General features: G+C 38.5%; 2 protein-coding genes across 7 annotated transcripts in view; one reads left to right on the top strand and one right to left on the bottom strand.

The window, feature by feature from the left end:
• Positions 1-302: 302 nt before the first annotated feature.
• Positions 303-19547, bottom strand: ankrd10.L (ankyrin repeat domain 10 L homeolog). The gene is made up of 6 exons (XM_018247197.2): positions 19259-19547; positions 17948-18100; positions 15918-16009; positions 5522-5757; positions 4663-4761; positions 303-2015 (listed from the first exon to the last, which is right to left on the bottom strand). The coding sequence occupies exons 1-6, from the start codon at positions 19460-19462 to the stop codon at positions 1570-1572; spliced, it is 1230 nt and encodes a 409-aa protein (XP_018102686.1). The 5' UTR covers positions 19463-19547; the 3' UTR covers positions 303-1569.
• Positions 19548-38807: 19260 nt separating this feature from the next.
• The window catches only part of arhgef7.L (Rho guanine nucleotide exchange factor 7 L homeolog), a 104278-nt gene continuing 82137 nt past the window's right edge, over positions 38808-60948 (top strand). Inside the window, exons 1-2 of one of the 6 annotated variants that reach the window (XM_041582392.1) lie at positions 38808-39353; positions 51771-51854. In XM_041582392.1, the coding sequence (XP_041438326.1) occupies positions 39189-39353; positions 51771-51854 (249 nt within the window). In that variant the 5' untranslated portion in view covers positions 38808-39188. Of the gene's footprint in view, positions 39354-51426; positions 51559-51589; positions 51625-51770; positions 51855-60948 lie in introns of those variants that run through there. The other 5 variants (XM_041582393.1, XM_041582394.1, XM_018247192.2 and 2 more) reach the window with 5 other exon arrangements.

Here is a 60948-nt window from a genome sequence, read left to right as displayed (position 1 = left end):
CAAATTTACGACTGGCGAAGAGTTGCGATGGTTGCAAAGCCGTCACTGGCGAATTTTCGTCGGTTAGGGAATTTGCCCCTAAGCTTTTAAACGAGACAGACCATTTGAATGACTTTTCTGATGAATTAGTAAGATACAACCAACAGAGACATGTTTCCAACCTGAGCTAAATCATTCTATTTTTCAAATGACTGCCTTTATGTGTGAAACAACTTCCTGCAGCGATGCAGTTTGATGGCTGATGAAGATTAGCTGAATGAAAACACTGGCTTGCTTAAAACGGACCGTGCAAAACAAAGTGCGCTGGTGCAATAACTAGTATTTTATTCAAAATATTAGGGTCCTGCTTTCCATTTGCAAAATACAAGAAAAAAAAGCCTGAACAATTTATATTACAGAAATGATTATGCCAATGTTCTACAAAAAGAAAGCACTTGTGACAAGCTGTTCCAAGAAAAAACATAAATGCAGTAGAATGGTGTATACACATTAGGTTAAAGCTTTTTTTTCTTTTCTGAAAAATTTACAAAAATCATCAGATAGCAAAAGTTTGATTTTTAAATTGTTTAGGAAAACTATATATAAACTATTTTTGTCAATGATGTGCAAAAGTAAATCCTGACTGAATATGTGGGCAGTCAGTTGCAAAATAGCACTATGAACATACATACAAAAAAAAAAAAAAAAGCATAAACAAGATTTATACAAAAAGACAAATCGCTGTATTAGAAAATCTACACTATACGAGTGAAAGGCAGCAAAACAACTACCACATCAAAAAGGAGTAAAGAAAATGGAACATTAAATGAGGATGTTTATAGCAAGTACAATGTTACTGCCAAGAACAAAACCATTATATCTAGAATGGGGTGGATATTCTAAATGGAAGCCTATTTACCTATGCTTGCAAGATTACAATAAAAAAGGAAATACCCATTCCGATCTTAAACAACCAAGTGAAGTTTACTTACATGGTGTGTCTTTATAAATTTACATGTTTTCAAAACAAAAAATGAATCTTACTTTAGGAAGCTAACCAGCAACCTCCACCAAAAAACCCCAAATATTTATATATATTCTCATTTGCCTTAATTACCATCTCAAAAAAAGAATGAAATGCAGGTGCCCATGATGTATGAAAACTGTGCATACAACATGGAAAAGCTGAACTAATGCAAGTGACTATGGTAGAGAAAAATGTAAAATTAGAAAAACAAGTTTCTACAAAAATATTTATGGGAATATCACTTTTTTTTTTTTTAAATCAACACCTCCATAGCATTAAAAAAACAAAAGTCGTATTCAAACAAAATACTCTTATCAATGAGTTGCCAATCTTGTTCTGGACTGCACTTTTTGTCCAGAATTACTTTGAGGCAAAATATCTAATCTGCTACCAAGAGAAAATAACTTGCATTATGGAATCATTCTTTGAACTGTAATTTACAAGGTGCAACTTAATGTCATAGCGAAACAACTACATTTTAAGGGAATTCTGTAGTTTTTAGGAATAAGAACTGAAATGTTTCTTTAAAACAAAAGTTTAACAGTTTAAGTGTGTATTGTTTCTTAGACTCCTTGGTACTGATGGAGTGTGCTTATAAATGTGCTGTTGTATTTATACTCAACTCTGACACTATTGGAATGTTCTTCTACGCTGCTGACATCAGGCAAGCTTTCAGCAGTGTCCCCAAATCCATGGTAATGTCCATAATGTAAGCTGTCCCCCAGACCATTAGCCCAGGCTGGTCTTTGAGAAACCCAACTGCTAGGACTACCATTTGCATGCAAAGAACCACACATTGAAGAATTCACAAACTGGTCGTTGTTCTCGGTGAGATTACCATGTTCGTCAAGGTGTTGTCTGTTGCCATTTGTTACAGTCACACTGCTGAATCCATTGGGAGAAGAAAGGAATTTGTCTAGGCTAGTTTCAGTTTTGCAGAGATTTGCTGTGTCCCCATTGGTTGCTTGTCCATTTGTAAGTGTGCTGAAGAGTGCGCTACTGTTGACATCTGTATTAACAAAATAAACCTGTCACTAATCATGAGGAATTCAAATAACAAAGGATTCTAAAGAATAGCAAAGTTATTAAAAATTTCTTTATGGCTTTTTACAACCATTTTGCTATTCCCACAGAACAATTCAGAAACGTTGAATGTATAGCACTTGGCAGTCAGGTATTTGACAGCAAGTTCTGTAGATTCAACAGGTACAGAAAATTCAGCCTTGAGATGGGCAAGGGCTGGAATTTCTCTCCCATATTATTACAAAATGTCAAAGAATTAAAAAAAAAAAGGGAGCCTTGTACTAAATGTGTCTTTTGCAGTAAGTCCCCAATGCTTCAATGCTAAGACTGCAAATATCTAGCCTCTAGGCTTGAGAAACAGTATATCATTGCAAATTGCAAAGGAGAACTAAACCCTTCCTACAGCTAAAAGCCCACAATGCCTTCTCCACTTGCCGCCCCTCCCTGCTTCCACCCCACATAGAGTTAAGCAAGAACACGTGTCCCATCCAGCCACACTGACCTAAATTTGCAGAGTAGTGCAGTGGAGCTCAGGGGCGACACTTCAGACTTTGGAGCATGCACAGTTGGAGCCTGAAAGCCCCAAAAATAAAGAATAGGATCCGGAAGATACCAACGAGACCAAACATGGCCCGCCCTGAGCTGCGCTACTCTGCAAATTTAGGTCAGTGTGGCTTGATGGGACACTTATTCTTGTTGAACACTATGCAGGGTAAAAACAGGGATGAGGGCCAGTGGAGAAGGCTAATAGAGGCTTTTAGCGGGTGTGTGGGGGGAGGGGGGTTCTCCTTTAACAGTGATTTAGTTGTCCTGTAACCATTTTTAAAATTGATTTACATGGCACCTTCCCAAATCCAATCTGGTTAAAAACTGGCCAGATAATCAGGAATCCCAGTCTCTCACTTAGGATGTTTGTAAGATAGTTAATACTAATACAACACATTTCTAAGATACTAATAGAAATGCTAGCATATACTATAGTCTTCCAAACCCATTAAATACATTTAACACATTTCCTTGAATAACCTTTTTTTTTGCAAATCTCTAACCTAAACCCATGTAAGTCTTATTCACACTAGTGAATGATTAATGAAGCAATGCTGTCACTGAGTCTACCAGTTCCTAAGAGATGTGCGGATATATTTTGCTTAACTAACCTTGCTCAAATTCAAACGCCTGAGCTATTATATTGTAACTACACATAAGAATGGTCTATAGTTACTAATGCACAAAAATAATGTTATCATTAATAAGAAACAGACAATTCAGTGGCCAAGCCCCTAATCAGTCTATATTGTTACTTATGAGCTAGCGCTGGCGGCTGACGATCTGCTGTCTATAGAGAGTACAAGAGAAAGTCATTTCAGGTGTTTTGGTTATTGCTGTGTGCACCCTTTCTGGAATCCTACTGGTGCTACTGCTTTCATTGCTCTCATATAGAATGTAGGTCAATGTCAGTGGCCTCTAAGGGGCAGATTTATCAAGGCTTGATTTGAAAATTAGAATTCAGATTTTTTTTTTGGTCAAATTCAACTAGGGAGTTATTCAAATCCGATTCACTTTTTTTGTTGTTTTTTTTAAATTGAATTTGATTTTTGAGATTTATCATACTATGGCCCTTTATGAACTCAAATTTGACTATTGGCCACCTAAAACCTGCTGAATTGCTGTTTAAGTCAATGGGAGAGGTACAGGGATCAATTTTTGTTTGCAGCCATTTCTAACATTTGAGAGTTTTTTTTCAGAGAAAAAACTCAAATCCAGTTTTTAAATTCGAATAAACTCAATTTGAATCAAGTTTACGGGTCGATTCTATTCATCCAAGTTTTAAAAATTTGATTTTATTAATAGATTTTGATTGGTTGAATTTCGAGTTTGTGGGAGTTTATAAAAACTCACATGAATTCGAAATTTGACCCTTGATAAATGTGCCCTTTGAGACAAACAAAGCAGCAAACAAAATGGCTAAATCAGTGTACTATAATCCTTTGTGAATGCAGTATAAAATGGCTATGACTGGTTTACGCAACTCCTTTAAGAGTGTAAGAGACTTGGGAGAAAACAAATATGCCAGAACATTTTTTTTTTAAAAAAAAAACAATTTCCTGGTATTTTAAACTTAAATAGACGCAGTCTGATTCCATGTGCAAGTTTGTATTTTCCCATTATAGAACACAAAATTTAATTTGCATTCAATATTACACTTTATTTAAAAATAAAATACAAGTTAATATATACCTTAGTGTGTTCAATGGAGAAGAATATGAAGTCATACAATATAACTGTATCATACTGCACATAATAATGAAAGCATGGATTGAGGTGTATGTATTAAGCTTTTCAGAGGAAAAATGTAGATGGAATACCAGGTATCTTGTTACAAGCAAAGCCGGTTCTACAAAAGTCTTTATATATTTGTATAACAACTTTTTGAAACGATGATAAAGTAGACACACCAATCAGCCGATTATGTTAAAAATAAGCATACTGACTAATGCAGCGAAAGGGAGTTTGCATGGCAGACACTGTATAAATATCAGAACCAGCTGGTCTAATAGACTCGCTCTCCTGGGGTTTCAGATCTTCAAGAATTCGAGAGCTGCAGCAGTTGTCATTAAATTGCCCAATCCCACCTGTTATGTCCGCTGAGTGAGTTTCAACGTGCATGCTCTCATCATCTTCCTCCAAGCCTCCAGTCCTGAACTCAAAATTAGCAGCTACAAACCCATTCACTGCATTCAAAAGAAAAGAAAAACTGTATGTAAAATAGTTATAGCTTCTAATTTTGCAATACATTTTTCTGCACAACTGGGAACTTTATAAACAGACCAGGACAGCCTGAAAAAAAGCATGTCTGGTAGAAGTAACACGACTTCTTAAATTTATCAGAAAACAAAAAAACTATAACCATTGATGTTTAAACAAAAGTCTCTCTCCTTGGTCTCTGCAGCAGAAAATAAATGCACATGGAGCTTTTAGTCAGTGAATAATATGTATGTGGTCATAATACAAGTATGGGACCCATAATCCAGAATGCACTGGATCCTGGGGTTTTCCGGATAAGGGGTCTTTCCATAATTTGGACCACCATACCTACTGAAAAATAATTTAAACATTGATTAAACCTAATAGGATGGGTTTGCCTCCAATAAGGATGTATTATATCTTATATGGGATCAAGTAAGGTACAGGTATGGAAAGTTCTGAATTACGGAAAGGCTGTCTCACATAGACTCCATTTTTAAAAATGTGAATAATTTGATTAAAATGGAGTGTATAGGAGATGGAATTTCCATAATTCTGACCCTTCTGGATAACAGGTATCCAGATACCGGATCCTATACCTTTAATACATGCTTTGTTAAAACCTATTTTAAAGTTACTACTTTTATACACACACGAAATGGCACAATGCTGCAAGAGTAAAACTAGGTCTTATGTGCCTGCTTGACACTACATAAACAAGGTTTACCGATAGAATAAAAATATTACCTTCTGTTCTAGGTTTCTTGACAGTTGAAGCCTCAAAGTCATTGAAGGACCTTTTGCGATTAGCAATCCCATTGAGGTGATTAGATGGGGTGCTCTCGTGAACACCATTTAAGGTGCTGCCACAATAGAAACCGTTGAGCTGACTGTTCTGGAAGTTTAGGAGGAACTGGGCACAATCTCTGAACCCTTGTGAGTGTGCAAGGTCGGCAGCAGTCAAAGCACTGGCATTCCTGATGCTGTGTAAAAAATTGTACAATTAGACTACAGATATTAAATGAAGCCTTCAGTGGCTTACTGAAGACAAAACAAAGTTAGCTTACAGTAAAACTCTGAAACGCTCTTTCCTTCTGGAGAGGCCTACAAATTATTTTGAGATTTAACTCTATAAACGCCTCTAGAGAAGCAAGAAGAATTTTCAGATTTTTAAATGTAGAAATGAACCTAAACTATAACTAGCCTCTGAACCAACACTATTTTAATAAACATTATGTAAATAACTAATTTAATACAAAACAAAAAAAACCTCTCCTAAACTACTCCTAACTTCCTTGTCAAATATATTTAGAAATCCACCTAGGAGTTGAACAGTTTATTTCAGAGCACAGATGCCTAATTTGCCATGTTCATGCTAAAACTTAAAAACACTACTGAACAGGGCATTACATGATTTTTTTTTTGTAGATTTCTAATTGTCTATGGCATTTTAACATCTTGTGTATTTTTATGGTAATATACGCTTTCTGTTCATCATAAATGAGGCTCTTTTAATTCCATACACTTCATTTACAGAACCTGCTGGCTACAAGAAAAGAATGAGAGGTATTGACCAAGTTTCATCATGCGCGAATAACGAATGTGAGAAACAAAATAGTAGTAAAGTAATAGTTCATCTTTACAAGAACGCAGAGAAGGAATATTGGTAGGCAATAAGCCAGAACCAATAAGAAATCCAAAAATAGCAACTTTATCTTGTACAATGAATGATTAAGGATTTCTTAAGTCTTCTATGAAGTAAGAAATTCACAAGTAGCATTTGAAAGAAATGCTTAAAAGGTTACAGATTTAGATGATGTTAAAAGATATTTTCCACAGATACAAAGTAAATGGAAATTTCAAAGATGAATTGATCAATTATATTTAATTGCAGGTAAAGAAATGCTAGGCGTGATGCACAAGAACAGTAAAAAGAAACAACTATCTGGAAAAAAGCCAATGTAGTAACATTATCATAGCATAATCACGTCACTTTAGGCTAATAATCGTTATTCTTCTTGTTGGAGAACTTTGTGTAGACATTTAAAGAGACCGTATACAAGAATGATGTAAAATGTGCTAAATATGTTAAGTCTGCTTTTTTTAAGAAAGCATTATTGTGCCACATTTATATTAGGAGCTGATTGCAATGTTGTTGTTGTGATTTTTATGTAGCTTTTTGAAATGTGGCATTAACAGATGACAATATAGAGTTGCACTTGGGAAGAAAACATTTTGTCATACGTTAGAATTTTTAAATAGAACATAGAACTAAAATTGTCTGGGCACCAGTTACTGGTGAGCCCAGTTCTTTGGTATACATGACAGTCTAGATCAGGGTTGTCCAAACTTTTGGCTCGCAGGGCCACATTGGAAAAAGAAAAATTGTCTGGGGCCACACATGAAATAAACAAACACGTTTGATTTGTAAAAGTAAAGGAAATACACAGAAAAGAACTACAATGCCAGTTGTTTTACCAGATGGAGCTATTCACTGGAATATGGGACACCTGGATATTAAATAGACTTATTATTATATTATTATTACTAACTAGGCATTACTAACTAGGCAATGGGAAGAGTCCCCCCTCCTCCTATATCCTTTGTGACATGACGTTTCATCGGGAACCAAGCTGGGCCGCATTCATATGCATCCAGGGCCGCATGTGGCCCTCGGGCCGCAGTTTGGACACCCCTGGTCTAGATGATGTAGAAAGTGAAGGCATATATTTTGAACATTATTCTATACTGGCCAAAGTTCATTAATAAAAGTTAGATCACTGAAGGATAATATGAAGAGAGAACAACACACAAGCAGCCTTTTAGAAGATTGCTTAAGATCGTGGAGGATTCCCTTATGTCCTGTGGAGATCAAATTGTACTTTTACAGATCTAGGCACAGTAGCAACAAGGAACATTTTCTAAATGGTTTCCAGGCAAGACCGAGACAGATGATTGGTAACATTAGTAGATAGAAATCCTTGTAGCATTTTGTGCAAGGCAGGTGCTGCTACATGAAGCTAAAATCTTGAAGCTTTAAAAACAGAATAGACTGAAGGGACTGTAGAGATCTCTCACCATCAATACAGAAAGGGGTTCTTTACTGCAGGGCAGTCAGGAAATGATTTTCAAAAAGATCATAGTGAGTGGATCTATGAGTTTTCATATTCAGGAAAGAAATAATTTAATACATTTTAAAAATAAATTACTATATAAAATCCATAGGACCTGATACAACATATCAAGCCACATAAAGGACTGAATGGATATGCTATATATGTGAAATCCAAGGCAGTTCTATAGCAGGGTTCTTAACAGCACTCTCCCTTCCTCAATTCTCCCATGGTGCGCTCTGTTACCTGGATGTTTGGTTAAACATCACAGTATGATTGTGAAGAGTTAGGGACAGCACTCACATATACTATTTAGGGCAGATTCGGGAAAGATTAGTCGCCCGGCGACAAATCTCTTCTTCGGGCGGCTAATCTCCCCGAACTGCCTTCCCGCTGGCTAGAATGAAATCTGAGCGTGTTCCTATCCTTAGGCTCGCCAGTTTGGTGTAGGTAATCCAAAGCAGTTAACAGAAGAATAGGTAGCAGCTACCCAACTGCAAGATGAAATTCATAAAAAAAAAAAAAAAAAAGTTTCCATAGATCTAATGAAATGTTTTAATTAAAATACAAATATCACCATTCCAGTGAGGCCTCCGTAAAATAAAACAAAAAAATACAATCACCGCACTTAATGCACAATGTAAAGAACAGAGAGACCCTGAGGAGTCTACTACTACTTTGAATAGAATATATTTTCAACAATTTTCTGAAAAGTCTCATCAGCTGGATCAGTTATAAATAGGGAGAATAATCTGACTACAATTGGTTGTAGGTCAAATTGTCTTTCTTAAGTTACAGCTCAAACAAGACACTGCCATCATCTGCCAAGACAAATGGTTGTTGTGCATAAAAGTTGAGACTTTTTTTTCTCTCTTCAGAGATGTAGCAGGCTTCAAGATGTAAGATTCCTTATGATGTAATCCAACATTTGTAGGAGCAAAATCTCCTTAAGCAGTTTGTAAAGACCTTCAGTTGGTCCATTTTAAAAGACAGAATTAAAAAAAAAAGTAAAGTATGCCAAAAACAACAGTATAAAAGAAATAGGAATCAATGAAAAAACATGGCTGATGTACAGAAGGAGAAATACTGTGCTGCACTATTAATAACGTAAGCCATGATCAGTTCATCCAATTGGAGCTTGTAAAATTAAGATACCAAGAATATAATGGTATTTTAAGTGTGCGAAGTATCCTTGCATTTCTTTATTTGTTCCATTTGTGAATTTGCTTGATTTGCAGAACAAAAGCAATTTTATTGTATTAACAGTTTCCTTACACGGTTTCTCAGAGAAAACAGTGTGTAGAGTTCCACATTGGTTTGTAAGTAGATCTTTAAAGAAGCATATGCTTGGAGATGAACATGTTAAGGTTTATACTGAGCTTTAGCCAGCAGGCCTGTTATATTCTATGCACTGTATTGTGCTTTTATTGGTAGCCCCATGTTATGATGCCATACTCACGCCTGCAAGATAAACAGCTTAGTACCTAAATATGTTTAAATCAGAAAAAGGCTGTGTCCCTTTCAAATGAACCACATAAGACGTATAATTAAAACATTTTAATCAGTCAGTACATATCTATACATACGCAGATCTGCGGTAAGAAGAAATTTGTTATGCGGCAAATTGATTCCTGTAACCAATAAAAGGGGCAAAGCACAGGTTACATTAGAAGAATAAAAGAAGCATTATAAAACAAAATTACTTAAATGCCAAAACTTTTTTTTCTTTTTTTAAAAATGCCATGAGACAATTTAAGTTGGGGAGTGGAAGTCATTTTAAATTTCTTTCACCTATGGCAGCAAAATTAAACAACACTAGCCTCCTCTGATCTGGTTAGTTTAATAAATACAGTTGAGAATGAATAGTAGTTTAATATGCATGCAAATCTATAAAGTCTATAACTGAATACCTATATTAGCATTAAAACCAATCACCGCAACAAATACCTCAACAGTATGCCTTGTGTGCAGAAAGGAAGCGATACTGAACACTCAATGCCACAACTGTAAGGTTTTCGCAGAAGCGCCTGTGGCAGTTTCAGCAGTTTCTATTTGGGTTGCTCCCCTTTCTAGGATTACTTGAAAAAATCAAGTCAAATCAAATTACGTAGCTGTAAAACATTGACACGTGTAGTTTTTTTTTTTTTTTTTACAGTTTCAAAAACGTCTACTTGATTTCAAGAGGGAAATGGCAAATTACAGAAAAATTCAAACAGGAAAAGTACCGTTTAAGCGATCGAGATACATCTTTATACGAACTAGATATCCAAAGTGATTATGTACATGTAACCACTGGTGTATCATATGCCATACGACCATCTTAGAATTGACGTAATTCAATAATTTTGCCTTAAAGTGTTTTTTTTTTTTTTTCAAAATAACCCCCAAAAATGCATATGGTTTGAAAAAAAAAAATTGTGCTCAGATACAAAAAAAAAAATATACAAAAGCACATATTCCATTTAAACAGGATTTGATAGCTTCTGCAGATTACAGACTGTAGGAAATAGCTTTGCTTTCAGTTGCCAGTATGTGCAAAAACATGTTTTGATCCAGTAATTAAATGCTGCAGACACAGTACATAAGCCGTTCAATCTTTAAAGCAGCCATAACATTTTTAAATCACTTACCTGTATGACATTGCACACAACCAGGGCAGTAGAGTCAAGCACACTAGATTTTTGTTTATTTCATTGTACATTTAAATGTAAAAATATTTCCAGAAAATGCATGTGGTGATTTTTGGGCAACATAAAATTTAAGTAGGATTTGTTTTACTAAAGGTGTTAAAAATTAAGTTAACTCCAAGATTCAAGCTGCTAGAAAAAACTATGTATGCAATTCCTTTAGAAAATCTGTCTGAGAATCAGGCTCTGAGCATCCAGAAACAGTAAATGAAAATGCTCTGTATATATATATATATATACACACCAGATATGGCAATACATCTCAAACCACAAATCTATCACAGTGAATGGGATCCGCAAGTTACTTTTTTGATTTGTGCCACTATAGATGAATAAAATAAAATGATCTCTTGTAAATTGCATTCCATGAGAACGAGAGAACAGAGCAAAATATAATGAATGTTTCCAAGTTTTCATCTTGAAAGAATATGAGGTTTAAGTCAATGCTTGTTTGGAACAAAGCAACCAACAGAGGGGGCAAAATGCTGAGTTAAGATTTAACTTCAGCCTTTCTGACTTATGTTACAATTAAAATGTGCATTACAGTTAAAATGTACAGGTGCTTAGATGTGATATGCAAACCCCCTCAAATTTCAACTTAACAGCTATTAATTCTGACCCGATTCTAGACCCTAGTATGTGTAAGTTTAAACCAGGGGCATGAACTGGTGTGAAATATCCATAAATATCTAGTAACTCCAAAAAGCGCCTAATATATAGGTTCTATAGGATTTCTCTAAATGCATTACAAATGATTTCAAGCAATGACATGGCCTTGTGATGTTAATTCTTGTCAACCTGAAATGCAAGGTTACAAGTCTGCCTAATCTGGTTACTACAAATATTTAAAGGGTTTCTGTCATGATTTTTATGGTTTAAAGCTTTTATTTCTAAATTACACTGTTTATATTGCAAGTAATTCACTCTACCATATAAAATTTAATTCCTGAACCAACAAGTGCATTTTCTTTTTAGTTGTAATATTGGAGTGTAGGCAGCCATCTCCAGTCATTTTCCCTGGTCATGTGTTTTCAGAAAGAGCCAGTGCTGCACTATGAAACTGCTTTCTCGAAGGCTGTTCTCCTACTCAATGCAACTGAAGGAGTCGCATTGGGTCATGGATTTTTTGCTATTGAGTGGTGTTCTTAGATGTAACAGGGAGCGGTTATCTGGTTACCTTCCCATTGTTCTGGGGCTGCTGGGGGTGGGGATGAGGGTAATATCACTCCAACTTGCAGTGCAGCAGTAAAGCATGGTTGAGGTTTATCAAAGCACAAGCCACATAAATGTAGGCAGCTGGGAAACGGACAATATGTCTAGCCCTCTGTCAGTTAAATAACATTTATTAAAAAAAAATCAGTCTGCTCTTTTGAAAAATGGATTACAGTGCATAAGTTTGCAGGAGCAGCACTATTAACTAATGCGTTTTGGAAAAAAAAAATGTTTTACCATGACAGTATCCCTTTAAGGTAAGACTATAAATACAGGGGTAATATGAATTGTACTTTGTTTCACAAGTCCATACAGAAACGTATCCTTTATTTATATAGGATTTATTCATAGAGTGACTTGTTTTGCAGTGTTTTAAAGGCATTATACATCATTTACATCAGACCCTGCCCCGATCAGTTAACCTGCCTGTATGTTTTTGGAGTGTGGAAGGAAACAAAAGCTCCCGCTCAAAGACAGGCAGAAGCCCCGGCTAGAAGTAAACCTAGGAAGGAAGCAATGCCAAGTACCGTGGCAATATTTCAGAATCATCTTTTGCTAAACGAAATACTGCAAAAGAATCCACTGATATGGCTTTATTCCAGTAAAAAAATTAAGGACCCATTTACAGATATAAGCTGTAAAATTGCATATTACAACACCAATGGCATGTGCCCACTCTGCTACTCAGGTACACATCTATTACCCAGAATGCCTGGGACCTTGATTTTTCCCATCAAATTGCTCTTTATGTAAAGTGGGATACCATGGTTTAACTCTACTAATATAATTGTAAGCATTAAATACCACATAGGCTTGCTATGTATCATTTATTTTGTAGATTTTGTGTAGTATTTATACTTTAATACAAGGTATAACCTTTTTCACTACAAAGAAAAAGATAAAATTGAAGAAAACTATTGGAGATGACACTGCTGTATATTGAATCATTCCAATTATCATGTTTCCAGAAAACAGATCCAATATATGTACTTTATTTAAAAAATGCAAAAAATATGCCTTGAAATGCATTTACTAGTATTTTTACTGGTATATAAATACAGTTTTGGTCCACATTTTTTTCAGTTATTTGAACATCAAAGATTTTGAGAAACTGAAAGGGAATATGGAGTAAATTAGGGAATAAAATGTTAAAAATGTGAATGTAAATTCTCAAAATCTTGATAAATCATTGAAAATTGTTTCTGGAGGCTTCATGGGGGCAAGGAAAACGGTCAATAATGTGAATTCTAGTCACAAATTTCAACTTATTGTATTAAAGCAGAAGCAATAAAATCCTGTGTTTCCCTTTAGTACAGGATACATATCTCATGCATATCTTCCAAAAGATTAGCAGGCTGCAAATATCAGCAATATTTAGCACTAATTTGAACTAATAATCACAGAAATGTTCAAATGAATGTTTATCTGCATAATGTTGTACCTAGTGGTACAAAAGCACAATTTTTCTACTGGGAAGGTCTTGTTCTGTAGTATGCACTGTACAACATGATTATATACATATCTTTATACATCTCAGGACATGTGTAACTTGAAACAAAGGAGTAAACTGTTCTGATTTTGTAAAGTAAAACTACTTTGTAACATATTCATTATTTATCTGTAGCGTTGGCGCTAGCCAATGGGGACTGAATAGTCATTTCTGTCAATGTAGAATGCTCTGCAGTGATAGAAACCCTACTCAGTTTCCCATGGCTGCCAAATTGCTCTAGTAGACAGGATTACCGCCAGCCCTCGCTATCGAGGATCAGAGCTCTTTCTTTAACCTGTGAGGAGAAGAACAAGAACTTTTAATACAGTATAAAAGGTATAATTTATATATAGTACAAAGTGGCTTGTTCCACTTGTATTACACCTAGTAAAGATCCCCCTTTAAAGGGCAACTTTGGTTTAAAAATAACTAATCATTAGCCTTGGAGCAGTGAACATAGCTTTGACCGCAACCCAGAAAAATTGTGGCCTATTTATCTCCTTTGTTATGCCACATAAGCAGCCACCTCCCTGTGTAGGTGGCTGTTTTTTCTTATACTTGTGATGGTGGAAGATGAACCCAATATGCACATGTGAAACTCTTTAGGAAAGCACAGGCATAAATGGTCCTGAAACTGAAACTCTACATGAGCTAAATGTGTATTCTCTTTTTTTGCTTTTATTTATAGAAACTTCTATTAGGGCTAAAGCACACAGGCATATTTTCTGCTGCCAATGAAGCACCCAACACTAACAACTTGCATTCACTGAAAAGGTGTTTTAGTGCTGGAACTGGCATTATTCAGCTCAAGAAATTGATAGTTTTGGGCATATTAGTGCTAGTTCTGGGTTTCTTACACACTTCCTATTCAAATGAATGGGAAGCAGCAGTAGTAGATTATATACAATGTACCATAAGATGCTAATTTTTGCCTTCCCTTTAATTAACGGTTCTTGCTTGTTAGGCTGATCACAAGCTTTCTCACCTCCAACTGGCCTCTTTATGTGTTTTTTAAACAAACTACATAAAATTATGTGATCCTGCAGTCTAGGGACAAAACATTTTAGGCAGTCTGGCCTGTCAAACAGGGCCAGAAATCGCACTCTCCATACCTTTAACAACTGCTTATTTTCCAATAACCTGTAGAGATATAGTTAATATGCTATTGTAAGCACAATTTAGCAGGAAATCGTTGATGTTGCAGTAAAGGGGGGCCGGCGTTTAGCTTCCCAGGGATGCTGTTTATTTTAATTTTATGGTATTCTATAAAATGTCCTGTAAAACACATATGCATATATTACTATTAACAGAAAGCCTTATTTATCTGCCTATTTTGAGTTTATATTAATACTAGAAATATTAGGAAACGTGCTGCTCTATAACACACCATTATGCCTTTAAAGGACAAGGCAACCCTCTTTTAGAACTTTTTTTCCATCTCCCCATTCGCTAACTCCCCCCCCCACCCCATACATTGCCTTTTCTTACACCACAATATTTCTCCTGGGACACAAACACTGGCATTATATTGCCTTCACCTATATCATAAAGATGACTGCTAAGTTGTTTCAGCGCATGTGCAATAAATACATTGACCACTGACATAGATATGTCATTCATAAGTGATAAGGGGACACTGGTGACACACACTACTGTGAGGAATCGCTGGCTGCATTCTAAAGCGCATGTGCAAGTTTAGTCGCATAGTTACCTGTGCACAGAATCTTGGTTTTGTCCGACAGAGAGAATGTAGAATTATGGGAAGTTGATGTTCTACGGCGCCACAACATTTTAAGATGGTTTGTATTGCTGCAGGGAAACCTGTGCATATTGAGGTAAATCTCGAATGCATAAGAGAGTATAGATATGCTAATCTTATGATGCAAATTCTTTGACAGGGTTGCCTTGTCCTTTAAGAGAGTTCTGCCCAGCTTTTTGTTTTTCTAAACCAGGGACACTTACAGTTTTGTAAATGGATACTTAAAGGCTTAATAGTAGTTGTCTTTCTCCTTCAAGACAAAGGAAAGCTGACAAGAGCTGAAAAGAGCAGCCTAGTTCATGCCATGGAAAAATAAGATCACTGGCTTAACTATCTTGTGTGTGGGCACTAAGTTTTTACAAGCAAACTTCCTTTTTTAGGTGGGAATTACTAACCCCCTTGCAACCGTATAAAAAAAAGGAGAAAAATGTAGCTGGTTTGCAGCATTTAACTAAAGCAAAACATGTTCTGCAGTCATGACTTCCCAACTCTTAGTGGTTCACATTAGTGCCATTATAATCAGAATACCAGGACATGCATATTGTCTTCTCTTTTTAACTTAAACCTTTAAAGATAAAAGTGGTTAAATGCAATATAAATTAAACAATGACATAAATTAGTGTTTCAGTGATGTCTGTATCGACTGTACTTGAACTATAAGTTAAAGTTCTTAATTAAAAAAGCATGACATGCTCTCTTATCTGGGTAGTATATGTTATTACAGTAATTTTAACTATAAAACTTCATTAAATCAACAATTAGTGATACAGCATATATTAGTGAGTTTACTCACTTATTACTGGTATTGAGGAAAAAGTGTTCTGACTAGCCTACTCCAAGTGATACAAAATGAGAAAGCAGAAAGTATAGTAAAATGACATACTCTATTTGCGCTCCATTGGATATTAGGGCCTTTAGGCAGTCCATGCTACCAGCCCTTGCTGCTTTATGAACAGGGGTTTCACCAACATAATCCTAAGGAAGTAGAAAAAACAACAGAAAGTGGTAAACATCTGAAAAAAAACAAAAACATCATTGCAAAGTCAACAATCAGACAGTCTTTCAGTGACATACTGACCCCAACTTGGAATTTTTATTTTATTTTGCCTTTAAAGGGATAATACACTACAATAACTCAGAACAGGTAGACGGCACTTCTGGAATAGGTTTATTGGGGTTGCTGCTGTAGAACCTAACGCGTTTTGGGGAGTAAATCCCTTAATCATAGGTAACAAATCAGTATCAACAGCTGGGTTTTTATACACAAGGTAACAGTGACCCCTAGTGGGCTCTCAAAAATATTTCTTTATTTAAATATATCTAAAAAAACTTTTCACCAATGGTGCTGTTAAAAGGATTAAAAAGATTAAAACCCAAACAAGCTGCAAATATTAATGTCTTATTGAGGATAGTCCTGTACAATACTATACAATTCCCTAGTTGAGACCATAGATACTTTAAAGGAAGGGGGGGGGGGGAAGAGGGAGAGAGAGAGGAGGGAATCAAAACAAGCCTATTAAATGGGGGTCAGGTGTTTGATGTTCTGCCAATTGTTTCATTATAAAGAAATTCAAAAGTCAAAAGTAAAACTGAAGAACCAGTTTACTCAATGCCCCACTTTGGTTCTTTGAAACTCATGCTCCTTAATACAAGTCCTAATAAACTTTATTATTACTCTCTTTAATTACATAGTGTCAACATATTCCACAGCGCTTTACAGAGATGATATATCAGGGTCTTCATAGCAGAGCTTACAATCTAAAGTCCTTATCACGTTCACACAGAGTCAATTAACCTGGCCTTTATGTTTTGGCGTATGGGAGAAAACAGGAAATCCAACTAGCAAGGGCTGGAAACATAAAAACTCCTTACAGGACAATAGTGTTGCAAGGCAACAGTGCTGCACCAGATCCAAGCTGAGCAAAAGTGTATATTACTCATTTAAGATTAATATAAAATATTAGACTCTGCAAACCAGTTATTACACAACAACTGTGAATAATTTTCCAGCAGCCTGCAACCTCAACAATTTAAAGTGTAGCCTATAAACACCTGGTATTTCAATAGGTAATAAAAGACTCTGCAACCATAAGAAACCGAATACTAAAGGCAGGCCACATTTACATGCTGATCAATCACATGCCTTTAAAATGAATGACATCTAAATCAAGATGCTAATTTAAATGGGATGCTATAGGAGCTTAATACAAATACACTGTGTGTTCTGCTTGTGAAGGGATAAAAGCAACATATAATATCTGGAGTGAATACTGCTTAGACTTGAACTAATCAAATGTAAATAAATTGTATGACATTAAAAAACATCTTTAAAAAGTGGCTTATGTAGTTCCCAGTATAATTTTTATAGAGAAGCACAAAATGGAGCACAATGTGATTAACAGAATTGTACCCAATATGAAGACATTTTAACTGAAATATTTAATAGCCAAATTATATGTATTGATTTGAACCCTTTTATCATACAAGTGACTTTCTTGTGTAAGCTTTAATACATTTATTTTTGTTTTAGACTATATTTCTTGCATTTACTTTTACATTATTATGCCATAAGCTTGCCGGTGTTTGTACTTCAGCAGCAGGCGAGTCATAGGTTAAAATGTGAACTATGGCGAAGAAGGATGTGAAATTTGTTTATCTAGATCTCTCGATCAATACCAGCTTGAACTATAAAGCTATGGTTACAAATATGACACTGAAAATATTGCTTATTTGTACTGGTGTGGATACTCTGGAACCTACACTTTGCTGTGCTTCATAAAAATGTAGTTTAGAAAGGAAAATGCAAACAGAATTATGAAATCACAGAAAGACCACCAACTACAAGTTAAACAACAAAGCATGTTTTCAATAAAAAAAAGGTAGTCTGAACCTGTGAAATTTTTAACAGTTTACCTGTTTGTTTATTTGGGCACCAGCTTGAATCAACCACATCAAACACTGGGGATGCCCTCCGAAAGCCGCAATATGAGCTGGTGTTTGTGCAAACCGGGTTGTAGAGGCATTCACTGAACATCCGGCTCCAACCAGCTGAATAAGACAGTCCAGCTACACCACAGAGGGGAAAAAAGAAAACCAAGTATTAGGATCTTTAGAACTTTCCTAGTTGCAACACATATTACAGTTCTGGTAACGAGTAACGTGTTCTGTATACATTAACAGAAAAAAAAACACATACATACATTTGGTTTAGGGAATTGTGGAACTAAAGGCAACTAATGTGCAAGAAACATTGCTTCTTGCACGCACAACACACTGATTCTGGGATCATGTTTATTTTGAGTGCTCACTAAGCAGAGTAATGACCACTATTAGCGGCAATCTTTCTGCACTAATATGCTGCCTGAAAAGCCGGCCTATGTGCATAATGTATAGTGCAGCCAACATTGCCGACTTGCTGAGCTGGGGTGCTAGGTTCATTTCCAGACAGGGAACTATTTTGCAAACAATCTGAAGGTTCTCCAATTGTCTGTGAGGGATTTCCTGGTAGTACTCGGGTTTCTTTCGAAAACACTGAGGCAGGTTAACTGGCTCCCAATCTTTGACCATAATGTGTGAATATTTTATAGTTTCAGCTCCATTACGGCAAGGACTGTGAAAGACGTATAACCAAATATTAATAATAACAACAACATATGCCTGCAGGGAAGTATTTCTTTTCAATCAGTGCTAATGCAGCTGAGGGAGATACAAGCTGGAGCACCAGTCAGCCCCAAGTTACAGCTGTTTTTTTTCTACAGGGATATGGAAGGATAGACAGAGGCCTCAGTGCATTTACTTGAAGTAATGAATGAAGCAATGCTAAGTACAGTGGGGTTGTCTGCCAGAAAGGCATGACGGGAAGTGGCTGAATTGAAACAAAGAGAACAGGGAGTATAACAGAGCCACATGTCCTTCGTATGTTCAACATTCAAACATTCATCCCGCCCTTCTTTGTTCTCTCATGTCCCTCCCCGAACCGAGTCTCCTGCCAAAAGACATTACTACTGACATGTCCCCTCCCACGCTACAACAACCCCGCCCCCTCCGCCATCTCTCACACTTCCCTCCTCCTTTCTTTGTCCCATTCTCTCTCTATGACACGCCCCTTTCCATTAGCAGCTTTACAATTCCGAGAAAATGGCGCCAACCCCGCCTCCCCATCGGCTTGGCACTGACATTTCAATTTAGCGATGCCATTTCATCCCTAACTCGTCATTTTATCACCTTGCCGAAGTGCGCGGCCCAATGTATGGGGGTCCAGCCGTAGCAGGAGTCCTCCTTGCCGAGCTGCAGCGCGGTGTTTCCCGGTGGTCCCTGCAGTAGTGAGCGGAGGCAGCGCAAGTCTCCATCTCGGCAGGCGCGGTGTAAAGGGAAACGCAGACTGAGCACCTCCTCGCTGGAGAAGCCGGATTCCGAGCACACCGACATGACTGCAGTCTGCTTCACACGCGCGCACTAACACTCTCCCACTCACTCAGCGAGCCAGGAGCGTTCAGGGCGCCGCCCATTACTGAATCATACCCAGCCAATCAGAGCTGGAGCACGCCTAGCGGGTTGTATGAGCCTGTATACACTTGCTCACTGCTCAGCATGGCTACGGGAACATTAACGTACACCACGCAGGCTATGCTTGTCATGTTTTGTGCGCTAAGTGGTGCTGCACTAACACAGATTTGCATGCACTGAAAGACAATCAATTATTACTCTCTAAAACTAAACTGATAAAATACAACCTTTTTAGCTAAATTCTTTTAGGCTTTACTTAGCCTTTAACTGGTGATTTTTCCTGCAATATTCACCGAATCAAAGGCAAAAACAAACACATTTGTGTGATTTTAATGTCCCTTTTACTGCTTTAATCCTATGTCTATCTGGTTAGCTCTGTTGCTACTCTGCAGTAGTATTTAAAGTGTTAATTAAAGGGGACCCGTCACCCAAAAAAGATATACAAAATCCTATTTTATCACCTTAGTCAAGCAAAATGAACTTTAATTACACTATATAAATTATTTGAATCTTGTTTCCTTCAGTCTGGGAATTCATAATTATAACAAGCAGGCAGCAGCCATTTTGTGGACATTGTTCTTAAAGGAACAGTAACGCCAAAGAATAAAAGTGTTTAAAGTAATGCAAATATAATGCAGTAAAACTGCTGTGTTTGCTTAAGAAACACAACTATTGTTTATATAAATAAACTGCTGTGTAGCAATGGGGCAGCCATTCAAAGGAGAAAAGGCTCAGGTTACACAGCAGATAGCTAATAAGCTCTGTCTGTCTAATGGTGTTATTATAGTAGTTTTTGCAATTTCTGCCATTTCTCCGCAGCAGCTTGTTTACATGAACTATAGTAGTGTTTCTGAAGCAAACAGATCAATTTTACCAGTGCAGGGCAACGCTACATGATATTTTCATTTAAAACACTTACATTTTTTGGTGTTACTGTTCCTTTAAAGCAAGCCTTGCATCATCTCAGAATCTTGTTTGTGCATCAGAATGGGGTAACCGATATCCATCCCCATTCCCTGACTGCACAATTAAATGGTGAAGAGAATGGGGGAATATGTGGAGAGCAGTGACATCTAGGAAGTGCTGAATGGAAAGTGAAAGTAATTGTCTGCCCCGCCTCTATGCCTAAGTCATAGAGGTGGGGCAGACAATATTTGATTGACAGCTGAGATTTTTAAATGAGCTTAAAACAGCTATGAATGCTTTAATTAAAAATATAAATTGGATTTCATGTTTAATTTGAAAATAACTTTTATTATACAACTTTTTGTGTCTGGGTGACAGGTCCACCTTAATGTTTCCCAACGTGTGAACTTCGACGTAGCAAAAACATTTTTTTCCCTCTGCTGGCTGGAAACACAAGATACGGAATATAATTTGAAAAATGAGACAGCCAGGCATTTGAACGCACAGTAAAGCTAAGTAGATAGAGAAGCATACACAATAATTGTATACACACTTAAAAGATACACAAAATCGGTGGGTCTGTAGAATTCAACCCAGCTCTTGACTATGTATCTTTCATAAATTTTCCCTCATTAAAGGAACAGTAACATCAAAAAATGGAAGTGTTTTAAAATAATAAAAATATAATGCAGTGTTGCCCTGCACTGGTAAACCAGCTGTGTTTGCTTCAGAAACCATTGTTTTTATAAATAAGCCGCTGTGTTGCAATGGGAGCAGCCATTCAAAGGAGAAAATGCTCAGGTTACACAGCAGATAAGCTCTGTAGAACATAATGGTGTTATCCACTATTTATTCTGTGCCATATAGCCTTTTTTCCATTTCCGCCATTGCTCCCCAACAGCTTGTTTCTAGGGAATATAGTAGTGTTTCTGAAGCAAACAGGTCAGTTTAGTTTTGATTGAAGGCACTTCGCCAGTCTCATTCCAAAGATTACCGAAGAGAAGAAGATTGCGCCTGTGTAATCCACTGGACAGGATCTGCACGGAGGGTTAAGTAAAGAGTTATGGGCATTTGCCCGGGGGGGGGGGGCAGCTGACTGGGGGGAGGGGGGTCTATGTAGGGTAGGGGGTAGGGTTTTTTAATTAAGGGTTTGTTTCTCCTTTAAAGGGAAGGGGTCCCAAGGTTCAGTATCTTTGTGCCACGGAACCTTGGAGAGGCTACTTCAGTAGGAACCTGAGCCCAGTCATAAAGGAGCAGTTCAGTGTAAAAATAAAGGTAGGTAAATAGAAAGCCTGTGCAAAATAAAAAAAAAAAGTTCTCAATATAGTTAATTAGACAAAATTGTAATACATAAAGACTGGAGAGAACAATGTCTAACATAACAGCCAGAACACAACATCCTCCTTTGCAGCTCTTTAACATCTTAATTAGCCAGCGACTTGAAGAGAGGCCACATGGCACATAAATGTTCAGTGAGTTTGCTTTTGATCCTTAGAAAGCAGGTCAGATTCAAAAGCAAACTAACTGAACAGTTGTGTCCCATATGGCCCCTTTCAATTCACTGATTGGTTACTGACTGGCAACACGTTAGAGAGATGCAAAGCAGGAAGTATTGTTCTGGCTATTATGTTAGATATCTGTTCAATATCTGTTCTCTCCAGACCTTATAAATTTAATTCTACATTGATAAAATTTTTTATTTTACACAGCCTATATACTCAGTTTCATTTTTACACTGAATTGTTCACCTCAGTGGAAGTCACAAAGAGGGAATCCATAAATGAGGGCTAGTTAATGTGAGATTAAATAATGCTGTTGGAATGAGCTATTATGAGCAGTTGGGTTAGTAAGTAGGGATGCAACGAATCCAGGATAAGGTTCAGGATGCGACCAGGATTTGGTCTTTTTCAGCAGGATTCGGCCGATTCCTTCTGCCCAGCCGAACCAAATCCTAATTTGCATATGCAAATTAGGGGCTGGAGAGAGAGAGATCGTGTGACTTTTTGTCACAAAACAAGGAAGTAAGAAAATGATTTTCCCTTCGCACCCCTAATTCGCATATGCAAATTAGGATTCGGTTCGGCATTTGGCCGAATCTTTCACGAAGGATTCGGGGGTTCGGCCAAATCCAAAATAGTGGATTTGGTGCATCCCTATTAGTAAGAAAGTGCCAGTAGCATCTCCAGTGCTGTTTCTGCCATAAGGCTAGGTGGCACTTAAACAGGATTGGCAAACAGCTACCCATTGTAGAATGAAGCCATTGTGCTCTGTACACTAGAGATCTTACCCCTGATATTTTCTGTTTTTCACCTTGCCACCATTTGTAAAGGAGACCCTAACTTTTGGGGGTTAGGATTTGGCCTTTCTTCACCATTTTTCACCATTCTGTGAAACTATTTTTATGAGACTTTTATGACATGTTTGAAACTGTAACTTCTGCCATTTCCTGAATTAGTCTGTGGTGATTATACTGACTTACAAGTTGCTCTGTGAAGTGGGTAAGCTGTTCCTCCATATAAATCAAGTATGTGCTTCTTACTCCCCATTTTTACTTCCAGGTAAGAATTTCTTAGTCTCTCACAATAATTGCTATTAGTTCAAGTGCCTGTATTTCCAGGGCACCTCCCTCTGCTCTAGTATCATTGAAATGATCTTGCTCGTTCCTGGAATTGTTCTGAAACTGACCTCTAGAAGTAAGGGCATTTATTTAGGCAATCTGGCACGCTAGCTTTTTTTATGTTCTAGAACAGAAAGTTGTTGGTGTAGATTTAGTATAAACTGAAGTGCTTTCTCTCCACCAGTCTTCCTACTTAACATCATTTTCTTAAGCTCCTTGGAGGCATAAATTAGACAGTACAACTGACTGTAAATAAACTTCTTTATAGACAGTTATTGTATGTGCTACCTTGAGGCAGTTTTTAGTGATTGTGGAGGGGAACATGCTAATACAGCAAGCTATGCAGCCATTGCAGGCACACTAAGCATGCGGGGACACAGGAGATTAAGTGACTTGTCCTAGGTGACACGGACTTGTCACAGGGAATCAAACCAGGGATTCTAGCACGAGATCCCACATCAAATGCTGATCACTTAAAGGAACACTAACACCAAACAATTAGAGTGTTTTAAAGCAATGAAAATATCACGAACTGTTGCCCTGAACTGGTAAAACTGATCAACCTGAGCCTTTTCTTCTTTCAATGGCTGCCCCCATTGTTACAGAGAAGCTTATTTATATAAATAATAGTAGTGTTTCTTTAGCAAACACAGCAGTTTTACCAGTGCAGGGCAACACTTCATTATATTTGTATTACTTTAAAACGCTTATATATTTTGATGTTACTCTTCCTTTAACCTATCACACCTTCTTTCCAATTTTCAGGTGATTACTCAGAATCCTCGCATGTAATGTATTTTATATGTGGCAATTCAGGCAAATGTGATGGGTCAGGTATTCCAGCCAGCGATAAAGTGACCGAGTGTCAGGGCACAAAAAAGACTAAGTGGCTGGTATGCTTTTGCATGATTATAGTTAGTACTGCTATGTGTTAAATAAGGCTAGGGTTAAAGGGAGATGTAGTAATTACTGGTTTGGTTACTAAATAGAACACATACTCCTGAACTATTGTGAGATGCTGTTATATGAAGTTGCCTGGAAGATAGAGTTTATAAGGCATATTCTTAGAGAAGCTTATATGTTGGGTAATTGTAGCACCAAATATCGAGCATACTACAGAAAGACTGAATGAAAATATTTTCTGGATTTAGGGATGCACCCAATTCACTATTTTGGATTCGGCCAAACCCCTGAATCCTTCGCTAAAGATTTGGCCGAATCTGAATCCTGGGTGGGAAGGGGAAAACATTTTCTGCTTCCTTGTTTTGTGACAAAAAGTCACACGATTTCCCTTCCCACCCCTAATTTGCATATGAAAATTAGGATTTGGTTCAGCCGGGCAGAAGGATTTGGCCGAATCCGAATCCTGCTGAAAAAGGCCAAACCAAATCCTGGATTCGGTGCATCCCTAGCTGGAATACAAAAGTAATTGGAGTGAAGGTGACTGCTTATGGTCCAATGGACCCTAAAGATGATTACATAATATTAGGAAGCTATTTCATGCTGATTATAAAGCCTTCATCCATGTATGTTGTAATCTTTAAATACATTAGTTTTATAAGTACTGAGCTGAATGTACTTGGGACGAAGCAAAGCAAGAGACAGAAGAAGTTTATTGCATATAAAAAGCTACAATTACAAAATGATATTCACTTTGGTTACTTTTAAGAATTTATGATACTGAAAACTACACCCAAAGAGTTATCCCAGCAATATGACTCATCGATGCTGAGCAATAGCTTATATTATGAAGCATTAGGAATGCTGCCAATGAACATATAATCAGATGGATTTGGAAACTGCAAATTATTGTCTACAACCCTAACAAGATCTAAGTTCCACATGTAACCATTAAAATAATATACCTAATCACAATTATGCTCTCTGCACTAGCTACATGGACCCACTCCGGCACTTAAAACGTTAGCATGGGGGGGTGGCAGCAGGAAGGCTGTCTCAGGGTGGCGGAGGAGTAAGTTAACCCCTGTCGTAGGGGTTGTATAATGGCAAGGTTAAGAAATAAAGCTTTAAACTATTACACCAGGGGCCATGTGCTCTTTCTCAGGTTTCCCTTGATGGTAGTGTTTCTTGTTTATTTGTGTTTGTCGATTGCTACTTTGGCTATACAGATGATCAAATACTTAGATATTTAGTTATGTTGTGCCTCTGTTTTTTTCAGTGATTCATAGTTTCTGTTTTTCTATTGCCACGATTTCCTGCTCTCACATAAATTTTTGACACATAATTTTTCACACATACTATTATTAAACTGACATACATACACACTTTTATCAGGGTGTTGTGTGGGTATTACATCTGTTCAGATCTGAGGTTATATCACTCTTTCCAAATACTTTATAAATACATTCCATAATGTGATTATACACTGGAGTCATTTACTATTTACCCAGACAGATGTGCAAGAGCAATAAGGAGAGCAAGAGATTGGCCCCTTAGTGCTCATCTATGGAGCACTTCAGATCGGGGGGGAAATGGATGCACCGTATAACTCCCAGAATCAGGGGTTGCAGGCCAGCCTAGTCCTTATCGCCTGCCATAGTTGTACTTTGCACACTGCCTTTCTTAAAGTCAATGACAATGACCCCTTATATATAACACTTAGGGGCAGATTCAATAAAGGGTGAATTGTCACCAGTGACCGCTTCAAAGAAATCGCACCACTTCGCCAGGGGCCAATTCGCTACCACTATGCTAATTCACTTATATGCGAAGTTTCGCACTGGGCACCAAACGCTGGCGACTTTTTGCTAGCGTTACTTCGGCAGTGAGAACATTTCATAGCGAAGATGCGAAAATTCACTAGTGATCTTGCGCTTGGGTCAATTTGCATACGGCGGGTAATTTAACGTTGTATGGAGGTCTTTACAAATGTTGATGCAAATGCATCTTTGATGCAAATACCACTTTTCATTATGACAAATAGAGACAATAGAATTTATATAATGCCCTACAAATGAGCCCACTGTAAAATTAATGTTCCATATGTAAGGAAATGTCTGGAGAAACCAGTTCCCCCAGAAAAGTTTGTTAGGACTTTTGCTGGCAATCCTGCTTCAAAAAAGGAAAAGTCGCCAGCGTTTTGGAACTTTAATGCAATTTCGGCACACAGGATATGATGTAAGTGACAGAAGATTGAGGGAAATCTAGCAACTTTTTAACACTTCGCCTGGCGAAAGATGTAATGTTCAATAAAATCCACACTTTACTGCATTTGTGGAGTATTGACCTTTCACCAGTGCGAACGAACGCTAGCGACGGTCTCTTTCGCTAGCGAATTGGTGCCTGCACCTGTTAGTGAATTGGCGATATCCCTGTGGGTGGTAATGCTGGCGAATTGTCGATAGCGTTAGCCACTTCATCCTTTAGTGAATCTGCCCCTTACACTTTGACTTCTTACATTCTTGTGCTTGTTTCATGAAGAGAAGAATGCTGGAAACTCTAGTTTGTCTATCTACAGCTAAATGGAAAAGTGGATTGTTATATGGGTAAGGTCCAGAATAGTCTGACGAGAGACATGTTGGACTTTTCGAGGGATTAAAATGTATAATGTATTTGTAAGGCAGAAACTATTTAAATTGTTAATTGTATGGGTCAGAACGATCAGCTACGTATGCCTTCCAATTCAGTCTCAATTTGAAACTGCCAGTCCCAGGAAGTGATGTCAGTAGATGCCAAAAGGTCTCAGTTCACATATTGATCTGTGCCCCTTTCAAAAAACAAAGACTCTGTCCCTAGTTATCATTACCGCCCCTCTACTCATGCATATCTTGTGACCCCTGCATGTAGGATTGTATGGTAGGCCCTCCATACTGCAGTTTTCCTTAAACATTGGTGGTGCTCCTGGTGGCTTCAGGAACTCTGTATAATTGATGTACTTGCTCCACTCTTCTAGGATCTAGCGTGACTAATCACCTAGTTCATTGTCATGTATAAGAGAGATGCATTGTGTTGTTAATAGAATGTAATTTTTTCAAACTGTTAGATATTTATTGGCATTTTTTATTGTCCATCAAAAACACCATAGACATATCAAAGACTTGACTTTTTAGGGAGTCTTTCAAGTAATGTGGAATAAAATAAAGGCCATTCTTCCTTGGCCTTTACTTGTGCTGCTGTGAGCTACTGCTATTTATAGAATTTGGGAATGATGTCACTCTGCAGTGACTCACAGGATGCCTTCTCATATCTGACCAGCAGATGGCCAAACATCTGAAATGAGCATCCTTGGCATTATGTGCCATTTGAAATTATGTTCCATTTATTTTCAAGCTGAGACACTGTTCTGCAGCACTGTGGGAAATGGCAGAAACAAAGAGTGATAATACAGTTTAAAAAATGACATAGAATAGAATGGGTCTTGGCTCACAAGAGGTAAAACATTTTATCTATAAGTTATTTAGTAATGTATTTATATAGTACTACTAGGATACACTGTGATGTACAATTTTATAATACAGAAAAGTACAAACAGGAAGGCCAAGCATAATAATAATTATATGCATATATTAAATGCCATGTAATAAGAGACACATGAGGAAGGAGGTGTGGATAACCCAAAAGGTAGGATCTGAGGAGAAGGTGTGTTTCATTTAAGAAAACAAGACTAAGAAGATTAATCCAAGACCACCAGGTATGGATTGAGAATCAAAATAGGCCCTGCCATTTCAGGTTCACAGAGGCCCAAACAGCCCACTAACAGGCCCAAAAAGCCCCCCACCAGCCCAGTAAGGTGTGACTTTCTATGGCATCTCACAGCAGCTCCTCTGGCATTAGCCAGAACCCACAGATTGGCATTCCGGGCCTGAAGACCACACATGATTAAGCTACCCAGTATAGTGCTTGCTTTGCAGAGTTGTAGCACTCATCTACTGGGGACAGGCAGGCTTGTTTCAATTGGTCTTCATTCTTTTGTTTTTTCTTTTCAATGATTTTTATTCGCTTTTTTCAACATATTTAAAGCAGACCATAAGTGATAGCATTCTCTCAGTAAGTATGTAAGGTCTATGAAAGAAAGGAAAGGTGGATGGAAGAAGGAGGTGTGGCCCACATACCGCTGGACAGTGGGGCCCAAAGAAAGGAAAGGAGAAGATATTAATGATTAAATTAACAATTCACTGAGGTTCTTGTATATTATTACTACAAAGACATTATCAGCATTTAACCAATCCATAAAATATGGCAACTTTTATATCCCTAGAGTGAGAGTATAAAGAGTATAAAAGAGAGTCTCTGCAGTTGGGAAAGAATACATTTTTCTTTTTTATAGTTTTGTATTTATTTGCACTCTTCTTCTGTCTCTTTCCAGCTTTCAAATGGGAGTCACTGACCCCATCTAAAAACGAATCCTCTGTCAGGCTACAGATTGTTATTGCTTCTTTTTATTACTCATTCTCCTATTCAGTATCCCTCCTATATACATTCCAGTGTCGTATTAAAATCAATACATTGTTGCTAGGGTAATTGGGACCCTAGCAAACAGATTGCTGAAATTGCAAACTGGATAGCTGCTGAATAAAAATTGAAATAACTCAAAAACTACAAATAATAAAAAATGAAAACAAATTGCAAATTATCAAAGAATATCACTCTCTACATCATGCTAAAAGTTATTTTAAAGGTGAACAGCCCCTTTAAGGAAAAATAAAATGAGTGCACACCCTGCTTAGAATTCAATGGGTTATATATCTATTCTGCATAATTGTGCTAAGTACAGGGGAATGTCTGTGCTTGCATAGTTTTCTAATAATTAAGCAAACAATCATATTAGCTATAACACAAGCATTGACAGTAGCATTGGTTATACTGAAGAGCTCAGTAATATTCATTGTGGCAGCACCATGTCAATTTGTTAAATTTCAGCTAGTAAAATGTAAGTAAAGTTAAAAAAAATTCACTGGTAGACCGAATTATCTCACAGAAAGGGATAGTTAAGTGCTTGAAGAACTCTAGCATAATTCAGTATGACTGCTTCCAGTGCCAAAATATAATTTTCCCTGCAACCCTTCCATCCAGCCAAGCTCTGGTGCTGGTATCATGATCCGCCATGTGCGATGTCTCCCTGTCCTTGGCTTAACACCAAATTCAAAACAAAAGAATCCCACAAACCTGGGTTCAATGTACTACAAATCTTGAATAACTGGTATCAGGTTCCTGAAGAGCTATTTGTTAGGAGCTTGAGTGGATGCATGGAGAACTCCACATGCCTGAATTTGTAATGCCGAATTTAATGTTTGGTGGAGAAGAAATAATGTTCTGCCATTTTTTAATGGTTTAAAGAATTAGTACTAGTGCAGTAATGTAACTAGAGGGGGGTGGGCCCTGGTGCGTGACGCGCAGCCGGGCCCACCACCCCCCTCCATACGCGTATTTTTGGCCCGCATTTCAGCGGCGCGGGCTGCCGGGGGGCCCTGAGGGGGTGCGGGCCCTAGCCCGCTCGCACCCCCTGCTCCCCTGATAGTTCCGCCACTGTACTAGTGATAGCAAACCTACAGTGTACAATGATATTTTTGACAATGCCCTGGTTTTTAATTTTTGCAAAAGTTTGGGGAATGCCATTCAGCACAAAGTGGGATCTTAGAATTTGTTTGCTAAGATAGGTGTGGAAATGGCCTGCACAGATTAAATACTGTGGGATGTATGGAATGCCAACTGCAATTCAGGCCTGATTACTCAACATTAGTGTCTATCATCATTAATGACCTTATGGCTTATTGGGAGCAAATCCGACCCACAATGGAAAGCCTCCCCAGAAAAGTAGCAGAAAAAAAAGGTGACCAAACTCACATTAATACTTTTGTTTTTTGAATTAATGTTGCACAGGCAGCTGAAAAAAAACCCACTAGTAACACACAGGCTATTTCCTGCTGGTTGCTTTTCCTGGCCATGCTGGAGAGTCTATGGCTGTCATAGAAAAAAGTCCAATGGCACACAGGATTGATGCAAGCAAGATTGCCTTGCGTGTTAAATGCGGAGTGCAATGTTTCAGTGTCACATCCCTTTATCAAGCATGATCAGTTTTATATGAAATCCGTAAAAACAGCTAACAAAGACACCAGTTAAATTGATGTACTCAGTAGTTTTTTATTGTAAAAAGCAATTTGAATGCTTGGTATTCACCGATATATACATCTTGCACAGAACTGCAGACTCATTCTTCATGTAGAAATCCGATCATTATACTTCCTCTACTTCAAGCTGTTTCTAAATGTATTATTGAATTGTGCTCCTGCTTGTGAAATATAGTGTTTCCTATTGGATTGGATTGGAAGTCATCTAAAGCTATTCATGTGTAGCACCTGCTGAAAGGCCAAGTGGATAAGTGATATGTCTCGGCTGCCAAAAGGAAAATCAGATAATGGCTGGCTGAAACATGAGGTGCTTAAAGCACTCTGCAGTTAGCAAACAAACAATGATCTGGTGGTACCAGTAAAAATAAATTCAATCATTGATCTTTACATCTTTCCCAAGTAAAGCATTTTTACTATTGTGTAGTTAAAATAATGTGTTACAGATAGCATGTGTTTGGCAGTATATGCATATAATGCTATAAGAGCACTTACAATGACATACCTCCCAATTGTCCCGTTTTTCGCTGGACAGTTGCGATTTTGACAGTCCTGGATTTTGTCCTGAATTTCTCTCTGATCAGCCAGAAAAAGATACAAAGTTTCTGAAACTTAATTGACTTTTGGTAAAGAGACCAGAATATGTGGTAGGTGCACTATGCACTTACATACTTTTGTAACAATTTAAGAAAAGCAAAGAAACAATTGTAACAGTTTAATATAAGCAGGTCTCTTAGGGAAACTTGAGAGTTAACTCACCTTCATTAGCAAAACTGTAATAAAACATAAAAAACACAGAAATGTGTTTAAACGTTCATAACTTGCCACATTTTGTAAAATGAACATAGTAATGAGGGGGCAGGTAATGGGCATGGTCAAAAAAAAAATTCTACACTTTCCACAGCAAATTTTTTTTTCTGTTTCCAAAAAGTCAGGTGTGCAATGAAATAAGGAAACCTTAAAGGGACACTGTCATGGGAAAACATGATTTTTTCAAAACGCATCAGTTAATAGTGCTACTCCAGCAGAATTCTGCACTGAAATCCAATTCTCAAAAGAGCAAACAGCTTACAGTACAGCAGTATAGAGTGACTAAAGTTTATCAGAGCACAAGTCACATGACTGGGGCAGCTGGGAAACTGACAATATGTCTAGCCCCATGTCAGATTTCAAAATTGAATATAAAAAAAATCTGTTTGCTCTATGGTTGTAACTGAGACTATGCATGGATTGGCTGGGATGAAGTGTTGAGGGTGGGATGAAATGAGGAAAAGACTTTGATTGGTGTTGTGAGAAGAAGGGATGTATGCGTGTTTAATGGAACAGGGAGGATAATTAAAAGTTCTGAAGTACTTTGATAGGTTCAGGAACTCGGCTGTACTGAAACCGCAGGATTGTGACTGTGCACGAAATGGCCGCAGGCTTCGGCGCTGTCAAGGGGGGCCCGGCTCTTTTGAAAGTGTCCCCCCCTGATGGTGTCCCTGGGTATGGGTCACCTTTCACCCTGCATTCAGTGCATCCCAGGTCCTGTTTGGGGCTCTACACACTACATAGATGTACACAGTTACGATAAACAAATTAAATTATTATGTTATCAAATTGTTATGATTAACAAACAGTTATGATTAATAAAGTGCCAGCAATTATTTAAAGGGATTCTGACATGATTTTTATGGTATCGTTTTTATTAATAAATTACACTGTTTACATTGCAAGTTATTCTACCATTTACATTTTTATTCTTAAACCAATAAATGTATTTGTTTAGCTATAATATTGGTATGTAGTACACTGTAAAGGGCAGGTCAACCCACTGTGACTTTACCTAAAAAGGTGTCAGGTGCCAATACTAGAATGACCCTACCTTTCATAGTGGTCAGTATACACATCAAAAAGAATCCAGTAGCACACTGATAAATTGTCAGGCAGTGAAAAGAGTGTTTATTCAGCCCAAAAGCACAAAGAGCCAAGCAACTTTTCATTCCCCTAGTCTTGATAAGGCTTGATAAAGGGCCCAGAGGGCCACTGTTGCCTTTAAAGCAAAGAGGAGCAGATATTGTCCCAAAAATGCATTTTTATGTTTTAAGCCTGACGTAAGTAGAAGCTGTACTTTTTAGTGCAGATCAACAGAGTTGGGGAACAGAGCAAATCTGCTTGTTACAGCTTAGGACAACAAAAAAAACAAAATGACAGACTGAGACCAGCGGAGCCAACGCTCCATGTGCCCTCAACCTGATGGTAAAATGCACAACTGGATATTGGGGCCAGCGGGTATCATGTTTGGAAGTGTCACTCCCAATCCCAGGCAATGAGCGAAATAGACCTATGCACAGATATACACTAGTCGATCCCTCTAAAAAATACTTTGATGGAATATCCCAATCAATCCACAAACCTGCTTCCTAAACACACTGTGCAATAGGAATGTCATCATATTTATGTCTTACACACAGGAATCAAGTTATGCTGCTTCAGTTGGACTTATCCGCTAATTAGATATAAACAACAGATGGTGTATTACCACTCTATATTGAGTCCAGTAGCCTCTTCTCTCTCAGCTTTATGCTAAATTTGAATTAAATGAAAATATTATACCTAAATCATTTCAAAATATGCTTTATAGTGGGAGTTTTTATAAAAAAAAGTGTAAACCACAAAAACAAAACCTTGCCAAGTAAAGTAGTCAATGTCCTATAAAAGTCAATGGGAGCTGTGCTGTTCCAACTGGACTTTTTTTTAGCAATTCAGAATTTTAGGTGTTTTCAGATATTTTCGCTATAGTAATTTTCCTAAAAACTCAAAATTTTAATGGTTTTAAGGTTTTTGTATCCTTTAGCGCAGGAGAGCCCATACTTTACTTATGCGAGGTCTTCTTTTAGTGATGTTGTCCCATTATGATCTACATCCATAAAAGCATTGTTGGCATTCTTTTCCATGGAAAATATTATTTAAATATTGATGTATGAAAATGTATTTTGCTGTATTCTGCACACAATTATTTTTTACCTTAGCTTAACATAATAAATATCTGAATGAAAAAGGACAGTGATTTAGACAAGCTGTGTCTTGTGACAGTGTCTTGAGATCTACTGATCCGCAGGAATAAAGTCTTTAAGCTGGTGTAATGAAGCCCTTTAGCGTATAAATTCCAGGTATCTTACACCCTTGCTCCCATCCAGAGCATGAATCAAGAAAAATAATTTTGTAGTTGTAATAATACCAGGAAGCGCAGAGTTCTGCTGCTAAAGTGTCCTTCAATCACCACACGACATGTTTCGAGCTGCAAGGCTCTTTTTCAAGTTACACTTTTTCTTGAGATCTACTGATCACCAGCTAAAGGTCTACTGGTAGATCCCGATCTACCTTTTGGGCACCCCTGCTTTAGTGCATCGTTCAGTGTTTTTTTCTTTCATACTTTTTATATTCAGATCTTTTAATAAGTTAAATTGTATTCGTGTTTTTAGAGAAAATTTGTTTATTGGTGGTTTCAGAAACCTATAAAACCACTCAAATGTGAATGTTGATAAATAGGCCTCTAAATTCATGTTTCAAAGTGTGTGCTTTGTCATTTAGATAACTCAAAACTAATACATGATATCACCCTAATCATATGATATAGCACAGTTTCAGAGGTTTGGGCTGCAGTCAACTTGAGAGAAGGGCAGTGGGTGGCAAATTAGGACAAACAATTTGCATACATGCTTACATTATTATTATTTATTTATATAGCAACCGACATGTGCTGCAGCGCTTTACAGAGATGATACATCATTTACACCAGTCCCTGCCACAGTGGAGCTTACACTCTAAGGTCCTTATCTCATTCACACACACACTATGGGCAATTTTACCAGGAAGTAATTAAATTGCCTGTGTTTTTCATGGGTGAGAGGAAGACTTGATAAGGTACTGGTTCCGATATGCTTTAGTCATATCTATTTCTCTGCCTCCATTCCACTTAGATCAGAATAAAAAGTGAACAAATGTGAAAAAGGTATTTGCAAAACTTAATAACAAATAACAAATCATGTTATTTACAAGCATGTTTTGAGCTTTCTTTTTCTGACTCTCTCCAGCTTTCAAATGGGCGTCACAAATGCTCTGTAAGGCTACAAATATATTGTTATTGAACTACCTATACCCTTCGAAGCTATTTTTAAATGATCTCATCATTCTTATGATTTACGCTGCACTGCTGAAAGTTAGGGTTATAACATATGACATTTTTTGTCATATTTAGTGACTAACAGCACTGTGCATTGATAACTGTGAACAATAGAGTATAATTAGCAGAGCTGTGTAACAATTAAGATAAAAAGTTATAAAACAAGTTGTCTTAAAAAATGATACCACTAGAGGGCACTTTACGGTCACACTGAAATTCCTTCTAAATCTGGATAATGAATACAGGATTTGGCTACTTTTAGGAAAGATTTTTGAAGCATTCAGATGTGCTTATGCCTCTGCAGAACGTAATATATCCAAATGGCATGTTAACTGGATGATAGGATGGACAACAATACCACAACTATCTCACAGATTGAATACTGTTTTGATGTAGAAGGTTGCGGACAAATGAGCAACAAGTGTAATTTAAAGGACAAGGAAATGCTTTATCACCTGGGGTGCCAATTTGTTAGTCATCCCCTGTGACTATAATCCTAACTTTAATCCTGGGCTGGCATAACTCTTCACTGAAAAATACACTGGCCCCAGGTGCTATTCTAGTTGCCAACATCTTGTTGTCTGTCCCGGGGATCCTTTGAGGATTCTTTGATCCCTTGGGATGTCTACATGCACAGAGGAGTAAAATCGGAACTTATATGCAAAAAGACGTAATTTTGCCATACTATGATGAACAAGACGGAAACAAGATGGTGACACGGGCTCACTAGACTTCAGAAGCATAACTATAGAGGAAACAGATCCGGCAGGGTGGGCCTGGCCACAGAATCTTCTTCTGCTTAAGTATAAATCTCCCTTCTGCAGCCAGACTATGGAAAGACAAAGTTGATTTTACCCCTTTACTGGTGGTGCAACTGTTGATGTATATACATCACTATGTGTCAGGGCCCATAGGCACAATTTGGAGTGCGGACCAAGGAGGAAGCCAATAGGCAAACACAGTTCGCGGTACAATGGATTAGGCAGAAGAATCGTCAGTTCAGGCAAAGGTCAGTCCAGGCAGCAAGGTTTCGTGGTCGAGGTTTCAGGCAAAGGTCAGTCCAGGCAGCGAAGAATCAAGGTCGAGGTTTCAGGCAAAGGTCAAGAATCAGGAATCAATCATACAAAAACACCCAGGAACTCTAGATAGAAGAACCTATACTCGGGCACTGAGAGAACCTTCTGGCGACCTTAAATAGGTGGATTTTCGCGCCAAAACGCGCTAGGTGACGTCACAGGATGTGCGTCAGAATATGCGCCAGTGTCTAAGGATGCGCCAGCGTTAATACGCTGCGTAAAAATGCCATCGCTACGCTGGCGTCTGACGGCCGCATGGCCTCTTCTAGGCGCCGCCATCTTGGACGTGCCGAGGACGCCTTACAGTACCCCCTCCTCCACGGGGGGCCTCCGGACCACCAAGGCTGGGTTTCAGAGGAAATCTTCTATGAAATCTCCGAATTAGAAGAGGAGCATGAATGTCTGAATGTTTGACCCAGGAACATTCTTCAGGGCCGAACCCCCTCCAATCCACCAAATACTGAAGAGAGCCCCTGGACACCCGAGAATCCAAAATTTTTTCCATTTCAAACTCCTGATGACCATCAACAGATACAGGAACTGGCGGAGAAGAAACATGACCAACAGCAGCCGGCTTGAGGAGAGAGACATGAAAGACCGCATGGCCTCTTCTGGGCGCCGCCATCTTGGACGCGCCGAGGACGACTTACACTATGGAAGCTAGGTATAAAGTGTCAGACTGCAGCAAGAGCATATATTTAACTTACTGCATATGAAGCCCACACAGTCTATCATATACTCGCCTATAAATACCATGAAAAAGTACCTGCACAAAAACGCATGGAATAAGTAGGACAGTGTCTCTAACAATCAGCATGCCAGTGTCTGTCTGACTGCCAGCTGAAGCTGTAAAAGTACCCCGTCATGGAGCAGAATAGCTGGGGAATGTGCTCATGGGTGGATATACATTGTGGGCACCCCTAGGCCCACTGCCATTTGTCTCCCCTGTCCCGTCCCCTTCATTCCTAGGCCCACTGCCATTTGTCTCCCCTGTCCCGTCCCCTTCATTCCTAGGCCCACTGCCATTTGTCTCCCCTGGCCCCTCCCCTTCATTCATGCACATGTGCACATTTTCATCATTGGGTCCGGAGCATTGGGGCTTGGCAAATGGGAAATTTCAAAAACTATTGTATCTCCTGCACATCCCCAGTGCTTCTGAACCAATGTTGGTTGGGTTTGGCAGCATGCCGCCGCCTAAAATCCTGCAGCCCTAGGCCCGGGTCTTTGTGGCCTTTCCACAAATCCGGGCCTGAATGTACTAAGAATGGTGTGGCTGACCTCAATGAAACAATACACACAGGCGATGCTTTTTCTAATCCTATAAATATGTGTAACCATTTTGGTTATTACAAAGTATGGATAGCATTAATACTCAGTGTCCCCACAAGAGAAGTTCACAAGAGGTGAGCAACAATTGTGTGCAAAAAAAATTGCCCTTTGCAAAGTGTTTTTTTAAGTGGCACAGCATTGCGTACCCTAGTAACAGCAGAAATCCAGATTCATTGAATATTGTAAATGTTATTAGTGGCAGGAATCCATTGTATATTTGGATGTTATTTCAGAAATCTCTTCCAGCTTTGTCTATGAAGCCAATAATCAATGGCAATCTGATATACCCTAGACTGTTTTTATTTAAAGGCCTCCCAATCTGTCACTTGCTGTTGCCATGGTAACAGGAAGCTCAGGAGACCACAGTCACAACACATGTGGCCTAAGCTCAGGAGAGTTAATTTATTATCCAGTAGTTAACCTTGACTACAACAGCCGTTAGGTCCCATGAGGACTTTTGCGTATGCTGTAAATTATATGTGCCCAATGATGTCTTGCAGCTTCAGCCTACCATACGCACATGAATTGGGGGTCCTGTAAGCACCTTTCTAAAGGAAAATCAATGTCAATTTACAGCTCTATTCCATACATATGTTCCATACATAAATGAGTACAGGCAGCAACACATCAATTTACATTGAACTGGAATATTTAAGTGCAAACCCTTTTTAGGCAGATTATGCAACAGGCACGCACAGCAAATAGCATTGTAATTCTGACCAGGGGCACTGCAGGGGCACAGGTGCTGCCACAAAACATATGTGTATGTGTGTGTATACAGTATATATATATATATATATATATATATACACACACACACACACACACACACAGTGAAACCTAAATTTTGCATCCCCTGATTTAAGTTTTCCTTCATTTTGTTTTTTGGTCCCACCTATATAGTATACATAATACATTTCCCTGATTTTACATTTTCCTGGATTTTACATTTTTTTCTGGTTGAAGCAAAATGGGTGCTTTATCAAACAATAATAAATAATAGTAAAGAAGATAAGCACTCCAGTATTTCTTATTAGTGAAGGTCCAAAAGTTGACTGAAACGTTGGTGATATGCACATCGGAATAAATCTTCACTAATAAGAAATACTGGAGTGCTTATCTTCTTTACCATAATATATATATAACAAACAAGGGAAAGTTGTGCTCACCACTATTTTTTAAAACCATTAGGCAGGGGTGCAATGAGGGTGTGACCACAAAATACATATAGTCAACTACAAGAGGTCCTCTGCACTCAACCCATTATCAATTTATTTAAGACAGTGACATTTTGTGCATACTGCTACTAAAAAATGCCTTACCCTTTAAACAACACAGCGATTGATTGTCCATATATTGCAATATAATTAAGCAATTGAATTCTTAATGAATCAGATGAAAATTAAGCGTAGGAATGGCCAGATATGGGATGACTTTGACGTAGTTGGCCAGCTTAAATATATTGCAATATATGGACAAACAATCCCTGTGTTGTTTAAAGGGTAAGACATTTTTTAGTAGCAGTATGCACAAAATGTCTCTGTCTTAAATATATTGATAATGGGTTGAGTGCAGAGGACCTCTTGTAGTTGACCATAATATATATATATATATATATATATATATATACATATATATATATATATATATATATATATATATTGCCAGCAGGCCCGGATCTGTAAGTTCTGGCAAATGCCAGAGGGGCTGCTATAAGGTCCCATTGAAAGTCAGTATTTAGTGGGCTGTTGGGGGCTGTTTGGGCCTCTTTGTGGGCTTAGTGGGCCTCTGTGTACCTGAAATGCCAGGGCCTAATTTAATTCTCAGTCTGGACCTGATTGCCAGAACCCACAGATTGCCAGTCCGGGACAGTATATAGATATATACAGTATGTATGTGTGTGTGTGTATGTTTGTGTGTGTATATATATATCTATACATGTCTAAATACACATAAATACACACACAGAGACATATATGAGTCAAGCAGACGATGACATAGGAAGGTATGTGTTGCATGTTTAATTGCACCCATTGTCTGTTGCATGTGAAATGACAGGTAAGCCCTGGAGATGCTCGGGTCCATGCAGTGGCAGAGATCTCTGGTGAAGAAGAGAGAGTGGTGTGCAATGAAAATCCACTTGACAGGCTGCCAGAGCGCCCAGCACAGAGCGAGGAAGAGGGGGGCAGTGAGGGGAAGACAGGAATAGGAGGAGGAGGAGGGGGACGGGGGGGACCTGCTACATTTCCTATAGCAGCAAGGCGTCATCTTCTGCATCTGCCCGGGGAAGGAGGGATCAGCAGCAGCAGCAGCAGCCTGGGTTTCATGTCCACCTCCAAGGGAACAGAGCAGCAGCAGCCAGTTCCATCTACAAAGGGGGGAAGGGGCTGGATTTGAGGGATACTGCATTGGCTGCCCCTGCCCCCCTCGCTCTTGCAGTCTCTGCCTTTGCGCGTGTGACTGCCGAGCCATGAATTCAGCAGAGCAGACCGTAACATGGCTTATAACTCTCGGGGTGCTGGAGTCGCCCAAGAAAACCATCTCCGATCCGGAGGGCTTCCTGCAAACGTCCCTGAAGGACGGGGTGGTCCTGTGCCGGCTGCTGGAGAGGCTTTTGCCCGGTTCCATAGACAAGGTAAAGCCCCTGGCTGCCAGGTGTGTTTGTTCCGTGTTCTTTCTTCTACACCCTCTGGGAGCTGGGCAAGTGCTTCTGCTGATGCAAGTTGTTGCCTGTGGGCACGTTGCTCTCTGCAGGGGTTAACTGCAGCCGCATCCCAACCCCCATCTCGTAGGGCGGCCTGACCAACAACTGAGGGGGAGGAGGAGGGGATACCCTGTACAAAAATACAACGGGTGGGGGCATCACACTAGGGGGCAAAAAATGGTTGGGTTTCCCATGCTGACTCCCATCCCCAGAGAAGGGTTTAGCGGTGTCTCTCTGTGTAGTCAATCATTAATCACCTCTTGTTCTTATACTATCTCAGCTAGCTTTATGTAGTGATGACATACATAGCCAGACACAACAGCCTGTGTATAACCACTAATATAAAAGCCAACATTGCAGCCTGCACCTATTTAATAACATAGCAAGATGGCAGCCCACCCAATACCAGGCAAACATACCATTCATACCTCCTTAGGCAATACTTAGGGGCACAAAGTGAGGTCCTATGTTAAGAAAGCAGTTTTTTCCAGACTTACTGGTTCTTCCCTGATTTCAAACCTGTATTAAATGAGCGTTTTCCTATATGGGCTGCTTTGGCCTTTTATTGCATAATTGGCACTGGGGTGGGGGGTGGGCATTGCACACTAAGATGTCACATGCTACTTGGGCAGCTGATACATATGACAGTTTCTTCCATCTCTTTGTCAGAATGGGATCTAAAGAGTAGAAGGCTCCATTGCCCTCTTTGTGTTTCTATTGGCTGAGACCTAAGCTTTCCACCAATAAGAAATCAGTGGATGTCTAAAGTTGCTTCTGTGTCACTGAGTTCTTGGCATTAAACCTGAGCTTGTTTGTTATCTTTTGGATTGTGTTGGTAGTTTGATACAAAGTTGCCATGCATGTGAACGTTACCATTGCAAGTTCATTGAGCAAGGACAGGGAAACACATATCTGCAAAAATAACAGTTTCTTTCATGAATGGAAATGCTGCAATGCTGGTTTATTTCACTAGAGTACAGAATATGAATGTTTCATCGAACTGGCAAATCATTAATTTGTTTTCCTGGTCAAGAAGTTGTTTTTAGCTTTGATAAGTAACTTTGTGAATTTAAAACTGCTTTTATTGCATAATAAAAAAAATGTAATTCTAAACAGCTTTCTGATTTTTAATGGTTTTACACTTGTTTTTTTAATATAATTGAAATTGAAAGCTGAATCTTTTTATATCTTCCTGTTCTCTGACTCTGACTCTTGAAACAGTGTAGCAGAAAGCCAGGTCTGTTAATCAGCTAGCTTCTGCTGCTCTATTTCAGAATCCAGAACCAGCAGTATATAGGGTTGCCACCTGGCCACTATTTTATCAGACTGGCAGGTAAAAATTATGGTTGATCCCAATGTTATTAATAGGGAAAAAAGATACATATAAAGGCAGGCCAGTATTTTTTTCCAGAAAAGGTGGTAACCCTAGTAGGATATAGAATATAAGCAGCAGCTAGTACATTTGCAAATAAGTTCAAAACCTTTGTATTGTTTTAATTAATGTATATGGGAGGTTGCTTATAATTATAGTGTCTTTGATTAGACAAAAGGTGTTTGGGTGGAGATCCCCTTTTATATGGTGTGCCATTTAAATATTAAAAATTCTATTTAGGACACGTGTAAGAAACAGCTAATGCAGCTAATTTCATACAAGTTGTTTATATTGTTTCTTTTACCTTCATATTACATTTTTGTAGATCACAGGTTAAGGGCATTGTTAAGAGATATTGTAGACTACAATTCCCGAATCCATAACACTCTCACACAAGAGTAGCCATGCAGGCAGGTTTGAAAATCCCATTGGATGAAAATTATTTTGTTGTTCTGATGTGGTTCTCACCTAACAGGTCTCCATAAGCCCCACTGGATGATCTGATTGTTCAATTGGATCATCCTTATTTGGCCAGTAAGTATGGTCAGTATTTATCATGCTTCTGCAGCTTGATATCTAAAGCAAACCTCTGATTAATTACTGCACTGGTATAAATTGGCCTTTTGTTACTAAATTGGTTTTAGTGCCCAGGCACATGTGGAATTTTGTCACCCGCGTTCAAATCTGCCCTACCATGAGTGACAAATCTCCCCAAAATGCTTTTTTACCAGCAATTAACTAAATAGCTGATGGGAAACCATATGCGGCACTTAATTTTTCAAAGTCGCCAACTTCGAAGTTTCCAAATACTGGCTACTTTGGAAAACTAAGCGCCGCATTTGTTTTCCCATTGGCAATTTACTTTCTCAAGCTCTACTGAACCATAAAGGAATCTTAAAAAGGGGAACTATCGCAAAAGTAAAAATGTAATATAGGTTTCAGCATACTGAAATAAGAAACTTTCTAAATACAATGATTTAAATATTCTGCATAGTTTCTGATATAATCAAGTTTATGTTCACTATCCCTCTCTCAGCATCTATTTATCTTCATCCTGTCTTCTTACAGCAGTTGGGTGTCAGATATTCATTGACAATTAGTCCAATATTTCTTATAGGGGGGCTCCCTTTCATAGCAGATGAATTAGAGCTCACTCAAATAACTGATTCCAGTACAAACAAAATAACTGCCTTTTGCACAAATTCTGCATGTAGAGAGACAGGATTTCTAGTGATTTTAATGAGTGAGCTCTAATACATTTTCTTGGCAAAATGAGCCCCCCTATAATATATATTGGATATAATTGTCAATGAATATCTGACACCCAACTCCTGCATGAAGAGAGAATGAAGATAAACAGATACTGAGAGAGGAATAGTGGAAGATGAACTTGATTATTTCAGAAATGGTACAGAATTTTTAATTGATTGTATATAGAAAGTTTCTTATGCTGAAGTTTATGTTCAATTTCCATTTTTGTGATAGTTCCCCTCTAATGAAAGGCAACTGATGTAAAGTGTTGCATGACATTCAACATTATATAGATATAGATTATTTTTGTGAGTCTGGTTGCAGAAAATAGGGGAGGGCTAAAAGCTAAAAATAGTGTGGTAAATGCTAATTTGCTTCTCTAGATATACCCAAAGCTATTGAACTTGGGGGTTAAACATGTGTCTTCTGTCTTAGAAAAATATACTTGTTGCCACATGGCTTCTTAAAACTTATGCATATGCAAAACGAATGCCCCCTGCATGGAATAGTTGAAATCAACTGAGGTTCAAGCTGTATAAAAGCTCTTATCCTGTGACCCTGTACATTTTATTATTATGGAATCATTGGTTACTTCTAATATGCTTATATTGTACAATATGGGTTACTTAATTGCATACTGTATATATTTCTAACATTGTAATAAGATATGGAGCTGTTGTTAGACTTTCAGTCTGTGAAATCTGACAAATAAGATGACATAGACATTCACTATTTATTGGGCTGGTGTGGGCTGTTTTCTCTGTGTATTTGAAATGCCAGGGCCTATTTTGAATCCTTTTCCAGTCCTGGCCATGTGCCCCTGCTCTTAAATGTTTTGTTTTTTTCAATGCAACATGTGTAAGAAGGTTCCTGAAAGTGTATAGTGAGTTGACTAGAGAGATAGCTGCATTACTTATCATTTACGCCATGTCTAGAAAGATTATTATCATGTTTATTTGGAACACAGACTGTTTTATTTAATTACGTTATTGATCACTGCTGTCCTAGGAAAGGGCGTTGTTAATGCTTGATAAATTGCTCCTTTATAAATAATTTGCTGGAATAAAAACACAATTACAGAAAAGTGATTTTAGTAACGGCAGTATTAAATTGTTAAACTATTAAATTATTGTTTTGGTCCTAAATTGGAAGTAGCCACATTTTTTGTGACTAGTTAAAGAATTATGTGGTATCCTAGACTTAAAAAGAACATTGCTTGTGTAATTGTGATTTATTAGGAAATTAGCCGCGGTAATAGTAATTTATTGGGGAATTAGTCATGACCAAGGAGTTCTGTAACCCTATTAGACTTCCTTTTAACTAGGGATGTGCCTACTTCAGCATTTGGATCAAGATTTAGCAAAATTCCAGCCAAATGAGTGCCTGGCTAAAGTGTATCTATATCTTTAATACTGAGCACAGTGCTGCAAAATATGTTGGCACTCTAAAAAATCCATGTTAGTAATAATAATAATAATAATAATAATAATCATAATAATTATAATAATAATTGTGTGACTTTAAAGCACAACTGGATAACTGAAGAGCACAGGTGGGTTTTTGAGATGGATTTTGTTCAGATTTAAATATGTAAATTAGCGCTTGGATTTGGTCTGATATTTGAACCATTTTTATTTGTGGAAGATTTAGTATTGTGACTAATCCAAAATGTATGGATTTGTATCCCCCTTTTTTAAAGACTTTAACAAGAAAAAAAAAGATATAAAGGTGTACAATAACATTATATCAGCATACAATGTATAGCAATAACAATCATGTCACATCCTGTACTATTACCTTAGCCCCTATACCCTAGACCAGGGATCCCCAACCTTTTGAACCCATGATCAACATTCAGAAGTAAAATGAGTTGGAGAGCAACACTAGCATGAAAAATGTTCTTGGGGTGCCAAATAAGTGCTGTGATTGGCCATTTGGTAGCCCCTATGTGGATTGTCAACCTACATTGAGATTCTGTTTGGCAGTACACCTGGTTTTTATGAAACCAAACTTGCCTCCAATCCAGGAATTCTGGCACCTGCTTTTAGGCCACTGGGAGCAACATCCAAGGGGTTGGAGAGCAACATAGTGCTCACGAGCTACTGGTTGGGGATCTGCACTAGAGTCTCATAATGTCCTCAAGATAAGGACCAAAATGAGAGCCTGCCCTGTAGAACAGCCCATGCTTCATAATATAAGGGTGTGCATAAGTACTGGGTGTTTGGTTATAAAGAACCCAGATGTGCGGGACATAAACTAAGTTCCAGTCAATGTAGTACACATGCATACCTCCCAACATTTGAAAAAAATTATGGCCATCCACCCTAATTACCATGTCCATTTTACAAAATGTGGCAGGTTATGAAGGTTTGAACACATTTCTGGGAGTTTTAGTGTAGTTTTAATGTTTTTAACAGCTTTGCTAATGAAAGTGACTTGTCCTTTAAGATGCTAGTCTCAGTTCTCACAAGAAACCAGCTAATCTTGAATAGTTAATTGTATCTTTGCTTATTTTAAATTGTTACAAAAGTATCTAAGTGCAGCTGCTGAGCGTTTTGGACTCTGCTTATAATCCTCTTATGTAATTAAGTTTCAGAAACATTGTATCTTTTTCTGGTGTCAGTGCAGGAGATCAAAGAGAATCTCAACACATTACAGTAAGAAACATGGGACTGTGGGCTGAGCTGTCAAAATCAGGACTGTCCTGCAGAAAATGAGACAGTTGGGAGGTATGCATGTGCCAACAGTATACACTGATGATATACTCACAGTCCTAAGTCTTAGCACCTGAGGGGGCTATATTTCTGGCTTTCGTGGGCCCCACAAGCTTCCAGCCACTAAGCCTCCTCCGGAATAGAAAAGAAGTATGAAGCATCCCCATTCATAATATATAGTTTGGCTAGGAACAGTACCAAATATGTGAGGCCTTAGCGTCTCTTAACTACTGTAAAGGAAGCCAGCTGCTTCTGGACTGTTATAAAGTAATCCAGATGAGCCGTTGAACATTATTTGGCATTTGGCAGACACGGTTCCCAGGCCCTTTCAATAACCAGCATAGTTAAAAAAAAGTTCTGCCCCAAACGTTTGTCTCAGCCAATCCTCTGCAAAGTACTCAGGTTTATTCCCTTCGGGTAAGAATATTGACGATTTTCCAAATCATCTGGCCATACATGTAGAGATCTGCTCGCTTGGCAACCATGATTGAATCACAACGTTGAGCATACAGGCAGTTGGATCAAGGACCGCATCAACAAACCGATGTGGTCCTCGATCCAACAGGATTTTTAACCCTGCCCAATCACATCTGATTGACTTTTGGCCAGATATTGATCGGGGAAGCCCATCGGATGGCCCCATACACTGGGCAATAAGCTGTCGACTTAATCTGTTGGCATCTTATATCTGCCCATGTATGGGGGCCTTTAGCTATGCTGTTGGCAAATTAACCTGGTGATATCAATGGGCAATGAACAATTGTAGATAATATAAAGTAATAAAGAGAAGAAATCACATGTTTCTCTGGCCATTTATTGGCAGATAGCAATTGCATGAAGGTTATGTCTTACAAACAGTATTGACAGTCTCCCATTGATATCGACAGATAGGCAATACATGCAGAGATCTTATAGGTAACCGATATAAATCTTTTAACCTGTCCAGTGAACTGAACGACTGATCACCATGGTATGAAAAATGTTGAGGCACCACACAAGATTTGAAAACCGTATGAATCTTTGTTTCGTACGAGAGTATCTTTGCGTCTATGGCCAGATTATCTATATTACTTAAGTAATATATAAAATACAGATGTTCTAACTTTAGTTTTCCTTTAAATGGGTTGTTCACCTTCCAACACTTTTTTTTAGTTCAGTTGGTTTCAGATAGATCACCAGAAATAAAGACTCTTACCAATTACTTTCTATTTTCCATGTGTGACGTTTTTCTAATATTGAAATGAAAGTTTAATGTTTCACCTTATAAAGCAGCTCTTGGCGGGGGGGGGGTCACCAACCCTGTAAACTGTTCTAAATTGATACATTTAATTGATACATTTCTTATCTTTGGCCCTGCTGAGCAGAATCTCTGAATTTCATTACAGCAGCTGGTAGAATTGAAACAATAGTTGCTAATACTCCAGCGATCCTGCTGAGAAATGTATCAACTAAATGAAACAAAATTGTAACAAAATTTGCACCTGAATTACTGAGCTGACAGACTCAAACATCAGAGGCATGAACATTCAACTTTAAGCTTAGATTTGAAAAAAAAAACTGTAAAAAATAAAAATTGGAAAGTACTGGAAAAAAGTCTTTATTGCTGGGGAATAATCTGAAAACAATTGAAATAAAAACGTGTTTGGAAGGTGAACAACCACTTTAAGTACTCTCCTGTATCAGTTTCAACAGTGAGAAACTCTAAGGGGCCGATTCACTAAGCTCGAGTGAAGGATTCGAATGAAAAAAATTCGAATTTCGAAGTATTTTTTTGGTACTTCGACCATCGAATTGGTTAAATTCGTTCGAAATCGAACGAATCGAACGAAAAATCGTTCGACTATTCGACCATTCGATAGTCGAAGTACTTCCCCTTTAAAAAAAAATTTCGACCCTCTACTTCGGCAGGTAAAACCTACCGAAGTCAATGTTAGCCTATGGGGAAGGTCCCCATAGGCTTGCCTGTGATTTTTTGATCGAAGGATTTTCCTTCGATCGTTGGATTAAAATCCTTCGAATCGTTCGATTCGAAGGATTTAATCGTTCGAACGAAAAATCCTTCGATCGATCGATCGCAGGATTAGCGCTAAATCCTTCGACTTCGATATTCGAAGTCGAAGGATTTCAATTCGAGGGTCGGATTTCGAAGTATTTTTAACTTCGAAATTCGACCCTTAATGAATCTGCCCCTATGAGTAAATTGTACACTCCAATCTTATTAACATTTGCTTTAAAGAGGTGCATTGATATCACACAAGCCCCACATTGGCACATGCCAAATGCATAATATGCAGAATATGGCAATGTCGGTCCTTTCTACTGTGTACATTAAGGCAACATGTACACTTTGTTCCCAATAACTATTTTAGCAGAGCAATGTAGTTTTTAATGTGTGAAAAATTACTGAAATGCTTTTTGTCAAACAGGAGCCAGCAGTTGGGTTGTTCATAGGGGTGAGGGTAGAATGGGGTGAAGAAATCAATAAGGCAAGATAGGGAGACCAGTGTGGAATAAGATTTATATGCACAGGCCTAGTATACAAGGGTGCCTGTAGAGTCATGCCTGTAGAAATTGAGTTACCATGAAAGTTGTGCAAAAATCTTTCTGAACTTGATGAACCACAGTGTTCCACTTCTAAGGCTAATATGGCCATGAAAGAGCTTAAAGGATGTGAATGACATAGCATAACGTAGGAAGCTTCAATATTAAAATGATTGTAGGCAGAAAATTAAAAAGGTATATACGGCAGTACATAAACATTTCATTCTGGATGTGGGAGTGTGAGTCTGTGTAGGTGCTGGTTTTAGGTAGCAGGGGATGGAATGGATAGTCAAATTACCTTTAAAGCATCATTCAGAGTTTGGAATAATAAACATCATCTTTGGTGCCAATTAAGAAAAGAAATAATTATAGAGAGTGTCTGCCTTGGTGGTTTTGTGTGTGAGGTAACATTCTATTTGGAGTTGTCGTGTAGGTGGAAGTGATACCATTGTTTAAGGATATTCCCTAAATAACTACTCAGTTCTGAAAAAGCTTAATTCATTTGAGGCTACTGTGTCTCCAGACTGTCAAACTGCTACCTGCTGGAAAAGTAACTATATCCGTTATATAATATAATAGTATAGTATATAGTAATAGTATAATATGCGTGCAGATGTTTTGCATTGGATTCACTAAATATCTAAAACAGGTGCTAGAACTATTGATAGACAGCCAAGGCATGTGCTTAGGCAATGTTTATTGTGATTTATTTCTGTTTAACTGTCCATATCCAATAAACTATTTTTAACAGTGCCACACATCTTCATAAACTATATACTACTGTTTGCAAACGGCTCCTGTGGGGCCTCATGTGTGCCTGAAGCAGCACCTTAACCTGGACAAGGTTGTGTTCATCTTATTTTGGATTAGCTGCAGTGACAGCATCAGGTGGTATAAGCAGCAAATGTTCAGATAGCAGCTCATTTTTAAACTAGTTATTTGTCATCTCACCCTTCCAGCAGTTCTTTATCCACCACTAACTTTTCCAAACAGCGAATAACTGTGGTGGGACCATGGAAGTGTCAAAGGTGATTGGCCTGTTTCTGGCTGGTGCTAATAAGTTAATATTGGTAACAATTCTTGGTGCTGATATTGCTTGATATAGTAATAACACAAATAATTAGCAGTATCACTAAATGATATGTAGACTTTTAAACATATGTTCATATATTAGAAGAGTAAACTAAACATCAGATAAGGTATTATGCTTGGAACATGCATACATTCATTTCAAATAGGAAGAAAGACTAAAAACGAGAAAGCTACAGTATATTTTCTTATTTCTGCTAGGATCAGGGGTCGTTAGCAAATAGGGAATCAATTTAAAAAATCACAAAGAATAAAAAGCAGAGTTACAGATTGTTAAAGAGCAATGTTTTCTAATAGGCAGAAATCTGTTATTATTTTTAAAAAGTCCTGTGTATAATTTTAATGAATACAATTTGAAATAAAAAAAGAAACAATGGATGAATCAGTTATAAATCTGGTATCACACATGTGGCTAATAGCCAAGGCTGTCCATATGCAGTGTGACTGAAGCATTTCGCATGTTTGGAGCAGGTTAGAGGAAACAAGTCACCCCCATTAATAACAAAGCTGAGATCTAGCCCGGATTTACCACATTAGGCTCCACTAGATTATTTCAGGCCTGTGCCTAGCATACAAGATTGTGAGCTCAATGTTCTTCTAAGGATAAGCAGTTGTTTTTGTGCTTCATAGCTGGGCAGCTTTAATTCACATTTGACAGTATGGCTGACGAAAGAAACAGAGTGTTAACAGGTATTTTGGGCTACTTTCTTGTAGAATTCAAATCTGCACATACTGTATTCAATCCTGGATGTCAGGGGCTATGTAATATAAGGGCAGTGGGTGATGGGGAGATTATTGCCTGGGGCATTGCTTCATTCTTCCGAAGCTGTCTCTGGAGGACACTTTGGGCGACTATGCGATACGTTACTTTTACTGCCAGCAATTTCAGTTATTTCCAATGGAGATTTGTGGCCCGCAGTTGTGCATTAATAATCACAAGTCACAAATCTACCCATCAGCCACTGCCCTAAGGCACCAAGTTTGCCCAGGAGCAGTAACTCATAGCAAACAATCAGCATTGACTTGGTCCCAGACTGTTTGATAGCTTGTTATCTTGTGTAAGGGACTATTTCTCATACAGCATGTTTGAGGGCTGAATTTAATTAAAATAATGTTATAAAACTCTTTAGGGGGCCACATCTAGCCTGCAATCCTCCAGTTGGATAGATTTGATCTCAATAAACTGGGTCAGGCCAGGCTTAACGGATAATAATTCCACGGGTGTCAAGTCATGCACTAATGTGTGGGCAGATAAACAGAAAGAATTGTAAAAACTTGCTTCCTTATATAATCACTCTGGTTGGTCAGATGTTTTTTGCACTGCTAATAGATCACAGGTTCAACCAAGAGATGAGTTAATAATTGCCTATGGGCATCATTTTGGAACACTCATCTCATTGTCAATGTCATTGTGCGGCTTCTAATTAAAAGTAAACCAGTGAGAAAAGAACTGTTATGCAAAAGTCCAAACAGTACAGGACATGAAAGGAATGCATTGTGCTAATCGTATGAGAAACCTGTGTCTCAATCAGATTCATTGCAAGTTATGTAGGATGTTTATGAACTGACTGAAAAGACCAGCAAAATGCATAGCTGAAGTCAGGACCAGATCATCTTCATCTGTGCAAGCTCCTCAAAGATGGAAAAGTTATATCACGTTGCCAGAGGTTTTGCTGTCAACCCCACTGTGCTACAGTGCATTTTAATAACAGGTACTGGCAAATAGGGCAGTATTTGGGGTTGTGTGTGGTGCTGTTCATGAGGGAAAAGAGAAGCCTCTGTAAAGTGACATTATATAAATGGTTTTATTCTACTTTAATAATACACTTGTGTGAAATTACCATTGCCACAGTGTGTTTGATGGTATAATATTGCCAAATTTCCATAATACACAGAAATTGCCAAAACAAAGAAACAGCAACTAAAAGGACAGAATCATTGTGCACTTGTTAGCTGTGGGTCCCTGGGTTCACTTCCAGACAGATTACTATCTGCATGGAATTAGCATATTTTCTGTGCTTGCCAGTGTCAGACTGGGACACCAGGGGCCCACCAAAAAACCTTAGACCAGGGGCCCACTCTCAGTACTATTATTCTTCCTCTCCTCACTCAACCTCTATAGTCTCTTTTCTTTACATACTATAATCTATTATTCCCTCTATTTAGCCTCTTTGTTCTCAATGAAATAGAGAATGACCATGAAATAGGCCGAATTTTTAACAGCATGAGGGCCCACTGACACCTGGGCCCACCGGGAGTTTTCCTGGTATCTTGGTGGGCCAGTCCGACACTGTGTGCTTCCATTGGTTTACTTCCACATTCCAAAAACAGACGGGGGCTGATGATGTTGGTCATGGGGCTGACAATTGGGCAGAGATGGTAATACTGAGGTGGGGCTGGAACAAGAGGGTATTACAATTAAATGGCAAATACATTGCCGGTAAGTTTGTAATACTTGTCTGGTATGATATTGGCTAGGCGGCTAGAGTTCTGGCCAGGGGCAGCTGTACTTGAGACTGTGTGGCCACATCCTTCAGTGTATAGCTAGCTTGTGATTTGTAGGTTGCATTTTGTCATTATACTTTTGGAATATTTCAGTAGGGCATTAATCTTTAGGGTTGCCACCTTTCTTGGAAAAAATATCCTTTATTTTTGTTTCCTATCACTAAAATGAATAGAGGCGATGCCCTATAAGTCCTTAGTTGGTACAACCATGGGGCTCATGAAAACCAATGCTTAGCACTATTATAAATGTATGGAGCTCCTAAGCAAAATGGATTTCTGATGTCAGCCCTGTATTTGAGAGAACGTTGATTTTTTTGGGATATGGTGAAAGCAGCAGCAGCATTTTACTTATTTACGGATCCTAATAATAACACCCGCGGGTTAATTCATAGCTATTGTATATCTAGTCGGTTTCGACTAAGCATTGGGATTGTAGTCGGGGCAACGGTGTAGAACTAGAAGTCCCATAACTTCTGCACCAGGTGCTTGAGCGGAATGATCTGTCGTGCTGATGTAACTAGGCAACAGGCAACGCCCAGCGGAGCAAAGCGAGCACGATTTATACAGCGCCGGGAGTGCAATCCAAACTCTTCCCCCGGAGCGGAGGGTGGGCGAGAAATGCTCTTCCCTACACGTCATTTCCGGAATTAGGATTTACTTCCTGGTAAGCAATAAAAAAAAAAAAAGAGAAAATCCTTCAGCTTTGCATGGAAAAAAAAAATAAAGAGAGGTAAAAGTAAAGGTTTGGATTTTTGTACATGAAAGAGACTGTTCTGCTTGTTCCCTTGTGTGAGCGGTGCCCTGCTGAGATGTTCTGCGGGTGTCAGATCCTGTATGTGCAGCTGTGGGGTAACAATCTGTCCGCTCTCATTACAGGTGTACCCCGAGCCGCGCACTGACACCGAGTGCCTGGGAAACATCAGGGAGTTCCTGCGAGGCTGCAGCGCCTTCAACTTGGAAGTAAGTGTTCTTGCTTCTCTTTCCCTATGGACAGGTATTCACTGGTTCGACTACATCTGCGACCCTGTCACAGAGGGCAGTGCTCAGTGGTGCCTTTCTTTTAAACGTATAGGTAAATGTAAATGTTCTTGTGTTTTGTAGGTGTGACTTGTGAAACTGTATCAGGAATCAGTTCACCTTCGTGTCTGTTATTCAGCTGGCTTCCCTTACACTAGTCACAACCAACAGTGTATAGAATACTAGAAACACGTATTGTTTTTAATAGAAATTGCATTTCAACTTGTTTTTAATGTATAATAGATTCGAGGAGATTTAGTCATCCCCGGCAACAAATCGCCTCTTCTTCGGGCGACTAATCTCCCTGTAAAGTTTTCCTGTCGGCCAGTTTCTAAATCGCTGGCGGGATTGCACTCGGAGCACTTTATTTTCCAGAGTTGCCCAAAGTTTCCTTGTTAGGCAGAATAGTCGCCAAAAGAAGAGGCGATTAAATCTCCCCGAATCTTTGCGTGTGTCTCTGCCCTTAAATCTTACACTAATTCCATTTAATGTGATTATGACCCTGGGATTCCTAGGCTGAGGCTGTCCATTTCTGTTCCTTTACTGCGCTAGTGTCACTGCTTGCAAAAACATTGATACATCAGAGAGATGTATAACCTGGACATGATAGATGTTTAAAAACATAGCTATTCGTATTAATGCAATATTACAGATAAAAGTTTGAAACCACAATGTGCTCTCCAGTTCAGCAACGACCAAGGTTCTCTCCAACCCCCAAAAGACAGTCCAAAAATTCCAAAAAGAAAGTCACCGATCGTACCCCGAAAGAGGATATGGAGAAAACAAGAAAAAAATATAGTGTAGCGTTCTTAAATATATTTACACCTCAAAGTGATTACATTCACACACTATCAATGAGTTGCTCAAATTGACAAGAAAAAAAGAATTAGTGTAAATGATACATACTTCAATCACCATCAAATTAAAGTGCGTTTGTGCTAAGTGAAAGATAGAGGTTTTGCAGGTTTTAAAATGTTAGGAGATAAGGGGATACCCACATGGCCTGTGCCCCCGTTTCAGTGCTTGATTATACTCACAAACGTTCCCAATAAAGACCTGCTCATCAAATTTGGGCTTTTTTTCTCTTTTTCTACTTCCCAGATCCTTCCTTGTGAACAACAATAAGAGTGGCATGTTCAGAAGACGTTTTTTAAAAAAGCTTTAATAAATAAATTGCACTTACAAAATTTTCTTTTAAAACCAAAACAGGCAGCGTATTTTCTGCTATGGACCAACGGTTGGAGCGGGCGTGATTTTTCCACGGCGTGTTTTTATGCTACGTTGATTCGCGCACAGGCGAATACACGCCGCTTAAAAATCACGCCTGCTCCAACCGTTGGTAAGGGTGGCTTGTTTTATCATTCCACCAAAAATCCACACCAGGTACTTGGTTTAGCTCAGAGAGATAATTGTTGCACCTGAATGAATTCTGAATTAATTGACCCCTCTCTGTCAGCAGTTGCTCCTGAACTTAGTAATCATTTTGGGATCCTACGGGCATTTTCTTTCCTTTTTTTTGCATGTTTTTCTTTCATTTGGAATGCAGATTAGAGCTCACCTAAATGCACCCACTGATTGATTCCATTCTATTTTGCCTGCTGTACTTGTGTACGTTTAGAATTGTGTTTTTGGATGCAATAGGCCTTTTTTTGCTCTTGGTGTGCATTTATAAGACAACAGAGTAAAGGGTTGCTTTTGGAACTCACAAAAACAAAGTTGCATTTAGAAAAACTAAGATAAAGGTATGGATTTGCTGCACTTCGAGAGACGCAGAAACAGTTGTAAGAAACCATACATAGAAACACTGAATCAACATTGCTGGAGATCTGTAACTTCCTTGGCAACAACTTAGATTCTGCATTGTTGGCAGGGAAGTTAGAAGTCTATTGTCTGGAGTATGTAATTGCCTTCTGTTTCAAACCAACAGACCTGTTAAAGTAAGAGGACTAGTTAATCCACAATCAACTCAACTACCTTTGATGTGTTTGGAACCAGCATCTGTGTTCTTGCTGCACTGCTTGTTGTCACACTGTGGCATAGGTCTAAGAGAAGACTGTGATAAGTGCAGAATTGTTGTGCTGGCAGCTGGGTATCTGAAAATCAAATTACATAATCTGCAGCAAACAATCAGCGCAGAAGATTGCTTATTACCATAAAAGCCAGGAGAGAACTTTTCATATCATGATACTGATTTAAAGGGGTTGCTCGGCTTTGAGATAACTTTTAGTATGATGTAGTGAGTGATATCCTAAGACACTTTGCAATTCGTTTTCATTTTTTATTATGTGTGGGTTTTGAGTTACTTCGCTTTTTATTTAGCATCACTTCAATTTGCATCTTATCCAATCTGGTAACCTGGGTCCAAATTACCCTAGCAACCATGCATTGATTTGAATAAGAGACTGGCATATGAATAGGAGATGGCATGCATAGAAGGATCAGTAATAAAAAGTAACAATACATTTGTAGCCTTGCAGAGCATTTGTTTTGTACAATGGAGTCAGCGACGCCCATTTGAAAGCTGCAAAGAGTCAGAAGAAAAAGGCAAATAACTATAACTATAAAAAAGAAATAATGTAAACCAATTGAAAAGTTGTTTAGAATTGGCTGTTCTATAACATAATAATAAAAATAAAAGTTGCCTTAAAGGTGAACCACCCCTTTAAGCACTAGCTACAGGTTAGCTTGTAACACAATTTGTGTGAAATGTTTGACACGATAGTTTGTAAATTGCCATTCTGTTTTCATTGTTAATAATGTCATAACATAGAACTAATGTTCAATGTGCAGGCATGTCAGTTCTTGCGTGTGTTTTTGTGAGTACATTTTAATACTTTGTGCAGAATTTTTGTCTAAACATTTGTTTTTTTTTTGTGTGTGTGTATCCATAATACTTGGTACCTGGGGTTTCCAGATAACCGATCTTTCCATAGTTTGGGTCATCATACCCTAAGTCTACTAGAAAATCATGTAAACATTAAATAAACCCAAGAGGCTGGTTTTGCGTCCAATAAGGATTAATTTTTTTCTTGGATTAAATACAAGGTACTATTTTGTTATTATGGAGAAAAAAAACTTTGACCCCACTCCTTTCTGTAGTCTGCAGATGACGGGGTGCCCAGGGCACAGGTTTCCGGACTTAAGACTTAAATCTACTTTTTGAGGTACAACTTTTGCTGCTGTATATAAAATAACCAGAACATTAACCCAGATGTCACCCTGTTATTCAGACTGGGCTTCTCTATGCACTGATAGGGCCTCCCCAATTGGTAACCACTGGCCTATGACATTATGCATTTATCTGTGTGACTTGGCTTTACAATTCAAACATCTATATCCACAGAGACAAATAGTTGAACATCCCTTTGTACATTTGATCTGAAATGGAGTCTTTTTATTTTTACTACCAGCATAAACAAATGTCATGTGTGAAGACAAATCTAAGGACCAATTTGTTGTTACTTTTTAAATAGCAACAAAGTTGTCTGCAAATATGGAAGACTGTACTGTGTGCTGTTTGTAGGTAGGCATTCTGGCAAAACAGTGGTTTGTCCTCTTCAAGTGAAAGCCCTGAAACTGCCTGTGTGGCATGTATGGATTTGTTGAGTTTCAAGCTCTGATTAAGGCCCATGTATATTGTGTATCATAATTTGCTTTGTCTATGTCCTTCAGGACTTGTATTTTGCTTTCGCCTTGTCTAAAAAAATGATTTGGTTGTGCACATTGTCTGATTAGGATCACTGGTGTGTGTGTGTGTTTTTAAGTAACTAAGAAGAATTGGGGGTTTTTTCTTTTGCTATTTCTTGGGAAGTTTACATTTATTATCTAAGGGCAGAGACACGCTGCAATTCGGGGAGATTAGTCGCCCTTATCTCTCTCGCAACTAATCTCCCTGAACTGCCTATCCTGCCTTCCCGCCATCTAGAATGAAAATCGCCAGCGGGATGGCACTTGGATCGCTTCGTTTTCAAAGTCAACAGAAGTTTCTTCGTGAGGCAAGTTCTGGCGACTTTGGAAAACGAAGGCACCCTGGGAAGGCAGTTCGGGGAGATTAGCCGCCCCGAAGAAGGGGAGATTTGTCGCCGGGAGACTAATCTCCTTGAATCTGCCCGAGTGTCTCTGCCTTGAACCGCATATTCTTAGATCACTAAGCAAATGGTTGCAGGGCTCAGGCAGGCCACAGGTTACATGGTGACTCTAAGATGCAGTAGCATTCTGCATAACAGGTCCCATACCTGTACTCTAATTAACTTTCTGACTGACCATTATGTTAGAAAAGTTCACAGTGACAATTACAAAATTAAGCTTTTTAAAAAGCCACAAATCACTGCCCATTCTTATAATTTATTTTCAAAACTGGCAAGTGATCTGCACCAGCAGTTACAAGCTATGCTCTTATTAACAGCTTTATCTTTCTAAGTTACTTATGTGCAGCATTTAGCTGCAATTAGCAGCGCTTTACTAGGGCATAAAAAGGTCACTCCTTGTTCTTACAGCAATAGAATGGTTATGAAATGTTAATCTTTGGGTTGGATTATTGTGGTACAAAGGAAAGCCAATGTAGATTTAACCTTTTATACCGTTTCCTGCTCCCCATATAATATAAAAACTGTTTTAAAGAGATACCGAACCCAGAAATTATTTTTTTTTTAACATCATAACTTTGTGTTTGCATGTTATAATTTTGCCATAAAAATATTTGCTCAATGCTATAACTTTCTGATCCCCTGTGTTCCTCTATCAGGGGGCTGCCATATTTGTGCAGCAGTTGTCTATTAGTATTAGAAACTTTCTGTTAGGCTGAGAACAGACAGTCAGGTTGGCAAAATAGTCAGGTTTAAGAACTTCAAACAACAATTATTTATAAGCAGATCTATCAGCTAAAAATGATCAACATGACAGATGGGTAACTCTTAATGTATAATAATATTCTGAAGAGTAGTTTTTAGGGGCAGATTTATCAAGGGTAGAATTTCGAAGTTAAAAAACTTCGAAATTCGACCATCGAATAGGCCAAATTCGATAGTCGAACTTCTCGTTTTTGAATTCTTTTGGTCGTTTTCGGTCGAATTTAAATAGATCGATAGTAGAAATTGTTCGAATTGATTGATTCGAACGATTTAATCAATCGATTGAACAATTTTCAAAAAAAATACTTTGACTTTTTAAAACTTTTGGCTATAGCTTCTAGGAGGCCCCCATAGGCTAACAGCAATTCGGCATGTTTAAGGTGGCGAAGTGTCGAAGTCGAAGTTTTTTAAAGAGACACTACTTCGATTTTCGAATGGTTGAATATTCAAAGTATTTTCAATTCGAAGTCGAATTTGGCCTATTCGATGGTCGAAGTATCCAAAAAATACTTTGAAATTCAAAATTTTTTAATTCGAAAATTCACTTCGACCCTTAGTAAATGTGCCCTCTAGTGTCAGTATCACTTTAAGGTCAAATGGGAAATTTAGAGAGATGAGAGATTGTGACCATTTTTTATGAAATTGGTAATTTTCAAAAAACCAAACCAAAAAAAAAAAACCCCCTCACAATTTTATAGACTTCTCAGTTTACCCTCTAAACCAATACTACCTAAACTATATGCCAAATGGACAACGCATATCCCTTCCTTAACATCAGATATTTGGGAAGATATATTAGAATCAGTATACAATTCACTAATAAGTGTGAGAGACAAAGTGGTGCAGTTCAGATATCTGCATAGGACCTATTTAACCCCACATAGGCTGCACAGAATTACGCCTAATATACAGGATAGTTGGCCGAAATGTTATTACACTCCTGCTACACTTATACATATGGTCTGGTCATGTCCTCAGAAACAAATAAAGGTATGGGATCCATTATCCAGAAAGTTCCCAATTACGTAAAGGCCGTCTCCCATAGACTCCATTTTATCTAAAAAATCCAGATTTTTAAAAATGATTCACTTTTTCTCTGTAATAATAAAACAGAACCTTGTACTTGATCCAAACTAAGATATAATTAATCCTTATTGGAAGCAAAATCAGCCTATTGGCTTTATTTAATGTTTTTAAATGATTTTTAAGTAGACTTCAGGTAGGAAGATCCAAATTACGGAAAGATCCATTATCCGAAAACCCCCTGGTCCCGAGCATTCTGGGTAACAAGTAGTGTTGCCACCCGGCTAGTATTTTACTGGCCTAGCCGGTAAAACACCAGCCAAGGCCAGGGCCGGTATTACAAATTTACCGGCAATGTAGCTTCCGGTAAATTTATAATACACCTAAAAAAGCCCCGTGGCCTGCTCCCAGCCTGCTCAAAACTAACCTTTTTTCCTGGGCTTCTTGCCAAACGTGCGCATTGGCTCCGCGCCCTTTGACGTCCCGACCCGTCTAGCCAATAGCGCATCACGGCCCACCCCCTTTAGCGTCACAGCCCGCCTCCTTTAGCGTCTCAACCCACCCTTTTAAAGGAATTGTTCAGTGTAAAAATAAAAACTGGGTAAATAGACAGGCTGTGCAAAATAAAAAAATGTTTCTAATATTGTTAGTTAGCCAAAAATGTAATGTATAAAGGCTGGAGTGATTTGATGTATAACATGTCAGTCAGAACACTACTTCCTGCTTTTCAGCTCTCTTGGTTTACACTGACTGGTTACCCTGGCTACCAGGCAGTAACCAATCAGAGACTTGAGGGGGGGCCACATGGGTCATATCTGTTGCTTTTGAATCTGAGCTGAATGCTGAGGGTCAATTACAAACCCACTGAACAGAAATGTACCATGTGGCCCCCCTTCAAGTCTCTGACTAACTCAGTTATAGAGCTGAAAAGCAGGAAGTTGGATTCTGGCTGTTTTATTAGACATCTGTTCACTCCAGCCTTTATACATTACATTTTTGGCTAACTATATTAGAAACATTTTTTATTTTGCACAGCCTATCTATTTAACCAGTTTTTATTTTCACACTGAACTATTCCTTTAACCCCGCCCCCTCCATGCCGGTGAAGATATTTTTAAAAGGTGGCAACCCTAGTAACAGGTCTCATACCTGTGTTCTGGAGAGAGGTAATAGAAAAATGATCTGATATTTCTTCCATCCAGATACAAGTAGAACCCCTACCAATCCTTATTAATCAAGTGGAAATTGTATCTCAATCGTGTAAAATCCGTACCCTCCCCTCAGCACTATTTCTATATGCCAAAAAGGTGATGGCTATTAACTGGAAATTGACAATGGCACCAACACAGGAGCAATGGATATCAATGATAATGTCCCATTGTACAAATGAGGATACACATCTAAATTTGAGGTGGTCTGGGAAACAATGGCTGGACTAATATTTTCCTAGACAGCAGCATGACTCCCTTCCTTAACAGCCAAATGGTAGATAGCGCCAATTACCACTACACTTATTCCCAAGTAAATATTTTTTTGCATATTATCTCTAAATGTGCTTCCCTTGTATGCACACTAAGTTAATTCAAGTTTTTTCTTCCACTTTTCCTTTTTTCAATTGTTTTTCTTTTTTCCAATATTTTCTTTTAGAATTAAGATTATGTAATACTATATTTATTATAACAATGTATTTTATTATTTTAATACATTATTGCTGCTAAGTTTTGTTTTGCTTAAAGGAGAAGGAAAGCCAAAAAACTACTTAAGCTCTAAGTGTTGCCAAGGAATAGTATATATAATTACCAGCAAGCAATCTCCAATTCGTTTTTCCATTAATCTTTTAGCTGCAATCGATTTTTTAAAAAGTGTAAGCATGTATGATATAGCATACCTTTGCTGTTGTCCATAAATCCTTCTGAATAGGGCACACGCATGCGCAATCGTTTCAATCCGTGCCCTGCGCATGCGCACAAGAATACATTTTTTCCTTGTGCAGTGATGACGAAGCAGTCACGTGACATCTCCGTTTGTTATCGCTGACCTCTCTGCCACTGCCTCGTCATTCACCAATCGCGTACTCCTGCTCTCCCATTGCTAAGAGATTAGGGTAAGCTTTGAAGCTCCTGCGCTCGCTCAGGATTTAATTTACCGTCTGTCAGCGAGCCGAGCGCAGGAGCTGAGGAGGGGGGAGATTTAAAAAAAAAAGGCAGGCAGCGATCGGGTCTGTCTGTCTGAGGTCTGTATTAACTTAAAAGAAAAAAGAATGAATGCGAGTATGATTATGCGGGGGGGGTCACAAAGGAGGCACATGCGCATTACAGAGAGAGCGCAGGACGGAAGTGATGCGCCTATTTGAAAATGGCGGCGCCAAACTGTGGAAAGGGGTGAAATTCCGAAGCATGGTGCACAGAAGCAGGAATGATTTCAGATTTTTTAGCATGGCGTTTCAGGAGGGGGCCTGATGGAAAACACATTGAAGGTAGTGTCGTTTTTTTTGTTTCCTTCTCCTTTAAGGCCCCCATACACGGGCCAATAAAAGCTGCTGACAGACCGAGTTGGTCTTGTGTGGGGCCATCTGACAGGCTTCCGAAAGTTGGGCAGATGTTGATCAGGCAGGGTTTATTGATGTGGTCCCGCAATCCGACCACCCGTATTACCTCCATTCTGATCCGATCATTGGGCCCTAGGGCCCGTGAACGGATCAGCCCGATATCGGCCACCTCAATGTGGGCATATCTGGGAGAGATTCGCTTGTTTATTCTAATAATAATATCCTTCACTGGCAAAATTATTGTCAAAAATGAGTGATTGTTTGGCTTTAATATGCAAAATGTTTTGGGGAAAGCTGCTACCTGCAATATCACTTGTTAGCATTCACAGATCCACTACCCTGCCCCCCCCACAAAAAAAATTGTTCAAAACTTCCAACAAATTATGTATTGGATTGTTAAATTTTAAGATAAATAACTTTGATGGCATTAGATAATTACACTTGAGACTGAGCATCAGAACTTTTGTAGTGAACAGAAACATAAGACAGCCTACACAATAACACTATGGGGCACATTTATCAAGGGTTGAATATCGAGGGTTAATAAACCCTTGAATTCGACCCTCGAATTTAAATTCTTCGAATATCGAATTTTAAGGATTTAGCGCAAATTTAG

Source organism: Xenopus laevis, chromosome 2L (genome assembly GCF_017654675.1).
Source record: "Xenopus laevis strain J_2021 chromosome 2L, Xenopus_laevis_v10.1, whole genome shotgun sequence".
Taxonomy (NCBI): Eukaryota; Metazoa; Chordata; class Amphibia; order Anura; family Pipidae; genus Xenopus; species Xenopus laevis.
Note: the sequence above shows the minus strand (reverse complement) of the source record. Positions and strands in the feature narration are given on the sequence as shown.

Coding starts and splice junctions, on each gene's coding strand:
- ankrd10.L (XM_018247197.2), bottom strand. CDS start 19,462: ATGTCGGTGTGCTCGGAATCCGGCTTCTCCAGCGAGGAGGTGCTCAGT. Junction 18,101..19,258: donor GGGCCGCGCACTTCGGCAAG/GTGATAAAATGA, acceptor TCTGTGGTGTAG/CTGGACTGTCTTATTCAGCT. Junction 4,762..5,521: donor CAAGAAACCTAGAACAGAAG/GTAATATTTTTA, acceptor TTTTGAATGCAG/TGAATGGGTTTGTAGCTGCT.